This window comes from Diabrotica virgifera, chromosome 4 (genome assembly GCF_917563875.1).
Source record: "Diabrotica virgifera virgifera chromosome 4, PGI_DIABVI_V3a".
Lineage (NCBI taxonomy): Eukaryota > Metazoa > Arthropoda > Insecta > Coleoptera > Chrysomelidae > Diabrotica > Diabrotica virgifera.
Window position 1 is genome coordinate 157,622,385 of NC_065446.1, and position 72,089 is coordinate 157,694,473.

Below are 72,089 nucleotides of genomic sequence, written 5' to 3' on the forward strand. Positions count from 1 at the left end.
TCTGGTCCTAGCGCTTTTCCTTTCTTTATTTTTTGAAGCGCTTGAGCCACTTCCACGTTTGTTATTTTGGTGACCATTGCTGCTACTGTCTCCGTTGACTCCACAGGCTGTCTGTCAAATTCTTCATTTAATAAGCTGCCAAAGTACTCTCTCCATCTCTTTTTGACATCCTTTTCGTGAACTAGTATTTTATTATTTTCATCTCGGATACATCTAATCTGATTAAAATCTTTTTCTTTCTCTGCTCTCTGTTTGGCTATTTTATATATATTCGTTTCGCCTTCCCTGGTATCAAGTTGATCGTATAGGTTTGAATACGCTTCTGCTTTAGCTTTTGCTACTGCTACTTTCGCTTCCTTTTTCGCGACCATATAGTTTTGAAGATCTGTGTTGGATCTGGTTTCTTGCCACTTTTTATATAATTTTCTCTTCTCTTTTATTTTTCCTTGAACTTTGTTTGACCACTACGAAGTCTCTTTATCCTCAAACTTCTTTCCTGACGTTTTCCCCAGTATTTCAATAGCAGTCTCTCTAATACTGCTGGCCATTTTTCTCCAAATTGTAGTAGGGCTTCCTTTCATATTCCAACATATTTTCTCTACAATTCTTTCCCTGAATAGACCTTCCTTTTCATCTTTTAGCATCCACCACTTGATTTTTTTTGGTCCTCTTCGATATTTTGGTATAGTTTCACTTTTTACTTCGATGTCCAGAACAAGCAGCTGATGTTGTTGGCTTACTGTCTCACTAACTATTACCTTGCAGTCCTTGCATTCACGTATGACTTCTTTCCTTATCATGAAATAGTCTATTTGGGATTGATGTTGTCCACTTTTGTAGGTAATAAGTTTCTCTCTTTTTAAAGAATGTGTTAACAATTGCCATTACATCATATCATCAAAAATTCAAGCATATCATCTCCAGCTTCATTTGTAGTTCCAAAGCCTAATCCCCCATGTATTGCTTCGTATCCTGCCTTGGCTTGGCCCACATGAAAATCACCTCCTATTATAACTTTCTCCTCTGACGGAATATCACTCAGGATGTCTCCTAATTGGTCATAGAAAACTCTTCTTTCATTCTCACCCAGACCTGTTTGAGGAGCATACACACACGTTTTTAATCGCTTCTATAACAAAAACTATTAACCTAAGAGAAAAATCACTAAAGACCTTTTCTGTTTGGAATGATTCAAAAAACCTAAGAAAATTTTGTTCGATGCAAAAAAAATAATTTTAGGAAAGACCCCTAATCTTTCCCCTCGCCTGGCAAGGTCTTATGCTCTTCAGAATCGCCTGTCATTGTACACATTTCTTCTAAATGACTTACTCAAACACATACTTAAATTTAAACCTTACAGGAGAAAGTTTATTTTTCCCCTAAACTATGCACTTTTCGATTCACCTGGTAGATACACGTGCAGGGCTGATGCCTGCCAGGTCATGGTTTTTAGCCTTGGTATGCTATGAATTAACACTATACAAATTTCTAGCCTTACAGGAAGACCGTTAGTCGGAGGGTTCACTAGCTCTTAGGCTATAACGAACATAATAAGAATGAGAACAAGACATGGTATATTTGGAACTCATTTACATCGAATCAACATTAAACTATTAAACTTCATCCATACTATGAGTGTGGACAGTATACAAAAAAATATACTGGGTGTTCCATTAAAAAAAGTCAACAACCTTTTTTTCAAAAATCCGCCATTTTTCTTTTCGTATTTGGAAGTGATATAAAAAATTCAGTCCATTCAGACAAAACTTTTACTAAAATAAAACATTTCACCGAAAACCGCATATTTCTATCTTAAGCCGTTTAGAAGTTATAGGCAGTTAAAATGGGGAAAAATATAAGTGGACACCCGGTATTGTAGATCCAATTCATGTTGTACTTGCAGGTACAATACCTAGTATAGTTCCCTAAGCGAAGCTCCTTCTAAATCTTATTAAGGAAATGGAATTATAGATACTAGACAATGAATGGGATTTAAAAGTAGCCTTAAGATAGTTATTTTATTCGATTTAATTACATTTTATTGTTTTATTTGCGATTATTAAAATCTCCTGTTTTCTACAGTTTTTTATGTCCTATTCCACTGTTATGAGAAATTTTCATCTGGCAACCCTTTATTCAAACAACTCGACGATTTCCATAGCCGAAGAGAGAGGAAGCTTACCAGCAGATACCTAGTACGGGTATACATTGCTAACTAAAATATCATATCTGTATAATAGGAAAAATTGACGAAGCAACATTAGTTATACGAGAAAATAATGGTTAGACTTCCATTAACACCTTCCATTAAAAAAAAGTCAACAACGTTTTTTTTCAAAAATCCGCCATTTTTCTTTTCGTATTTGAAAGTGATATAAAAAATTCAGTCCATTCAGACAAAACTTTTAATGCTTTTACTAAAATAAAACATTTCAGCGAAAACCGCATATTTCTATCTTAAGCCGTTTAGAAGTTATAGGCAGTTAAAATGGGGGAAAATATAAGTGGACACCCGGTATTGTAGATCCAATTCATGTTGTACTTGCAGGTACAACACCTAGTATAGTTCCCTAAGCGAAGCTCTTTCCAAATCTTATTAAGGAAATGGAATTATAGATACTAGTCAATGAATGGCCTTTAAAAGTAGCCTTAAGATAGTTATTTTATTCGATTTAATTACATTTTATTGTTTTATTTGCAATTATTAAAAATCTCCTGTTTTCTACAGTTTTTTATGTCCTATTCCACTGTTATGAGAAATTTTCATCTGGCAACACTTTATTCAAACAACTCGACGATTTCCATAGCCGAAGAGAGAGGAAGCTTACCAGCAGATACCTAGTACGGGTATACATTGCTAACTAAAATATCATATCTGTATAATAGGAAAAATTGACGAAGCAACATTAGTTATACGAGAAAATAATGGTTAGACTTCTATAAACCATTCTTGTTTATATTTATTCTAATTTTTCTATTGCATCCTCGATTTCTACCATTTCGTCCAGTCTGAACTAAAAAAAAATCTCGATGAATTATTGCGGCTCAGGTGAACCAAAAAGATGGACATCTCGTTTTCTATGTTCAACAAGAAGGTTTGACAGCATTACATTTAAATAGGTGTGATATTTTTCTCCTTCTTACTTTGCCCATTCGTTCCGGCTGTTGGCGATCAGCATGGCTATCCTAAAACTTTGCTTACTGCTATTCTGAATAGTCCGGTTGTCGATGTATTAAACCACTTTCTCAGGTTTTGACGCCAAGATATTCTTCTTCTCCCTGGTTCTCTCTTTCCAAATACCTTGCTCTGAAGAATGAGTTGCAACATATCTCTGTTCATTCCTCATAATATGAACAAAATATTCTAGTTTAAAATAGAGCCTCTCGGGTGCCTAAAGCATCGATCGAGGAATCCAAATTTCTTCCATGATACTTGTTCTTATCATTTTTTATATATTCTGTCGTGGATCACTTTTAAAAACGTTTTAAGTAAGTGGCTCATTAGGCTAATTATTGTTCTGTAGTCTTTTTTTTTGGGGAGGTGAGAATCTTCTAAAGACCATCTGGGAAGGTGTCCCAGGTGTGTTGGATTCAATCCGCCACGCTTCACCGTGCCGGATCGCCTACCAACTAAACTCACCTCCTCTTTCTCCAGCCGACGAGTCCTGGACCACTCTTAGCGAGTATATACACTGACCCGTCGACCTTACTCTTAACTCCCCCTGGCACTTTTCGCGTGCGTTCCGCAGACTAAGTGACCCCCTAGTTGCCCCACCCCACACACACCTCGCAAAAGACCGGTCAGTGAAGACGACCGTCCCGTGCAACCCATGTGTGGGTGAGGCAAACCGGGGTGCCCCCCATCCAGCATGAAACTAGCAAGAAGATACCAGTCGGCAATTACGAGTAACTCCAAGCATTCATATTTTCATTCACTCACACTCACTCTCACACTCATACCTTATAAATTATTACGTAAATAGACTTCCCTATGAGAAATAATGAAAAACGATTATAAAAAAATTTTGTATGGATAAAATTATGGTACGATATTAAATAAAATAAATAAAATTAAAAAAGTAAAATCGATAAAATATTTGTATACATAAAATTAAATAAACAAATAAATAAAATAAAGTAAAATAACATGGTAAAGCAGTCAGTGTAGGTTGGATGTAAAAGGTCCTCCCACCCTGGCTGCCCTCTACAACACAAATACGTTAAAATAAATAAAATAAATAATAAGGGTCATCCTGCTTGCAGTCGCTTCTCTTTTTCCTCTTTGTGCTTCATTGTTTTTGTAACAAAGGCAATGACCAGGTCGAAGTCACTCTTGCTACTGATAGCTTTATCCATAAGCTCGTGAGGCTCGCCTAGAGGAGACCCCAGACCCAGCTGCAGCTCGGTACGCCCCGTACGGTATGCCGGGCATACGAATACGACATGTTGCGCGTCATCCACCACTCCACACTCGGGGCATAGATCGTCCGCGGTCTTCTTTATACGATAGGTATATGATCTGAACGATCCATGTCCCGTCAAGAACTGTGTAAAGTAGTAATTGACGCGCCTGTGCCTGCACTCGCACCACCTTACTACATCCGGAATCAGAGATCTCGTCCAGGCTGCCTTTTCGACCTCGGCTGCCCATTCCCTCTGCCACATCTCTAAACTTCTGTTTCGCTCTTGAGGTCCTGAACCAATTGCCCCGTTACCCCTCTGATACATTCGGACTCTTTCTCTGGCACTCTTGTTCTGTAGTCTTAGCATGTTTTGGTGTTTACTTTTTTTGGTTTAGTTACGAAGGTCGACTTTAACCAGCTTTGGGGTATTTTTCCAGTTACGTATGTTTTGTTGAATACAGTTGTTTTTATCCATTTTTTTTTCAGTTCATCCATGAGTATAAGGAATTCTGCACAAAATTGGTCAGGCAGTACAGCTTTACCATCTTTAGTTTTTAATAGCTGACGTGACTTCTTCAATGGCAATCGGGGATCCTGTTTGGCATTCAGTGTCTTTAATTGTATTCTGCTTTTTATCTGCAAAAGTTACTTACACATATTTCTTCCAAGTGTTTAGCATTTCTTTCACACTTAACAGTGGTTTTCCTTGGTTATCTGCCAAACACCCAACTCTTCTAGGTTTGTATAAGCCTGCAACTTCTTTAATTTTTTTGTGCATATTAAATGAATCGTTTTTATTTTGCTGGTGCTGTATTTACGTACACTGTTCTTTTAAACTTGTATTCTTAGCTATTCTAATTGCTTTTTTTGATCTGATTATCTATTATTTTGTATAATGACAAGTCCTGATCTTTGTAATTTCGTCTGATCTTAATGTCGAAGGTGTGATATTAAGATCACTAAAATGATAAAGTTTGGTTTAAGGATGCTGATACAAAAATATATGTCTGAAAATAAACATACCTCTAAAATACATACAATAGTTATTTTCCTAACTAGTGCGGAAAGTGATACTTTCACGCACGAGAATGCCGTTGACCCAAACGACGCGATAGCGGAGTTCGGGCAAGCAATCAAGTGCGGGGAAGACACTTTCCGCATGAGTTAGGAGCAATATTTTTTCTAGGGCCGTACGTTTGGAAAAAAGCCACAAAAAATAGAGTTATATCAATTTTTATTTAGAAGTGAAAATACACAAATTAATTATTTGACAAGGTTGTCAAAACCAAACTTTCAATATAATGGGTTACCATGACGACGATATTGGTTTCCATCACGACTATTCAAAACCATTGTAATTGTCTACTGATCTGACTTTTAAATATTATGTCAAAATAATTTTACTTCATCGAATTATCAGTAGTAATTGCACAAGAGCTCTGAAATTATTGAATTTTTCCCGAGTGACACTTTGACAGTTTTAATTTTTCGAGCCGAAAGCGAGTGAAATTATATCAAAGTGTCACGAGAGCAAAAATTCTATATTAATTTTAGAGATCGAGTGCAATTTGTTGCGATTATTTCATGAATAAAGCTGTTCAAAACCAAAATTTTATTGTAATTTATTTATGTAAGTACAAATTAGTAGAATGAAATACACAGTTGCTATAAATATTTTACGGTTGAAAGTCATCACTTTTATAATTTTTAAAACATTAATTGTCATTAATGTCACTGAATGTATTTTTTCATAGCAACGAAGGGCATCTGACGTAATATACTTGACGACGGGAAATTATCAGCAATTATCAATTTAATTCAGATTTCTGTAGCTTTCTATTGGTCAGAATCTTCTATGAATGAAATAATCACTCTAATTCCATTAAAACATGAACACAATAAGATAAATTTGAAATAAATTAGTAAATAATATGTAAATATTAGTTTATTGCATGTAATATAATATATTATAATGCCATATTACAAGGTATTTTTCCACCTACCTCTACCGAAAGTATACTTTTCCGGACCTGATTGTAGGGAGCAAAGTTGTACTTTTCCTCCCTAGGGAGGAAAAGTAAAAGTGACGTCATGGTATTTCATTCATGAAATATAACTTATTGACGCCCTGTAAAATATCTATTTTCTATTACGGATGTATCTATACATTTTAATGTTTATTTATAAAACACCCTGTATTTTGCAGAATGCTAAAAAACAGTAAATTGTTATTTTGATTTAACAATGTTTACATTAATAATTTGACTTATATTTGACAGTTGACAGATATATTGTACCCACTTGTTAGTTTTAGTTTTAATAAATTTTGTTGGTTAGTTACATAATTAAATTAAGTAAAAATGAAAAATGACTTGGTATTAATTTGATGAAGGTGGAAAAACCATATGTATAACATGGGAGTAAAGTGCCTTTTCCTCCCTTGAATGATTACTGCCCTCCGCTACGCGTCGGACAGTGAACTTCATTCTCGGGAGGAAATGTAGCACTTTCCTCCCTTGTTATACAAATAGCTATTACTTTCCCGCACGCCGTGCGGGAAAATTTACTTTCACGCACGCCGTGCGGGAAAGTGCAACTTTCGGAAACGAAATGCGTGCGTGAAAGTAGCACTTTTAGCACGGCCGTAGAAATAACTATTTGTATAACAAGGGAGGAAAGTGCTACTTTTCCTCCCGAGAATGAAGTTTACTGCCCGACGCGTAGCGGAGGGCAGTAATCATTCAAGGGAGGAAAAGGCACTTTACTCCCATGTTATACATATGGTTTTTCAACCTTCCTCAAATAACAAGTAATTTTTTCATTTTTACTTAATTTATTTATGTAACTAACCAACAAAATTTATTAGAACTAGAACTAACAAGTAAGTACAACATTACTGTCAACTGTCAAATATAAGTCAAATTATTAATGTAAACATTGTTAAATCAGAATAACAATTTACTGCTTTTTACCATTCTACAAAATAACAAAATACAGAGTGTTTTTTAAATAAACGTTAAAATGTATAGATACTTACTTAATAGAAAATAGATATTGTACAGGGCGTCAATAAGTTATATTTCATTAATGAAATACCATGACGTCACTTTTACTTTTCCCTAGGGAGGAAAAGTACAACTTTGCTCCCTACAATCAGGTCCGGAAAAGTATACTTTCGATAGAGGTAGGTGGAAAAATAAATTACTCATTTTAACTTTCAAATTAGTAATACAACATAGATCAAATTAATAATGACGACATACCTACCTAATAGCAATAGATTTCCATTAAACATTTTTCTAATTAAGGAAAAGCAAAAATGTATCTTGATAGACATTTCACTATCAATTCTTAGTCATACTTCTCATTTATCTCGTGTTAGAATCTTCTACACTATCGTTTATCCGTCGTATTTATTAATTAAGCCGCGAAATAATAAACCTTTCTTGCCGTTAACACAACCGGATTAAAAGTACTATTTAATTAAAGCAATTAAGCTCTGCATTAAAATTAATAAAAAACAACTCTTGACATGTTAAATTAGATGTTTTGATAAAATTCAAAGTAATACCAATACGGCAAATTGATTAACGGCTTAGTGACAAAGCGAATAGAAACGAATGTGCAAGAAAGGAATGAGAATTAACTATGCATTTGTTTTTTTTTTTTTATTTAAATCTAAATAAAACCTCACTTAAGAACGAGAATGTTAAGGTGCTATGTTTTCTCCGTTCTGTTGTACGGCATGGAAGTTTGGACACTGAAAAAGATAAACATCAAAAACATTGAGGTATTCGAGATGTAGCGCTACAGGAAAATATAAAAAATACCATGGACAGAGACGAAATCAAGAAGTTTTGCTGAAGATGGGGAAAAATGCAAAGTACGGAGTAGTACGGGTGCAGTTCAATACAGTTGTTCAGAGCTGCAGCCAACAAAGTTAAGATTGTTGTGGTGGTAGCCAACCTCCGATAGGACACAGTACTGCAAGAAGAAGAAAACATCAATTAGGCCGGTTTCACCAACAACAAATAAATCGTTGAATAATTATTATTCGTCGAATAGAATTTATTATTCGATTATATTTTTACTGTGTTTCAATACAATTATTGCGATTATTTCATTCATAGGAGATTCTGACAAATAGAAAACTCCAGAAATCTAAATTAAATCGATAATTTTTGATTATTTCATTCATAGGAGATTCTGACCAATAGAAAGCTACAGAAATCTGAATTAAATCGATAATTTTTGATAGTTGCCCGTCGTTAAGTATATTACGTCAGATGCCCTTCATTGCTACGAAAAAATACATTCAGTGACATTAATGACAATTAATATTTTAAAAATTATAAAAGTGATAACTTTTCATCGTCAAATATTTATAAAAACTTTGTGTTTAATTGTACTAATTTGTACTTACATAAATAAATTACAATAAAATTTTGGTTTTGAACAGCTTTATTCATGAAATAATCGCAACAAATTGCACTCGAGCTCTAAAATTAATATAGAATTTTTGCCCTCGTGACACTTTGACATAATTTCACTCGCCTTTGGATCGTGAAATTAAAACTATCAAAGTGTCACTCGGGAAAAATTCAATAATTTTAGAGCTCTTGTGCAATTACTACTGATAATTTCCCGTCGTCAAGTATATTACGTCAGATGCCCTTCGTTGCTACGAAAAAATACATTCAGTGACATTAATGACAATTAATGTTTTAAAAATTATAAAAGTGATGATTTTCAACCGTCAAATTAAAATTTATAACATCTGTTGGTTTAATTGTACTAATTTGTACTTACATAAATAAATTACAATAAAATTTTGGTTTTGAACACTTTTATTCATGAAATAATCGCAACAAATTGCACTCGATCTCTAAAATTAATATAGAATTTTTGCCCTCGTGACACTTTAAGACATAATTTCGCTCGCCTTCGGCTCGTGAAATTAAAACTGTCAAAGTGTCATTCGGGAAAAATTCAATAATTTTAGAGCTCTTGTGCAATTACTACTGATTATTTCATTCATAGGAGATTCTGACCAATAGAAAGCTACAGAAATAAAAATTAAACTGATAATTTTTGAAAAATACATTCAGTGACATTAATGACAATTAATGTTTTAAAAATTAGTAAAGTGATGACTCCCAACCGTCAAATATTTATAACAACTGTGTGTTTAATTGTACTAATTTGTACTTACATAAATAAATTACAATAAAATTTTGGTTTTGAACAGTTTTATTCATGAAATAATCGCAACAAATTGCACTCGATCTCTAAAATTAATATAGAATTTTAGAGCTCTTGTGCAATTACTACTGATAATTTAAAGATAAACTAACGAATTTTCTTTGTTATAAATATTTAAAGCGAGATAAATTTGTCCATTAATTCGAAGAGTAAATATTTATTTGAAACATAAATAAAATAAGTCTTATTTGACGTTCGTGAAACGTAGATGTATCAGTTTAATTGGTCGAATAATTTTATTTATATAATAAACTACTATTCGTCGTCAGTGAAACCTGCTCCATTAGCATAGGCGTAACTAGTGGGTGGTTTTGGGGTTTATAACACCCCTTTTGGATGTACTTTGAGCTCTATACGCTTAACACCATTATTATTCCATACCCCCAGAGACCTTCAAGTAGATGTAAACTCCCCCCCCACCCCTTAGGATCATCCTGGTTACACCTCTGACCATTAGTATATTTTTGATACTAACCGCAGAAAATATAGTAAGTGGCAGCAAACGAAGAAATAAACATTGAGGAGTAGAAGGAAATAGAACATCACCAGGAGAGGACAAAATATCGAAAGAGCTCCTAAAGTACGTAGGACAAGATCTGACCAAACAACTATTAAAACTAATTAAAAAAATAATAGAACAAAACAGAATACCACAAGAATGAGAATCAAGCTTTCTAATACCTCTCTTCGAAAAGGGAGACACATCGGACTAAGAGAATTAAAGAGGAATTAATTTTATTAAGCACAAACATGAAAATTAACAACCAAGTGATAACAAATAACCTGAATTAAATCATAACAGCAGAAGAACAACGTTTTAGGTCGAGAAAACCATGCGCCGACGCATATTTATAATGAGGCAAGTTCAAAAGAAATATTAAAAACAACAAATCGGCATATGTTTCGTGGACTTTTACAGGGTTAAATTAAAGGACGTTATCCATTTATTGTACGGAAGGGACATACCTTTAGGAATTATTAAAACGATCAAATATATCTACTAGAATACCACAATAAAAGTAAAAGTAGAAGATGAACTAACTAATCTAATTAAAGCTGCAATAGGATAAAACAGGGTGATTCCCTGAGTTCTCTATTGTTCAGCTTGATCGTGGAAGAAATAATAAAAAGTTTGTAAAAGTAAATAGTCTCTCTCTCTCTTGTCGTTTCCCTATTACTGAGGATCGTGAATTCTTCCAATATTCCTAACAATGTTTATCCATTGGTCTCTAGCTTCATCTGCTCTAAGAGCTTCGCAGAATGAGTTTCCAGCTGAATTCTTTATTTGGTCGGACCATCTAGTTGGTGATCGTCCTTTTGATCTTCTCCCCGGAACGTTTCCAGAAACAATTAATCTCTCCAAACTGTCGTCACCTCTGCGAACCACGTGACCAAAGAGTTGCAGTATTCGATGTAGACATATTGTGGACAGACTTTTTTAATCTTGAGTTGGTTTAGAATGGAAACGTATGTCCTATGACATGTCCAAGGTATGCGCAGCATTCTTCTCCAGCACCACATCTCAAAGGTATCAATTTTTTGGCGCTCGCATGCGCGAATGGTCCAAGTCTCTGCTCCGTATAGAAATATTGAGAATACAAGCAAGGGCATTCACCAGTCTCATCTTGATATTTTGAGAGATAGATCTGTCTTTCCAAACTTTAGTTAGGCGACTCATCGCATTTTTTGCCATATCAATACGTCTCCGAACTTCTGCTTCACAGTTACCATCGTTAGTTATGCTAGACCCGAGATAGACAAAGGTGTTAACTATCTGGTATTCCTTTAACATGTAAGTCAGTTGAATAGTGTCGAAATTGTCGACCACCAGTATTTTTGTCTTAGCTTTATTGATTTTCAGACCAACTTTATTGCTTTCGTACTCAACTCTTCGCAGGAGATCAAACATTTCTTGCTCATTTGCTGCTATAAGTGTAGTGTCATTAGCAAATCTTAAATTGGAAATTTTCCTACCAGCTACTGTTACCCCACCGGCCATTCCTTCTAAAACCATCCTCATCACATGTTCACCATAAATGTTAAATAAGTCAGGTAACAACACGCATCCTTGTCTAACACCTCTGTCGATCCTGAACTGGTTTGAGAAAAGTAAATAGTAAGTAAGCATAAAAAAAAGAAACAAAAAACAGAGGACAACAAGTTAAAATTATCTGCTATGCAGACGATGCAATACTAATCTCTCAAAGTGAATGCTTTGAGCCGCCAGAAAATTTAACATGTAATTTCCCCAAAAAAGAAAAAGTACACTGTTATAACAGAAAATCTACTAAGAAGTGAATTAGAGCTGGAGGATCAGATAAAAGGACAAATGATGGAGTTTAAATGTCTAGGCATCACACTATCTAGCTACGGAACGCTCAAAACAAAAGTGGAAGATCGAGTGAATATAGCAAGCAGAGCCGCAGGTTTCCGGGGTGAAACAATATACAGAAATAGAAATATCGGGAAAGAAATGAAAGGCATAATTTACAAAACAGTCATCAGACTAATAATGACATGAAAGGAGACCTGACATAGAGAGGACAAAAAATGCTAGAAGTACCAGAGATGAAAACTCTTTGATAAATCGATGGTAAGACACTATGGGACAGAGCTAGAACTGCAGATATACAGAGAATGCAAGATGAAGAACATTAAGAATTGGGTAAGAAACAGAAGAGTAGAATGGAACAAACACATAAGCCGAATGATAACAAATAGATTAGTAAAGACGGCGAGATATATGTAGTTCGCCATTAAAAGACGATCAGTGGGAAGACCACGAAAACGATGAAATAACTTACTGGAGTACCTAACAATGAAAAAACATACAGTCATTTCTACACAAAAACAAGAAATATAATAAGTGACATAGAAATCAAAACAGCCAGTATAACTAAATTATTGTGTTTTAATAAAATTAGATATACAGGCATATTTCGGCAAAACAATACCTATTTAGAACTTCAGCCATATCAGTTTAGGGTTTTGTTTTTGAAGTTATACTTCTTTAGGCGCGATTGAGATTGAGGGTGAATTTATATTGATCTGCGCGCATGCGCACACCGACAGTATGGTATTAGTCGTTATACGGGCTCTGATTGGGTGTTGAAATGATCTGTCAATAATAAATAATTGTTCAATATGAAGGTAAACAAATGTATAATATATTAGTTTTATTGTTGTGAGGACAGAAACTAAAAAGGTTATAATTGTAGTGACATTTAAATAGTTTTTAAAAGCAACAGGTACGTAATAATTGTAAATGTATCATAGGTACCTACCTATTTGAACCTACCAAAATACATAGTATGTAATACTTTTATTTACATAATTTGATTACCAACAAAATTTCTATCAATGTTCACCTAATATATTGTTTTCTTACTCTATGTTTTGTTGTACCTACTTTTTCAATTCTAAATCATTTCAATTCAAAATCAAAATAATTTAATTTAATTCAAAAATGTCAAAAGCTTAATCCGTTTAGTCAGTCGATCTTCGCACATAATGACACACTGCCTCCATGGCGAAGCGTTTAAGGCGAATGAACCCCAATATACCAACCGCGCTGATAGCTGGTTCAAATCCCAATAAAAACTTTTATTTTTTTATTTTTTTTATGCATTTTATGATTGTAAGTATATTTATTATATAATTTTATTTTCAGAAAATACGTATTTAGTTAAAAAAATTCCGACAATTAATGTTCAGAAATCATTTGTGGCATTTTTAATGTGTTTGTGTGTGTTTTATTCTTTAATTATTTTAATTTTTGGCACTGCTCTAATAAAAATGTTTGAGAAGTAGTAAGTATAAATTAGTTTAATATTTAAATAAAATATAAAAAAAGTATATTAATTTCGTTTAAATCATATAATAGAAGTATAACTTCTTACGTGCGTACAAAGTACACACACATTCTTTTTTATTAATTTTTGTCGAAAGTTCCTAACCACTAAATATTTCAACTATTTCAACTTTAATAGCAATCAAGATTTAGCGGTGTCTGGTTGTTGGTTTTTCTGAAAGTTGTTTACAGATATGTCAATTACAAATCAAATCACAACATCAACGTTAAAAAGGGAATAATTAAATCCTTATATTATAGAGCCGAAAATTCATTTTTAAAAGAAAAATAAATTGTTAACATCTTTTTTATTAAAAAATAATTATCCTTTATCGTTTATAAATAAGCAATTGTCAAGATTAGATCGAATAGAACAGAACAACTTAGAACGGGATCCTATAACATCCACAAGAAATAATACGAGGAAAATATCAATACCATATATAAAAGAACTCTCCGAGAAACTTAAAACAATAAGAAATAAATTGAACATTTCAACAACATTCAAAACAACAAACACATTGAGATTTATTCTACCTAAAACTAAACCTAACAACGAACAAGAAAGAAAATTGTATTTATAAAATACCTTGTGAATGCGAACAATTTTATTTAGGTGAAACATCAAGACCATTAAACGTTAGAATAAGTGAACATCAGTCTTATATTAAAAATAGACAATTTGATAGATCTCATATATGTCAACACGCATGGGATAACGAACATAGAGTTCAGTGGAGAGATTCAAGTATAGTCCTGAAAGAAACAGATAGTAAAAAGAGAAAAATCAAAGAAGCGGCTCTAATTATGCTAAATGAAAAGTCGCAAATTCCTCGGTAGAATGCAGTAAAATGTGGTTATCCATACTAAAAGAGGAAGTCAATAGAAAGAAAATACCACGGTTAGTAAGTCAGTAACATATCGTGTTAGTACATATTTTATATTTTAGTATTATTTATATAATATCTATGTATTATTAATATTATAATTTAAAATAGCATATATTGTTGTAGAATTGTTTTTTTTTTAATTCAAAAAAATTATAGTTCATCATTTAAAAAGAAAATTAAATTTATATCAAAGATCATTAGATCATAGATTCTCATCCCAATCTAATTTAGCTATTAAACAATGTTTCGTGAAAGTGAAAAGGATTAGTGATAATGATTCGACGAAGTGAATGGGTACACTAACAAACAATTCGGGATTATAAAGTGGACATATTGTTTGGCGAGAACAATAATGTTTTTAAAATGTTTCCGGGAAGGTTTGATGATTGTAAACACTTTGTTTTAGTTTTTAGAGGTAAAAGTAGTATGTAGGAACAAACTAAGTATGATATTTCTTAAAATTTGACAAATTGGAAAGTTATATAGAAAAATATGTGGTTCAGAAGAAATGGGCATGAAAGGTTTTGAGGGGGGCGTGTTTTTGGATTGGGTGGAAAAGATCGGTAGAAGGGATAAGAAGTTGGAGTCTGAATTTGCGAGAGAAAAGAGGGTCACTGTATAATGGATATCTGAAGAGAGCAGTCGAGTTTTCAAAAGTGAGAAATCAGTGTAAAGTGGTGTGATCGGCCTTTGCGAGCAGAATTAAGTTGAAACCAAATCGTCGACCGGTTGAAAAGTTAACATTCCTGGTCCGAGGGAGATTCCTTTGTTTTCTCTAGAACGAGTAGCTGATTGATATCTATTTGCACAAGATATCGAGCAAGGAGAAAATTGAGAAGCAAGTCCTGTGTTTGTTTTGGAAACAGTTTGGACGAGAGGGACCTTTTCGCAACATCCAGAGAGTACGTTAGGAGAATCGAGGACCACGCAATCCGGAAAAAGAGGAAGTGAAGGAACAAAAAGGTTAGTCAAATTATTTGTCGGAATAGAGAGAATTTGTTTATATCAGAACCATATTTCCTTATTTTTTTATTGAACATTACTATAACGCAGTTAGTCATTTAAAATTTAAGAATTCAATTCAAATGAATAAAAGTAAATTTTATTGAATTTAGTATGAGAAAATAATAATTTATTTAAATAATTTTTTTTTTGTTAAACCAAAGAGATATCAGAATTAAAGTTTGATTTATTAAGTAAGAAATTGTTGCAACAAAGTAAAATTTAGTATTTTTTTAAACCACATGTACACGGCTTATTTGGTAAATGAATAATATATTACATTTATATGATATTGAATGTTTTTAATTTCCCTGCTCCATCCTGGAACAAGTAAGCAACTAGAAAGACTAGAAGCCACAAAGCATAGGTATTGTGTCAATTACAATATTGGCCCTGAGAATAAAATTTATTGGAATAGTTAATTTGAATTTAGTTTTGTATTATATAGGCAGTGATTAAAGTAATTGATTAATTAGTTAAATTAAGAATTTGCTAATCAATCTAAATAAAGAAATAAAGTAGAGCATAACAAAATGGCGTCCCAACTGGTTGGGCATTAGAGAATATTTCTGGTTGCAACTTTGAAAGGGAAGACAGAGGAAAAGCAAGTGATTGAAAATCTATTTATTGAGTGGTCAAAATTGATATATTTGAAGTACGACTTATACATTTCCTTTAGGGAAAATTTCTATTAATTTATTTTATTTATTCGATATTTTCATTTGATGATTTTTTGAAATATTTAACAATTATTACATTGGGCAAAGAAAAATTTTTCGTGTCTGCAACAGATAGGGTGTTTTAAAGTTTCCTATTTGGCGGGGATAGTATTCCTTGAAAAGAAATGCCAGAGACAAGAAACAAAAGCAAAAAACAAAAAACAAGGAGAACATTCAGAAAAAGAAGAACATTTGGAACAAGGAGAACATTCAGATCAAGAAGACATTTTAGACACAACAATCATGGAAACACGGAAAAAGGAATTGTCAGATTTAGAAAAATTATTACAACTGATGCGAATACAATCAAAAAAAATGGATGAAGCAAAAAGAACAATGGATAAAAATCAGGAAGAAACATCAAAGAAAATGGATATAATGGATAAAAATCAGGAAGAAACCAAAAGGAAAATGCAAGAAAATCAGGAGGAAACAAAACAAGCAATAGAAGAAAACAACAAGAAAATAGAGAATCGCAAGGAGGAAGAATTTGACAGTTGGAAATAGTTTGAAAAAAAAATTTTAAACTATTTCTGGGGAAAAGACCAACAAATGGAAATCAACAAAGAATTACAAAATGGGAAATATAATGACCGGATGGGTATCTCAGAAAAAACATACGCATAACAAATATACAATAATGCAAAACATTTAGAATATAATTATTCGTCAGAACAATTAGTCGAACTAACTGCAAGACGTTTCGAAGAAACGCTAGAAGATCATATCACGTTGCAAAATTACAAAGACGTAGATAGTTTGTGCCAATTCCTACAAATAAGAGAATCACGTCTAAGAGAAAGAAAATCAAGAAGATGGCAAGAAGATTACAGATCCCGAGAAACACAGGATTATAGGGATAGAAGACAAAACAATAGGAGGGACTATACAAGACGAGATTTTAATCCCAGGAGGGAAAACGAAAATTGAGACAAAGGAAGAGGAAATTATGAACAAAGAAATAGGCAATGGGATGAGGACAGAAATCGAAAAAACCAGAATAGAAACACCACACGCACAAATCAAGAAAACAGAAATAATGGTAGACAAAATTAACAGGGATATCGAGAAAACCGAAACAGATCCGACAGACCAAGAGAAAATAGAAGAGAGGTAAATAATACCCAGACAGAAGAATATGACGAAGAGAGACATTACGACGAAAATATAAACAACGAAGAGGAACCGGCGTTTTTTCACGAAGGCGCTCACTAGAAATAAAAACCCAAACAGGAATGTTTTGTCACCCGAAGGAATTTATAAAACTGGCAGGAAACAATGAAAAAAGAAATGGAATAAATTTAAAATTTGTGAATGGTTTTATCAACGAGAAACCAATTAAAATTTTGATAGATACTGGCTCGGAAATTACACTGGTCAACAGAAAATTAATGGAAGAAGTTAATTTAACAAATTTAATTTACAAAATACCTAGGGTGAACTTAGTGGGCGCAAATAAACGGACATTAGCAACAAATGAAGGCATACAAATAAAGGTACGATTGGGTAAGAGATTTTATGCACTACAATGTGTAATAATGCCAAATATGTCGCATGACATGATCGTCGGAGTAGACGAATTGACAGAAAAACATGTAGTAATTGATTTCAAAAATAACAAAATGAAAATCACAGAGGAAAAAGAAGAAGAACAGGACAAGGAACATGAGAAACAAAATACGGACGAATCAGGTAGAAAACAAACAGTGGAAATGAATTTGGCAACGAAGCAAGGGCAAAGAAGAAAAAGGAGAAAGGGTCAGAAAAAGGTAAAAGGAGTGAAAACCTGGGATTCCTCAAAAGAAGAGATGAGCTCAGGGGAAGAAGAAGAAAGGATATTAACAACAAAAGAAAGTGAAATTTGGGATTAATTTAAATAAGAGATGAGCCCAAAAGAAGAAGAAGAAATAAAGTTAACAAATGAAAACGAAAAGGATATAATTGAGACAGTGGTATTTGAAGAGGATGCAGAATGCACGATAAACATGTGTGAAGAATCTGAGGAAGACAGAAAATTGATATGTGGAGAAGGAAGAGAAAATGAATTGCATTTGATGTTAAGTGACTATGAAACATTGATAAATGAGGAAAACAGAGTGGCTAAAAAGTACTAACATTCATTTGAGGTTAAAAACCTGGGAAACTTTCGAACGAAGTCTTACCCAATTCCATATAAATATCGACAAGAGGTGAAAGAAGAAATTAATAAAATGTTGGAAGATCAAATCATCGAAAGATGTGACTCACCATACATTAAGCCAATTGTAATAGTAAATAAAAGCAATGGAGAATTGAGATTATGTTTAGATGCCAGGAATATCAACCAGCACACTGTATCACAATATGAATCAACTCTAAACATCGAGGCCATTTTTGGAAGAATTACGGGATCACACATATTCTCTAAAATTGATTTAAAGCAGTCTTTGGTTGATACCTTTAGCTGAAAAGTGTAGAAACAATACCGCTTTCTCAATTGATGGTATTGTCTACCGGTTTAAGGTAATACCATTTGGATTGCAGAGCGCTTGTGCAGCATTCGTACGAGCTCTACATACCATTTTAAATCGCCATGAAGATTTCATAGTTCATTACATCGATGATTTATTAATTTTTTCACAAGATATACAGAGTCATTTGGAACACATAAAAATAATTCTGGAAGAATTGGACACAGCGGGATTAAAATTAAACATTGAAAAATGTCAATTTTTTCAAAAAGAAGTAATTTATTTGGGTTTTAAATTGGACACCAAAACAATAAGCTTAGCCGAAGACAGAGTCAAGCTAATAGATGAATACCCAAAGCTAACAAATTTAAAAACATTGAGAGGTTTTCTTGGCACGATCAATTATTTTAAAAAACTAATTCCCGATTTGAGCCAAAAGGAAATTCCTCTAATAAAATTGTTAAAGAAAGGTATAAAATGGAATTGGAAAGAAGAACAGGAGGAAGCTTTCAAAATATTAAAACAAGAATTCGCAAAAGGAACGAAAATATATCACCCCATTTACAATCTACCTTTTATACTCCGAACTGATGCGTCCATACAAAAATTTGCAGGAGTTTTGTCACAAATATAAAACGAGCAAGAAGTGCCGATATGTTTTATCTCTCGGGTGACAAAAACACATGAACGAAAATATAGTGTGACAGAACAAGAGTTTGCCAGCGTACTATTTTGTGTAAACAAATTAAGATTTTATCTGCTAGGGGCTAAATTCACAATCGAGACGGATCATGCAGCGTTGGTCCACATCATGAAGAATCGATTGGTGAATAACCGAATACAATGAGGCATCTTGTTATTACAGGAATACGATTTTGACTTCCGATATATCAAGGGGAAAGATAATATTATCGCCGACGCTCTCACACGAGATGAAGACACAGAAAAAAAGAAAGCAATCACGTTACATGTAGGATTAGACATCTTGACACAAGAAGAAGGTGTGTTTTCTTTAAATGAAATACGAATGAATCAAGAAGAACTGGATGAGAGAGAAAAACGAACAGCAGAGTGGGAAAACGGCCTGTTTTTCAAGAGAATAGACGGGAACGAACTTTATTTGTTGACGCAAACATTGGCAGAGAAAATTATAAAAAAATTACATGAGGACAATGGACATATCGGCAGCAGGAAAGTTTGGCTGGTTTTTCGAGAAAACTATATCTGCCGACAGGACTACCGTATTGCCAAGGAGGTTACGCAAAGATGTGAGACGTGTCAAAGATACAAAAGTCGGATTTTCAAGAATGAAAATATCACAAAAAAATATATTATATCCCATGGAAAATTGGAAATTGTAGCAATAGATATGTTAAGTGATCTGATCATGACGACCCAAAGGAATAAACATGTTTTGGTGATGGTGGATGTTTTTTCAAAATATGTAAAATTATACAGTTGCCGCACCACAAAAGGAGAAGAAATAATGAGAAAGATCGACAAATTTATAGCTACAGTAGGAACACCAAAAACTTTCAAAGGACAGCTGCGAGTAAGAGGAATTGAGACAAATTTTGTTAGCATCAGACATCCTCAGAGCAATCCTTCTGAACATTTTATACAGGAAGTGACAAAATTTCTCCGTATTGCGACGAATGGACAACATCGACGGTGGGATAGGAAAATAGCGGAAATTGAAAAGTATCTAAAGACCATCCCAAGTACAGTAACCAAAGAGACAACGGAATACATAATGAAAGGTATCATGCCGATACGACCATGGCAAGATCCCGAGCCAAGAATATACCAACAGGTGGTGGAAACGGTACAGATGAGGCTGCGACGAGGTAATGAGAAATATGTTCAAAGATAACATCAAAATAGAAGAAGAAGACCAGTGACGTTCCAGATGGGCGAAAAAGTGCTTGTAAGGGCTTTAAGAGTGTCAAATCTCACTAGCGATATTTGTGCGAAGTTAATGCCTGTTTTCGAGGGTCCTTACGTAGTAGATAACGAAAATGGGGTAAATAGCTATGTTTTGAGACATGGTGATTCGGAAAAGATCAGAGGAATTTATAATATTCACGATGTGTACCAATATCATGAGTAATGGAAGGAAGGACACATAGAAAATAGTTAAGGTAGGAAATAGGAAATAAATTAGGATAATGAAATAGGTATACCGGAAAATTGTTTTGCCTCGATAAAATCGGTTGCAGATGCAAAGAAATTTATCGAATTCAAAGGCGAGGATTTGCGTACACTAACAAACAATTCGGGATTAGAAAGTGGACATATAGTTTGGCGAGAACAATAATATTTTTAAAATGTTTCCGGGAAGGTTTGATGATTGTAAACACTTTGTTTTAGTTTTTAGAAGTAAAAGTATTATGTAGGAAAAAACTAAGTATGATATTTCTTAAAATTTGACAAATTGGAAAGTTATATAGAAAAATAAATGGTTCAGAAGAAATGGGTATGAAAGGGTTTGAGAGAGGCGTGTTTTTGGATTGGGTGGAAAAGATCGGTAGAAGGGATAAGAAGTTGGGGTCTAAATTTGCGAGAGAAGAGGGTCACTGTATAATGGATATCTGAAGAGAGCAGTCGAGTTTTCAAAAGTGAGAAATCAGTGTAAAGTGGTGTGATCGGCCTTTGCGAGCAGAATCAAGTTAAAACCAAATCGTCGAGCGGTTGAAAAGTTAATATTCCTGGTCCGAGGGAGATTCTTTTGTTTTGTCTAGAACGAGTAGCTGATTGATATCTATTTGCACAAGATATCGAGCAAGGAGAACATTGAGTAAGAGAATTGGAGCAAGTCCTGTGTGTTTGTTTTGGAAGCAGTTTGGACGAGAGGGACCTTTTCGCAACATCCAGAGAGTACGTTGGGAGAATCGAGGACCACGCAATCCGGAAAAAGAGGAAGTGAAGAAAAAAAGGTTAGTCAAATCATTTGTCGAAATAGAGAGAATTTGTTTATATCAGAACCATATTTCCTTATTTGTTTATTGGACATTACTATAACGCAGTTAGTCATTTAAAATTTAAGAATTCAATTCAAATGAATAAAAGTAAATTTTATTAAATTTAGTATGAGAAAATAATAATTTATTTAAATATTTTTTTTTGTTAAAACAAAGAGATATCAGAATTAAAGTTTGATTTATTAAGTAAGAAATTGTTGCAACAAAGTAAAATTTAGTATTTTTTTAAATTATATGTACACGGCTTATTTGGTAAATGAATATTATTACGTTTATATGATATTGAATGTTTTTAATTTCCCTGTTCCATCCTGGAAGAAGTAAGCAACTAGAAATACTAGAAGCCACAAATCACAGGTATTGTATCAATTACAAAATTGGCCCTGAGAATAAAATTTATTGGAATAGTTAATTTGAATTTAGTTTTGTTTTACAAAGGCCGTGATTAAAGTAATTGATTAATTAATTAAGTTAAGAATTTGGTATTAGTTTTGAGAGTAAACTAAATGTAAGCACAAATACTTACGATGTCGGGATAGTATCACGAGGTTTTTTCCTGGTTTCCCCTCGTGATTTACTATGGAATCTCTAGCGCGAGAATTTTACTGTCACCGTTGCATTTGGTTGTATTTTTAAAGACAGATCACATGCTATGATATTTTGTGGCCGACATTCTTGATTTGAGGTTGATTTTATGTAATCGAATGAACTATCTTTTAGTAAAGTCGTCCCAGGAACGCAACTCATCAATATTGGCAATATCATTTTAAAGTCTTCTACTTTAAAATGTATAATACCTACATGTCTGAATTGCCGATATAAATGAGTCAGATTAAATAAATTATTAGAAGAATTTTTTACTAAGTAACAACATTCTTGTTTTATCTATTATTATTTTGTATTTTGACAACGACACCCGTCTTGGGCTTCGAAACGTTAATAAAATCATTTTTTGGTAAAATTGTGGCTTATTTTCCATTGAAAATAGTTGATTACAAAAATGCCACAAAAAATGGCTTCAGAACAACATTGTTTACAGTCGTAGAGTACGAAGACAAGTATATTACCATCAAATGAGCGAGTTTTATAAGAGGGCGGATAGTTGACGTAAGAGAAGCTGGAATTTCTTTTCGGAAAATTACGAATCGAATAGGGTTAAGAGACATTTAGATATTATGTTGTTGGTATCAGGTTTGACGTCAGGAAGCCGTGTCACGAAGATCAAAGGGCTTAGAGCACCGCCAAAGAATAATAGAGCGTCAATATCATGGCCTAAGGTTGATAGTTCTAGGATAATTCAGAGCGCTTCTCCACTACCAGGTTTATTCGAAATTAATAGTTTGTACGTTATCGAAGACCAATTATGATGCGAATTATTTTCCTTTCGGCCACAATAGGTACTACCTCGTGTACCTGAACATCGACCTTATAGTCGTGAATGATTCAGCGAACAAATGGCTTGGGACTATCAAGGGTTGTGTTTACTAATAAATCTTCATTTTATTTAGAGATGCATGTTGGTCGATCCAGACTAAGAAGACGACATGTTGAAGGAGGAATTCCACAGTTTTTTGACAAACGGCACGTAGACATCACTGTTGGGATTATGATAGCTCAGCGATGAGATTCTGGAACTCATCTACCATACCTGTAGATGCACCAACATCTAGGATAGCGCAATCTAGATTTTCAGTAGGATAGCGCAAAGCCACACATTAGTAAAATCACTATGAACTTCTTTGAATAGGCTGGAGTAAATATTTTGCCGTGTCCTACGAGATTTTCAGATGTATTTTGATTTGACTACTCATGAAAAATTATGGATTGGGGCCTTCTTAATTTAGACCATGCTCATCAAACTTTGGGAGTATTTCAGGAGGAGTTAATTAGGGCATAAGAGGACATAATCTAGGAGGATATTGATCACCTAAGCAGAAGCCAGACCAGGTTCATCGAAGAGAGTGTTGCCTATTAAGGTGCATCAATATGCAGGGTGTAACAAATAAATAGGCCATAAATTAAATTACAGAGTCTGGGACCAAAAATAGTTCGATTTAACCTAACTTACCTTAGTACAAAGGTGCACATAAAAAAAGTTATAGTCCTTTGAAATTACAAAATGAAAATCGATTTTTTCCAATATATCGAAAACTGTTAGAGATTTTATATTGAAAATGGACATCTTAAATTCAAATCTTCTCTTTTTAAAACTTATGTACAAGGTGAACTTATGTATTTTTTGTGGGCTCTTTTTTATTTATTCATTAAAAAAGATACATATTTGTTATGAATTATTTGTTACAAATGATAAAACACCAAAATGTTAACATTTTACCAATTAAGATTAAATATCGGTATTAATTAAACTTTAGTCGCATTTAATTTTTTGTTCTACTTCGAGTTTTCTCAGTTCATATAATTTCAGAATTCAAATTCAAAATTTTAAATGTACAGGGTGTTGTTACATGTTCCCAATATTTTTAAATTCGGACCTGGATTTCTAATAATTACATATAAATAAATTAATCTATTAGAATAGAATAGAATAGAATAGAATAGAATAGAATAGAATAGAATAGAATAGAATACAATTTACCAAAATTTCATAAATCGTCAATATAATTAAAGAAAAATAATAATATTAAAGTAAAACAGAAATTTAAAAATTGCAAAATTTAAAAATTTAAATAAATTACAAGTTACATAGTCTACCTTAGTAACTAATAAGTTTAAAAGTGAGGCTGCTGCATATGACACCCAAATATAGATAAAAAAAAACTACTTGTACAAAGGGTACTGTAATTTCTTAGTTATTGCTTAAGAAATTCTTCTACTGAATAATATGGTCTTTCAGATAGGTAGGCTTTTGTCATTTTACGGAATTTGGAGAAAGATGTTACAGATTTAAGTTGTAGAGGGAGATGGTTGGGAGATGATGCAGAGGCCGGGATCGGTAAATAGACGTCAAAGGTAGAATTTCTCGTGAAATAGTCATAATTTGGTCTTGTTGGACAGACATGTATATGTTTACTAATTAAGCAAACAGTGTCTAAAATATATAAAGAAGGAAGAGTTAAAATCCTGTGATCTTTGAAGTAGATTCTGCAATGTGTTATTCTTCTGAGGCCAAACAGCCATTGTATTGCTCTTTTTTGTAATTTGAAAATATCATCGGATTGGGCAGTGTAAATACCAGAACCACAAAAAGGAAGTCCATATCGAAGATGCCACTCGAATAAAGGAAAATATGTTATTTTGGAGGATGCTAAATTTAGTTCTTTTGAAACAGATCTTATAGGATAGCAAGCTGAAGATAATTTCTTCTTTAACCAATCGATATGAAGGGACCATTTAAGGTTGCTGTCTAAAAAAATACCAAGAAATTTTACAGAATCAACGGTACTGATCTGGCTGTTATTAAGAGGTAAGAGTTGAAGAGCTCCTTTAGAAGATAATGCTACTGTTTTATCTGCGTTAAACGAGAGCAAATTGGAGTCGGACCAGGTTTTTATTGTAAGTAGATCAGAAGATAGTAGCATGAATAGTTGCAATATTTGAGTTGCTCCAAGTGATACTGGTATCATCAGCAAAAAGAAATATTTTTCTATCGATTTTTAAACTAGTGATGTCATTAATAAAGATAATATAAGGAAAGGTAGAGGACCTAATACTGACACTTGAGGTACCCCACATACAATGTTTTTGAGACTAGAGTCTGTATCATTTGCTCTAACCAGTTGTCTCCCATGCTACCATAACTGAAGATATGACATGGAGTCGGTGGGCGGGGCCTACGTAGCTACGTCACTCTGTGAGTAGAACAGCATTAAATTCAGTGTTGTCATATAGTAAACGGTGTTTATTTTTTTGTTTATGGTGAATTTTACTTATGATTTGTTAAACTTTTATTAAAAATAAGGTGTGCCGTGTTTGATTGTAATGTGGACAATCAATCACAAGGTTTTGATACGAATATCAAGTTTTTTAGTTTCCCAAAAGACAAAAAAGTGCGATGTGTGTGAAAACAATTATGTAAACGTAAACGTGCAGACAATTTTAACGTTAACAACGCTCGTTTCTGTTCAACACATTGTAACAGCGACGATTATGAACGCAATCTGAAACACGAGCTGCTTGGATATTCTCCTAAAAATTTTCAATGCCTTAAAAAAAAGCTATTCCATCCCACAATTTAGCCAACGCGGGAAAAGGCAAAGTGTATTCTGGTAGAGAGCAACAAACTATTTTTAATGAGAAATAAGCCAAATTTTACTAAAAAATGGTTTTATTAACGTTTCGACGTCCAAATCGGATGCTGTTGTCAAAATACAAAAAATATTAATGAATTAAACAAAAATATTGTTGCTTAGTAAAAAATTCTTCTAATAATTCATTTAATCTGACTCATTTATATCGGCAATTCAGACATATTATACATTTTCCAGTAGAATACTTTAAAATGATATTGCCAGTTGTTCATTCGATTACATGAAATCAACCCCAACTCAAGAATATCCGTCACAAAAAAAAATTATAGCATGTGATCTGTCTTTAAAAATACAACCACATGCAACGCTGACAGTAAAATTCTCGCGTTAGAGATTCCATAGTAAATCACGAGGGAAAACCAGGAAAAAACCTCGTGATACCAACCCGTCAGTATTAGGTCTTACTTGAGTTTACTCTCAAAACTAATACCAGATTCGAATATAATACTTACGATAATAATAGTAAGACCTAATACTTACGATGTCATGATAGTATTACGAGGTTTTTTCCTGGTTTTCACTCGTGATTTGCTATGGAATCTCTAATGCGAAAATTTTACTGTCACCTTTGCACGTGGTCATGTGGTTGTATTTTTAAAGACAGATCACATGCTATGATTTTTGTTGTGACGGATATTCTTGAGTTGGGGTTGATTTCATGTAATGAAATGAACAATTGGCAATATCATTTAAAGTCTTCTACTTTAAAATGTATAATATATTATGTCTGAATTGCCGATATAAATGAGTCAGATCAAATAAATACTTAGAAGAATTTTTTACTAAGCAACAACATTTTTGTTTAATTCATTAATGTTTTTTATATTTTGAGAAAGGCATCCGATTTGGAAGTCGAAATGTTAATAAAATCATTTTTTTGGTAAAATTGTGGCTTATTTCTCATTAAAAATAGTTAATTACAAAAATTCCACAAGAAAATATCTTCAGAACAACAGTAGAGAGCAACGCTGTGTATTATACAGTATAATATATACCTAATGAGACGTATCTTGCCTAATAATAAAAAATCATGTTTGTAATTGATTTTTATTATTAGATTATGTTCTCAGTAATTATATTTAATCATACTAAACAAAACAGCACTTCTCGAAAATTTCACAATTGATATTAAAAGCTAAAATCCCCAAGTCATAATGACAATGCATTCGAAATGTAAAGGATCTACTCACAACGTGACGTCATGCGCGACCTCAACGAAATTAGGAACGCTGCGTGTCGTATCTTGGGTTATTGTATCATGGTTGTCTCCTATTATATCATCCAAGTAAAATTGGAACCAATTCAAAGAAATACCTCGAATTCCGTAGAAATTTAGTATTTTTATCAAAATGTCGTGATTTACACAATCAAAAGCTTTGACGTATTCACAAAAAAAAGCTGGCAGTGTAAAGATTATTGTTCAGTGCTTGGTAAACCTCATGTAGTACAGAAAAGATGACATCAGTGATATATTTATTATTTAAGAAACCGAACTGATTTTGTGATAAAATGTTGTTTTCAACGAGAAAAGACATAAATCTGGCTTTTATGAATCTCTCAATCATTTTGGAGAGTACTGGTAGTAGTGCAATAGGGGCAATATATAAATTAATGCGAATAATCCCATGCAGAAAGACCACTGAGGTTATTAATGCCATGCTATCCAACAGATGTTTTAAAGTTATATTGGGAGACAAGACTAGTACCCAAAGAAAACTGAATAATGGACTTCCACAAGGATCCGTGCTGGCTCCCATGCTTTTCAGCCTCTACATAGCAGACATGCCAGAAATCACATCAAAAAAGTTTGGATACGCAGACGACTGGACGCTTGCCGTAAGTCATAAAGAATTCGAGGTCACTGAACGCATTCTAAAAAACGATTTAAATGCCCTAGGGAATTATTTCCGCAAATGGAGATTGCAACCCAATCCAACTAAGACAGAAGAGTCCTGCTTCCATTTGAACAACAAGATGGCCAACTATCAACCTCAAATCCATTTTGAGGACAGGCTACTTAACTATAATAAACACCCAAAATACTTAGGTGTTACACTTGACAGAACGCTAAACTTTAAAGAGCATCTTACTAAGACTGCTGCAAAACTCCGAACTCGTAACAACATCCTGCAAAAGCTCTGCGGCACTACATGGGGCTCCTCAGCACCCACACTTAGATCGACAGCATTAGGACTGGTATACCCCGTAGCGGAATACTGCGCACCAGTATCGATAAACAGTCCACATACTCACCGTGTTGATGTCCAACTCAACCAAGCCATGCGAACTATATCGGGCACAATCAAGGCCACGCCCACTTACTGGTTACCAGCTTTGAGTCATATAGCTCCACCACCCATCCGCCGGGAACATGCCCTTGTCAGAGAATTTACAAAAATCAATACTGATCCTGAGCTCCGCTCCCATGTCGGAACTTCCGCCAGAGACATAAATAGGCTCCGTTCAAGACACCCGCCTCTAAAAACAGCAAAAAAGCTAGTAGATCAAAACTTTAATGTAACTGAACGGTGGAGAGAACAATGGGAGAATAACGCTGCACCGGCTAACTGGAACATGCCATGTATTACAAGCAAACCTGAGGGCTTCAACCAACCGAGACGAATTTGGACCACACTCAATAGAATAAGGACGAACTGTGGCAGATGTTCCGACTCACTTTTCAGATGGGGAAAAATACAATCACCAAATTGCGACTGCGGTGCCGAAAGGCAAACAGTACAACACATGGTAGAGGAATGCCCGATTAGTCCTATAACGGCAACCCTTCGGATTTCCTGGTTGCTACAAAAGAGTCAATCGAATATATTTATAATCTAGATGTTTGTTTGTAGAATATTTTTGTATTTACTGTTGTTTGTAATTTATATATATGTATATATATGAACCTGTGGTCTATGAACAGTAGGTCTATAATTGCAGGTATTAGATTTTTCACCACCATTATGAATAGGAATAATAATGGCTCTCTTCAGGTATTCTGGAAATTTACCTTTCTCAAAAATTAAACACCTTTAACAATATTCGCTTATTAAATATAAAGAAAATATATGATGTACTTAGTTAAAAAGTTGGAACCAAATAAGAAGTTGGCAATATAGATAAAATACCCAGTATCTCTTTTATTGATGAAGTCAGCCCCATTAGGTATTGGATTTTTGATATCGCCTAAGAGTCCCCTTTTTTGCAGCTAACGTATGTTAGTTTCCAAAAGAGGTATGTCAGTAGGTATAAACAATAAACAATACTCGTTATCTATGTACATTAAAATTATCATTACCCAAAAATATTTTCAATTGATGTTAGAGATGGAATTATCTTGTCTAGAACTATGAAGGATGGCAATTATTTAATAATATAACATCATGCAAAGAGCCATTTTGGTACCTACTATTAAAAAAATGCACCCGGTATAATCTAGAGTCTAGACAAAAACAATATTTCAGTTTGAGTTACAAGCGTCAAATAAAATGAGCAAATACAAGTATCCCGACAGTCACGAGCCATTAGTGATACGCGTTTTTACGTAGTGTTTTAATTAAGTTAAATGGTAATGTACACTTACGCCATATGATGGCAGTTTATTTTCAAGTGTAGATTTCAACATGTGGTAGGCGACAAGACGATTTGCCAATACTGTTAAAGGATTCATCCTCTCGCTTCTAAAATCATTCGATTGAAAGATAAGACTTTCTACATGATAAGTGTAAATGGCTCTTGTATATCAACCTCTTAGCTAAAAAATGTAAGACCAAGAAAATATGCGTTTTTTTTTACTCAACAAGTTGCGATATATTATATAAAGGGAGTATCAACGTGATTATTTCCTGGCGGCGGCGTACTTGGAAACATTATAAATTGAATATTGAGTTGAAAAAGATGGATATTTATTTAAATGGAAGACAATAATTATAATCTTGTATTATAATAATATTATCTATTTAGAATGCAGTAACACCGTCAGATATATGACCTAAATTTTTTTTAAATATGCATAAAATACTTATGTTCTTAAAGACATGATCAATATTCAAAAATAATATACAGAGTAGTGCAAATGAAAGAAATAAATTCGTTATTTTGCAATCCGGCGACTTTAACCTTTTAGTGCTAACGTGAAGTATTTTGACATGAGTGCTAACGTCCGTCTCTGGGACCGTATGTTTATACATGCCCTAGTACTGTAAATTTTACAAATTTTTAAAATTTGATTAATTTAGGGGTCTTATTAAATACTTTTTTATTTAAAATAAATGCAGTTTTATTTAAAAATTATATTTATAAACATTTATTTTGACAAAAATAATTCCTTAACAAAATCAAGCAACTATTCTATAAAGTGAGAAAAAAACCCGAAAATCTTAATATAAACAAAGAATTTGCTGAGTTATTTTCAAACTAAAGATGAAATTATCTACTTATAATAACCACACTTAAGCAATTCTAATAATACGAAGTAACTTTAAACTTAAAAATAGTCAATCTTTTTCTGAACATTCCACACATATACCCTTTATGTGTTCTAAGTACGTAAATTTATTACACGAGTAACAACTGTACTTTGTTTTTCGACTTTTCGTAGTTCATTTCTACTTCTAAAAAGTAAAAAAATAATATTTTATTCACTAAAAATACAACGCTAAAAGTTAAAATCCTTACCTTTAGTACAGCCGCAAAAGCTAACATCTCGCACGCCGGCAAGAAAAATGACACAAGTCAAAAATTGGGAATTTTGGGGTTATGCCATGGAAACGTATTAATGAAGTGTCCCAACGTTCACGAAAACCGCCACATCTCTAACTATAAATTTGTCCACGTGAGGGCAGTTGTGTCACTTTTATCGAAGGCTAGTTCGTCATTCGCTACAGCAAGAACAGTGTCACTTCAGCGTTAGTACTGGAAGGTGTTCCTAAACCAAACAAGAAAATCGTCACTTTTGAGTTGTGTCACTTTTCGTGAATAAGGTAAGTTTAATGTAATTTTTTATACGGTCATAATTAGTAATATTAAACTAATTAGGTGTTAAATAACTTTTTTATATTATTATTATATACAGTAGGGTCTCTTTTTATGCAGATTATTTTAATGCGATTTTGAAGTTGTGCGGTTTATATTTCATCCAAATTTTCTATTATTAACAGCCACTATAATAATTTTATTAATATTAACTCTTCACATCCAGATATAAGCAAAGTATAGTAAGTGTTTGCAATTCGGGAAGACCCCTGGTTACATGATGTTGCTATTACATCATCCTGTACAATCTGTAATTGTCTTGAAATTAAATTTTCTCTTAGCGGTGCTATTTTATAATAAGTGGAGAATTTAAATTTTGCTGATATCAAGTTGCAGTTTAATGAGCAGCACATTTTGATTTATTGATTGAAACATTTAACGTGAGTGTCATAAAGTTTCATTTTTCATTAGAAGAGTTTTCACATTTGCCATTTTGTAATTTCTTTCAAGATTTTATTTGGCCCATAATGAAAAAAAAAAAACATCAAAGACAATTAATTTTGGAGGGCAAACGTTTTGGTTTTATGTGATTTTAGAAAACTACGGAATGGTTACCTAGTTTTTCAAGGCAAGTAAAGTCATTTCTAATGCGATTTTTTTATATGCGCTTTTCTGTAGAACGTATCCACTGCATAAAACCGGACCTTACGTATTTTTTATTTTATGTTGTCTCTCGAACTGTGAGTTTTTCTAAATAATTTTAAAAATAATTTCGTACGTTATTGATCTCAATTTTTAATGGTAACATTTGTGCACATATTATATTTTAATGTATATGGGGTTAGTATAAAAATCTTTTAACAGTTATACAAAGTTAATAAAAAAAACTGCTTATTTTATACTTTCCTTTACTAATACTTTCGTGTGAGTTTTCATAATAATAATTTTCGTTTTCAGGTTTCTAACATTAATTTCATAATATATTTACGTAGATATTTTTACAAGCATATCTTCAGAAAATTCGTTTTTTACAGATTCATCATGTACTCCCAGCAAGGAAGTAGAGGTAGTAAATTACTGGCACTGGCTGCTGAAGCCATTAAAATGGTGCAAGCTATGGAACAAAAAATTGGTTCAAATGACCTAAAATCTAGCACCATAGTGCTAGAATGTTATGAAGCAGACGTCGAACAAAAAAATTCAACTAAAGAAGTAGAATTGGAAGACATAGTGCCAGAAGAACATGAAAATGTTGCAAACAAAATAAAATCCAGCACTATAGTTCCACAATGTAACCAAGTAGACATCGAACAAAAAAACTCAACAACAGAAATAAAATTGGTAAACATAGTACCAGAAGAACAAGAAAATTATTCAAAAGAAATAGAACCGAGCAACCCAGTACCTGAATGTCATGAAATACACATCGAACAAACTGCAGAGGTAGAATTAGTAGCCACAGTACCAGAAGATCAAGGTACGCATTCTAGATGGGAATGTACTGAAAACAACCATACATTGAGGTTCAGATTGAAACGGGTTACATCAACAAAACAACAAAACGAATCGTCAGATGAAAATGTGGATGATTCAGACTTGGATCCAGATTTTCGTATGTCATATTCTGGTTCTGACGTATCAAGTGCATCGCCAACAACATCGCAGGAGGAAGAAACAGAGATAGATAATACTCAAGCAGATGACAGGAGAAAATGTAAAAAAAGAAAAGCAAATCCGGTTGAATGGAAAAAATCGAAATCAAAATTGCTACGAAATGCTGGAAAATCATATGAATCATCATCAGTCCGTAAAACAAAGTTTCCTGCAAAAAATTTACGGCCAGCCTGTAGAGAACAATGCAAACTACAATGCTCAAACAAAATAGACGAACCTAAAAGGCTAGAAATATTTAACAAATACTGGTCACTTGGAAATCTGCAATCTCAGCGAGAATTTATCTCTAGAAGTATAACTCCTATTAAACCTCAATATCAGTATAGGAAAGAAGGAAGCAGACGCCAGTGCAACCATGCGTTTCATTTCTTGATTAGCAACGTTAAGGTACGTGTCTGCAAATTATTTTTCAAGGCCACATTGGACATATCTGATCGACCTATTAGAACTGTGATAGCTAAATTAAACGAAGGATTTCTTCAAGAAGATCTTAGGGGAAAGCACGGACACCACCCTCAAGTTGATTCCGCAATAAAAGATAGTGTTATTGATCATATTAATAGTATACCAAGAATCGAAAGCCATTACCTCCGAAAGTCTGGCTGACTTACACCGCGACTATAAAAATGAATGTATTCAAAAAAACGTTCCTTATGCAAATATCACAATGTATTCACGAATTTTCAACAACAACTTTAATATATCATTTTTCACCCCGAAAAAAGATTTTTGTGTGATCTTTGCAACTCTTAAAATAATGCCACAGAAGACGAAAAAGTGGTATTAAATCAGAAATATGATACACATTTAAGGGAAAAAGTTCTATCCAGGGCAGAGAAAGAGGAAGATAAAAAAAGAGCAGTACTAAGCGAAGGAAACATTATAGTTGCTACCTACGACCTTCAAGCAGTTCTGCCTGCACCAAGAGGGAATTCATCAACATTTTATTATAAAAGCAAAATTTATAGCTACAATTTAACTGTCACTGAACTACAGTCAGATAATGTACAGTGTTTTTTTTTGGCATGAAGGTGAAGGTGCTCGAGGAGCAATAGAGATAGGTTCTTGCATTCTGAAATACCTAAAAGAAAAAGCCAACGCCACCAACAACAATAATCTTGAAATCATACTTTATTCAGACAATTGCTGTGGTCAGCAAAAGAACAAGTTTATAATGGGAATGTACCTATACGCTGTACAAAAATATAATATTAAATCTATTACACATAAATTTCTAATTGCAGGTCACACGCAAAATGAAGGAGATAATGTTCATTCTGTCATAGAAAAGCAGATTAAGCGAGCACTTAAATCAGGTCCCATCTATATTCCTACTAATTACGTCAGATTAATTCAGTCTGCAAGAAAAAAGGGAAATCCGTATAAAGTAACAGAATTAGGTTACCAGGACTTTATGGATTTGAAGACACTGTCTCAGCAAATAGGTTCAAACTATAATAAATTATCGGAAAATGAACTGATCCGAACAAGTGACATAAAAATACTTAAAGTGCAGAAGAATCACCCAGGCATTATTTTTGTAAAAACTACATACGAGCAAAAAGAATTTGCGCAGATCAACGTCAATCATAACAGAAGAAGCATGCAGATCTCTACACCGGAGTGCGTTGCAGCTTATAAGAAAAAAAAATGCAAATTTCTGCTCTAAAGAAAGCTCATATTGAATCACTTATCTCAGCGAAAAGCATTCCTACATTGTATAAGCCCATCTATGAATCTATGTTTTCTTAAATTGCATTAATTACTTTAGTTTGTTGTATCTTATTAGTTGTTCTTTATTAAATTGTATTCATTTTTGCGTTTTGTATTTTTCTAATAAATCAATTTTCGACGTTGCGTTAATTACTTTAATTGCATTAATTACTTTAGTTCTATGTTTAGTTGTAATTGTATTGATGACTTTAGTTACATCTTATTAGTTATTCTTTATTAAATTGTGTTAATTTTGCGTTTTGTATTTTTCTAATAAATCAATAATTTTCGACGTGTTTTATTTTTTAATCTTCCTTAAGCTGTAGTTTTTCCAGGTATATAAGGTCTGATAGTCGTATTATGTTACAGTCAGTTAAAATATACAATGGTTTGGTGTTATAAAGTAACTAACAGTACAGGATCATAACAAAAAAATAAACAAATAAAGCAAGAAAAGTGACATAACTCAAAGACCCTACCTATATCTACCTGATAATGACGCAAATTCCACAAAAGTAGACCTACATGTGCATCATGTGCATACAATAATGCTATACAATATAACATAATCAATCAATATAACTGTTTTTAGCAAAAACCTTTTAAAATATGAGGATAAGTTTTACAGCAATCTTTAAGTTGATTTATCTCAACTTCAGTATTTTTGGTTTGTGTCACTTTTCTCGCAGGGGTGCGACTGTCTTTGAGACCAAAATCTTGTGTAACGAACGAACTATGTATCTACGTTCAACAATATTTTAATAATAACAACGGTTAGGTAAAATATGAAGCTATTGAATGACCTAGCCCGAATATCGGAATAGATCGTTAATTATCGGTATGAATAAGTTAGCTCCGTCTATGAGACCATGCGTTAGCACTGAAAGGTTATTAAGGAAAAATCCTGAAACACGTCGATTTTTATTTTTAAATTATGATATTTTACCATATATGTGATACTAGTGGCGTCATCAATCTGGGCGTGAGGACGTAACCCTAATAGCACAAGGACGTCCAATGGACGTCCATTGGACGTCCTTCACGGACTTTAGGGACGTCCATTGGACGTCCGTTTTCGTCCGAGGAACGTCCTTTATACGTCCTATTTTGGTCCAAATGTCGCGCTACCGAACGTCCATTGGACGTCCATCTAAGGTCCGAGGGGACGTATATTGGACCTTAATCGGACGTAATTTGGACCTTGATCGGACGTCCTAGGGGACGTAAATTGGACCTTAATCGGACGTAAATTGGACCTTAATCGGACGTAAATTGGACCTTAATCGGACGTAAATTGGACCTTAATCGGACATAAATTGGACCTTAATCGGACGTAAATTGGACCTTAATCGGACGTAAATTGGACCTTAATAGGACGTAAATTGGACCTTAATGGGACGTAAATGGGACGTTAACCGGACGTAAATTGGACCTTAATAGGACGTAAATTGGACCTTACTCGGACGTAAATGGGACCTTAATCGGACGTAAATTGGACCTTAATCGGACGTAAATTGGACCTTATCGGACGTAAATTGGACATTAATAGGACGTAAATTGGACCTTAATCGGACGTAAATGGGACCTTAATCGGACGTAAATTGGACCTTAATCGGAAGTCAATTGGACCTTAACCGGATGTTCTAGGGGACGTGAATTGGACCTTAACAGGACGTCCAATTTTGGTCCAAATGCCACGTTGCCAAACGCCCAATGGAGGTCCACTTAACATCCGAAGGGACGTTCGGTGGACGTCAATTGGCCTTCATAGGACGTCCCAGTTTGGTCCAATGTCTTGCTGCCGAACATCCATCTAATGTCGTGGGAAATAAAAAATATATTTTTTAAGGACCTTATATTACATCTTATATTAAATTACAATTATTGGATATTACATTATTTACATTAAATTACAATACACTTCTCCAAGAAATTAACGCACCACCTTAAATATGGGGTATTTTTGATGTCTCGTATTTCCTAAACCTGTTGTTTCATCTAAGTGATTTTTTTATAATATTATAGCCTAGGCCTAGGCTATAGGTTACCTCCTTAAGCTTGTCATGCACAGGGAGCTATGCTGTAATATATGTACATTATATCATATCGCTCTCTATAGTAATGAGTGAGCCTGCAGACAGGAAACAAATGGTTCCGTATGTGCAGGCTCACTCATTACTATAGAGTGCGATGTGATATAATTTATATTACAGTATAGCTCCCCGTGCATGACAAGCATAAGGAGGTACTTAACTTATAGCCTAGGCTAGAATATTATAAAAAAATCATTTAGATGCAACAACAGGTTTAGGAAATTCGAGACATCAAAAATGCCCAATTTTTAAGGTGGTGCGTAATCGGTTGTATATACAGGGTGTAACAAAAATACACGTCATAAATTATATCACATATTCTGGGACCAAAAATAGTTCGAATGAACCTAACTTACCTTAGTACAAATATGCACATAAAAAAAGTTACAGCCCTTTGAAATTACAAAATGAAAATCGATTTTTTCGGTTATATCGAAAACTATTAGCGATTTTTTATTGAAAATGGACATGTGGCAGTATTATGGCAGGAATATCTTAAAGAAAAATTATGGTGAAATTTGTGCACCCCATAAAAATTTTATGGGGGTCTTGATCCCTTAGATCCTCCCAAACTTTTGTGTACGTTCCAATTCAATTTTATTATTGTGGTACCATTAGTTAAATTCAATATTTTTGTTTCTTAGTATTTTTCAGATAAGGCAGTTTTTATCGAGTTGCGACTTCTTTTTTAACATGTCTACATAAAAATTTTATGGGGGTTTTGTTCCTTTAAACCCCCCAAATGTTTGTGTACGTTCCAATTAAACTATTACTGAGGTACCATTAGTTAAACAGAATGTTTTTAAAACTTTTTTGCCTCTTTGTATTTTTTCGATAAGGCACATTTTATCGAGATCTGGCTTCTTTTTTAATATGGTTCAAAATATACCTAAAAATGTAAAGCATAGATAAGTCTGCATATTATTACCAAGTCTCCATAATCGTACTTAACCATATACAAATATGTGGTGGATTTGACAAATATTCAAAATATTTCGATAAAAATTGACTTTTCGAAAAAGCAATGAGGCAAAAAAGTTTTTAAAACGTTGTGTTTAAATGGTACTACAATAATAATTAAATTGAAACGTGCACAAAAGTTTGGGGGGGTTTAAAGGAACAAAACCCCCAAAATATTTTTATGGGGTGTCCAAATTTTACTATAGTTTTTTCGTAAGATACTGCTGCCATAATAATGCCACATGTCCATTTTCAATAAAAAATCTCTAATAGTTTTCGATATATTGGAAAAAATCACTTCATCTTGTAACTTCAAATGAGTGATAAAGGCACAGAGACTTAGATGGCGAGGTCACATTTGAAAGGATGCCAAACACGAGGACTCCAAAAATGGTACTAAACTACACTACAGCTTCAAGAAAGAGAAGAGGAAGGCCGAAAAATAGATGGAAGCAAGAGGTCGAAAAAGATTTGGAAAGAATGGTGCTACAGGGTCAGAAAAGAAAAATGAATAACAGGAAGGAATGGAGAAAAATCACATATCAAGCCAGAGAAGATCTCAGTACATAAAGAAACGTGAAAATGAAGAAAAAAACAAACTTTTCAAGCCATGGGCCTCTAAGGCCCTTAGTGCTATTATATATATATCGCTTGGTGAGAACATTAGTGACATAACTTCAAAAACGTTTTGTAGTAAAGTGACTTCAAAAACGTAGCTTGTAGTAAAGTGACTTGCGTCACTAATGCATGCAGAAGTGGAACTAAAGTCAAAGAGTATTACTGACGTATCGAGACTTCCGTCATTAAAGCATAATATCAAGTTCAATATTAGGAGTATGTTTAATAGATTAAGTCACAATTGGTATTTTTTGAGTTACGTCACTAATGTTCTCAGCGAGCGATATATAACTTCAAAGGGCTGTAACTTTTCTTGTGTGCACATTTGTACTAAGGTAAGTTAGGTCCAATCAAACTATTTTTGGTCCCAGAATATGTGATTAAATTTATGACCTGTATTTTTGTTACACCCTGTATATATCTACATACTTCGTCTAATTTACTAACTGTTATTTATTTTAACTGAAATATTTAGGCGGTAGGTGTGTTCTTTTTTAGAATCACTTTGCCGAGTACAATGGAATTACAGCCACTAGACATATTTTATTATATACGCGTAGAAATAATATTTGAAGATTTCTATTAATGTTAACCTAAAGAAATACACAATAATATGTTTCATTTAATTTGTATAAATGGATTATAAAGCGTTTTTATGAAGCAGATTTGTTCGGATCACACTGTAACTGTAATCGAACGGAGGTGACATTTTAGAATAAATTGGTAACATTTATTTGACAGTTACGGTGATGACACTTCATATTTGTTTATATTCTTTACTATAAGTATCTGTTTTATTTATTATATTTACTGTTTTTATTATTTACTTTACTATAAAAAGATCCTCTACTATAAAAATATAAATTTCACCTAATTTTATAACGACTTGGAATAATCGAGGTATCTGACAACTTTTTTAGTTGTTATTGTAGACAAACTTATACAAAGAAACCTACCAGCTTTTTGCCAAGAGTTCGGAGCCGTTTTTTAATTATTAACAATGCAGTGCAAAAACTCTTGCACTGCAAATCTTAAAAGATTATAACTTAATTCTTGTTCTCTATTTCTTAAGTTTTTACTTATTTACATTGAATATTAATTTGTTTTGTTGTATAATCCACGTTTACAATAATTATGTGATATATTTGATTTAAAATGGATTCAGGATCTTTTTATACTTTGGCAACTATGTCAACTTAGATCTCTGGCATAGATAATGACCTGCAACAGTAAGTAAATTAGATGGACTGTAGGTTATATTTGGTTCTTGGGACATCAAAGTATATTTTTTAGACATTCCCTGGATATAGTCACTGATGTGACATACCTCCGATTTGTTTTTTCATGAGTTTTGTAAGAGACTAAAAACTTTTTTAATAGTCACCTCCTGTTTTCATATATTTTTTGACATGTTTTGTAGTAAATTCAACTATCTATTTACTACAAAACATGTCAAAATTTACATGTGAAAGCAGATGATCCTAAAAATGGTTTTTCATCTCCTACAAAATTCATGAAAAAGCAGATAGGAGAATTATTGTACATTACAATTCTCTGATGTTTGGGAAAAAGGGCTTAAGTCAGAATTGCACATCGATAATGTTTTGATGATTTCTACAGTAATGTAGTAGATTCTACTGTACATACAGTTTACATCTACAACAGTTTTTTTCTGGTCCAGAAATCATCAAAACATTATCAATGTGCAATTCTGACTTAAGTCCTTTTTGCCAAACATAAAAAAACAATCTGGTCATAACTGACCAATGAGCAATTTTAATTTAACCTAAATTACTACTGTTTCTTAAAATGAAGAGCTTACCCCATAGCGTCTCTTATCTAATCTAACAAGATCGTGCACTATTCTAACATACACAGGCACAGCACACAAGCACTATGCTCCGTTTTTCACTATCACCTATCACTCAAACTAGTTCAAAAGGCTTTGTCCTCTTCAATCTTCTAGTTTGCCCAGTAGTATCGAGGAGCTGGATTTCCTCGATATTCTTGAACTTATGAAGTTGTTGCTCATGACCCTGCTATCTTCTTGATATTTGTTGATAAAGTAATAACTTATTATGCATGGACAATGTGGACTTTCTTCCAACTAGCCAATACACTTTTTATATCTCTCTTTTGCCTTTCATAGCCACAAGGCTATACATTTCCTTCTTGGTTTTTTTTTTGTAGGCCACTTTCAGCTGATTCTAAAAAAAATTAAAATGAAGGGTAATTTTTCTATTCTTTACAATTAAAAATCAAAAGAAATAGGAAATGGGTACTATTTACAGGTAATAATATGCATGCATAAATGATTCGTTTCATAAAGAATAAAGAAAATTGAAAACGGATTTTATAATACTTACAAAATTGTTTAAACAAGAGATCCAGCCAGAGCCCAGAGCAAAAACTAGCAGCATAGAAAAAAGTGTTGTGTGATTTGACTAGCAGACAGTACAGCAGAAAAGCCACTAATTTCCATTTCCCACACCCCCTTATCGATGCATTTTTTTCCATTCAAAATTTTTACTAAATTTTTAGGTTATCCGTTATCTTATGAAAATGAAATGTGATGACCAATGACCACGCGACGCTACATAGATACTCGCGCGGCAAATTTGAAAATGAACGCAAATTGAACAGTAAATGGCCTCTCTTAAAATCTTGTAATGGAAAATTTTACCCCTCCAGGAAGACATTGTACTATGTTCATAGAATATCTTGTGGTAACTTTCCACCCATAATTTAATCAGATAGATATTCACGGAATAGAACGGTAGTACCTATATTCCTGGAATGTTTTGTGTTGTTAGGATTAAACTTTTATTTTATTTATTCTTGAATATTTCCTATTGTTAAACATTGTAACCAATAATTTACAAATAAGATTTTCATTACATTACATAAAATCAAAAACATGTTTTGGATATTAAACTATATAGTTTGTTTATAATTGTAATAATTGTATATACAATTTTGAATTAAGATTTAATCTTTTCGATTTAAACTACAGTAAAACCTGTGTTACCGGCCCCCTGCAAACACCGGCCACCTGTACTAACGGTCAGTTTAAAAATTCCCCAAAATTACAGTAAAACCTGTCAGTAACGGCCACTAAAAATGAAAAAGCTATTGGCCGATATAGAAAGGTGACCGGTATTGGAAGTTTTTGTAGTCCAGATATAATTGGTTTGGGGAATATTTAAACCGGCCGTTAGTACAGGTGGCCGATTTTATCAGGTGGCCAGTAACACAAGTTTTACTGTATATCTAGACTACAAAAACTGGCAATAACGGCCACCTTTCTATATCGGCCAATAGTTCTTTCATTTTAGTGGCCGTTACTGACAGGTTTGACTGTATTTCATTAACGTAAAGTTAACGCGTAAGTTAATATTTTATTGAATTATTTTGCTATTTGATCCCGTAATTGGTATAATGTGTCCAATATAATATATAAGCGTTCATAAAACGTCCGTATTTCGTCCAGTATGGACGTCCAAAGGACGTTCAACGTCGGACGTCCAAAGGACGTCCATATTTATTCCGTCCGAAGGACGTCCAACGTCGGACGTCCAAAGGACGTCCATATTTATTCCTTCCGAAGGACGTCCAACATGGGACGTCCAAAGGACGTCCGTTTATAGTCCATGGACGTAAGGACCAAAAATGGACCTATTTTGGACGTCCAAAGGACGTCGTGTGCTATTAGGGAACTGATGTTTTTTTTAATGAGAATTAATAGGGGTCCTGTGTTATCTCATTTGATAGATAGTTTATTCGATTCTCTATTCAGTAATATAAACATTTGCATAATTATTTATACAGGGTGTCCAAAAATAAAATTTTAAATTAAATTATTTGACAAAAAAAGGGAAGAATATACTAGATATGTAATTAAAGTACATCTTACTGCTATCAGAAATCAGAAAAAATAAACAATGCTTCTCTCTTAAATTAACTGTTCAAACTTCCAAGACGCGGGTGGCTGGTGGGAGCTGGTTTGAACATTGAATTTAATCGAAAAGCAATGTTTATTTGTGAATTAAACATTTTTTCTGTTTTTGGGCAATAGTAAAATGTATTTTGAATTAAATAAGTTACATGCATTCTTCTTTTTTTTGTTAACTAATTTAAGTAAAAAAAAAATTTTCGACACCCTGCATAAACAATTATGTTAATGTTTACATTAATAAATAAAGAATTGAATTACCTTTCAAATGAGCTGGCACATGATCCATATTCTCATTTAAAAAAATTATCGATTACGTCATCACGCCCAGATAGATGACGTCACTGGTATGACATATATGCCAAAATATCAGAATTAAAAAAAATCGATGTTTTTCAGGGTTTTTCCTTAAAGTCGCCAGTTTACAAAATACCTAATTTATTCCTTTCATTCGTACCATACTGTACAGGGTGAGGCAGATAAAGGGCCTATTAGAAATATCTCGAGAACTAAAGGCAACACAATCATGAAAATTGGAATGAAGTGGTTTTGCAGAGTGATAAATTTAAAGAAAATATTTTCTTCTATTTGATACTTCCGGTTATAACGGAAGTTGCTAATAACTTCGTTTTTTTTTAATGGACATCCTGTATATTTTTATATTTTTGGATTCTGCTCAATGTCTTTCTTAAAATATGAAGTTTTCTAATGTTATATAGGGTAATTTAAAAGATAATTACGTATTTTGGCTATATATTTGTAGCAATATTCACACCCTGTAGAATTGTTGTAGGTGGTTGGATATCAAAAACTATATGTATGTTCAAATGATTTTTAATATAGTATATTATCTTTAAAAATTATTAGTATAGTTAAATTTTGAATATTAGTATACAGGGTTTTTATTTGTATTTTATTTGTATTTGTATTTGTTTTATTTTTATAGTATATATTTTCTGAGTTTTCTTAAAGGAACACCCTATATTTTAATATTGTAATAAAATGATGTTTTATGGTACTATTTTTATTTTCTAATAGTCCAGAAAGCCACTGCGCGTCCGCTGGGAAAAATATTCTGATTCGAATTTTTTGCACAATTTTACTCAAAAAGGACACCTTCTAACAAATTTGCATGTTGCCAGGTCCAAAAGTGGGCCAAACATTTTTTAAACGTTTTTTTTTGTTTTTTTCCTAAAATTATTTTTTTTTGTATCGAAGAAAGTTTTTTTAGGTTTCTTTGGATCATTCCAAACAGGAAAAGTCTTTGGTATCTTTTCTCTAAAATTGATAGTTTTTGAAATATAATCGATTAAAAATTGAAAAAATTTCGAAATCGGCCATTTTAACCCTTAAAAAAAACTATGTGAAAAACTGAAAATTTGAATGTTGTCACGGTAAATAGATATTCTTTAAACATGCATTGATGAAACACCGAAGAGTTTTTTGCAATACAATATCGAATACCCTTTTGTCTTTTAATTGCTATTCAAGCGGGCGCGACACTATTTTCAACCATTGCATGTAATGTAATATGCGTGAATATATGTGCGGAAAAATATTCTGATTTAACTTTTTTTCACCATCTTGCTTGAAAAGGTGCCCTTTAACAAATTTGCATGTTGCCAGGATCAAACAGCAGTAAAAAAGTGTTTTAAACGTTTTTTTTTGTTTCTACCTAAAACTAATTTTTGCATCGGACAAGTTATTTTAGGTTTTTTGGATCAGTTTAAATAGAAAAGGTCTTAAGTGACTTTCCTCTAAATGTGATAGTTTTCGAGATATAAGCAATTGAAAATTTAAAAATTGCAAAATCGGCCATTTTTAACACTCAAAAATTATGTGAAAACCCGAAAATTTCAATATTACTAAGATACCTAGAAATTCTATGATCACCGATTGATTAAATACCTTAGAGCTTTTTGCAATACAATATCGAAAACTCATTTGTTTTTTATTTGCTAATCAAGCGGGCGCGACACTATTTTAAACCGTTGAATGTTAATCGGAAAACATTTTACAAGCATAGGCGCCCATACACACGGGCAGGGGGGGGCCGTGGCCCCCCCTAGCTTTTCGGGAAAGAACAAAAATTAAATTTATATTACATAAACGTATTTTTGTCAAAAAATTATTGGATAATGTTGAGAGATAAATTGGAAACAACATATTTATTAATAAAAGAAATTCACATATTGGGTAATTAATAGTTTAACAGAAAATCTGTGTGTCTGTGACAGGACAGCCGTCTATATGGAATGTGCATAATACACATTTCGCACAGTCACGGTATGCTATTAACGAAAACATTGAAAGAAATTAGAAACGTGGGAACATAATATGTGTATACTGTAATCGACACCCAAAATTACAAATTAAATGAATCATTTATAATACTGCAAAGAAAATCATGTCAGCAAGAAATCCGATCTCTGACCGATAATCACTATGAGCCATTATTTGTCTTTGAGAACTAGCACTATAAAGTGTAAAATCTGTGAAGTGATTAAATTTGTTTTCTATATTAAGTTTTGTGTACACCGAATAGCACCACTTCATAAGCACCATTAAGTAATTATATTTTATATTTTAAAATAAATTCATATTGAAAAATAATTTTTAAAATTTATTGAACGTAGTCAAATTTTAGTTTGTAAAAGTATTTTTTAGTAAGTAGATTATTTTTAAAGTGTACATTATGATGAACAGAACAATTTTATTTAAATGAAAAACAGGTGATCTTGTATGATGAATGAGTGTTATATACAGGGTGTCCCAAAAGTAGCGGAAAGGTCGAATAATTCGCGAAATGAACATCGGATCGAAAAACTAAAAAATATGTGTTAAATATTTCTCAAAAATCTATGCAATGACACTAAACAAGTCCCCCACTCCAACCCCTGGGCGTGGAGCGAGGGGTAACTTTAAAATCTTAAATGGAACCCCTAATTTTTGTTGCAGATTTGGATTTTCCTTGTAAAAATAAGCAAATTTTATTCGAGCCATTTTGCGAATTGTGGATAGATAGCGCTGTAATTGGAAAAAAACGATATATCGTGATACCATAGCAAAATTATAGAAACGGTCTAATATCTCGAGAAATATATGTACTTCCAAATGAAAAACTAAAAAACACGTGTTTAATATTTTTCAAAAAATCTATAGAATGACACCAAACACGATTTTTCATTCCACACTCTGGAGATGGGGTGGGAGTTAACTATAAAATCTTAAATAGGAACTCCCGTTTTTTATTGCAGATTGAGTTTCCTCCTCAAAAAATAAGTAACATTTGAATATTGAAATGTTTTGATGTCTCTTACGTAGTTTATTAGGTGTCGATGGTCAACGCACGAATCAGAATTGGCAGCACCACGTCAGAGGAATTCCTCATTGACACCGGGCTTAGACAAGGAGATCCTCTCGCCCCCCTGCTGTTTAACTTCGCACTGGAACATGCAGTAAGAAAAGCTCAGCCACAACTGACAAACGGATTTGCCGCCCAAGGATCAAAAATACTAATGGCCTTTGCGGATGATGTGGACACAATTACACAATCCACCAGAGATGCAAAAGAAGTTTTCACCCTATTCGAGAACGGAGCCAAGGAAGTTGGTCTTAAGGTCAACGAGGACAAGACCAAGTACATGGTGGTTACGAAGAACCCAAGACCAAGGGTTAGACCAAACGTAACAATTAATGAATACAACTTTGAAGTCGTCAAATAATCTAAGTAGGTACCTGGGAGCGATCATAACATCTCAAAATAAATATGAAAAGGATGTGGTAGCCAGGATCATTGCAGGAAACAGGGCAAATTACTCATTAAGGACCCTACTTATATCAAAAATACTCTCAATACCAGCAAAAATAAGAGTATATAAGACAATAATTCTTCCCACAATAACGTATGGAAGCGAAACATGGACTCTGAACCAGCGGGAAACGACAAAATTACTGGTACTAGAAAGAAAGATACTGCGGACTATCTATGGGCCTTGCAGAGAAGAGACTACAGGAGAATGGAGAAGAAGACACAGTGATGAACTTCAGACAATATATGGAGATGAAAACATAGTACGCTACATTAAAGCAAACCGAATACGATGGGCGGGTCACGTGCTAAGATCGAGTGTCGAAAGACTTCTGAACGCCACATTCTGGGAAAGGCCCGATGGCAAAAGGTCAGTTGGTCGACCAAGAAAGAGATGGAAAGACGCAGTAGCCAGTGACCTACGCAAAATGGGAGTACAGCAATGGGAAATAGCTGCTCAGGACCGCCAACAATGGAGGGAAATAGTAAACGCGGCCAAGAGTCACATAGAGTTGTAGAGCCAAATTATGATGATGATGATGATCAAACTGAACAGTGAACAATGAGACTTCGCCGTCATAAATTGTAAATTTCCTATAATATTCAATATCGGTCGATAAACAGGCAGAAGTTTATTACAGGCGGCCGAGTTTATTACAGCACTGGCCTCGATAATAAGACAGATTTTGGGCATTTCTATGTACAGGAAGTTGGGGCATTTATTTATTTATGACCATTACAACGCTAAAAACAGGTAAAGACACGTATTTTTCGATTTCAATTTTCCTCGTTATAACCAAATATGCCTCGTTATAGAGCGTTATAGTTCAATAGGAATTTCATGGGACACCTAATGTACCTCGTTATAAGCGAAACCTCGTTATATCCGTGTTCGTTATAGAGAGAGTCTACTGTATATATTGTCATCCAAAATATACAAAATGTAATGTTCAACATCTTCACGTTTGGCCCCCCCTAAAAATTTTTATATGGGCGCCCTTGTTTACAAGTTTAAATTTTTTTTTATTTTTGACTACTTTGTGATCCTGGCAACATGCAAATTTGTTAAAAGGGGACCTTTTTAAGCAAGGTGGTGAAGAAAAATTGAATCAGAATATTTTGCGCACATATATTTACGCATATTACATAATACATGCAACGGTTGTTAATAGTGTCGCGCCCGCTTGATTACCAATTAAAAAACAAAGGGGTTTTCGATATTTTCTTGCAAAAATCTCTTTGGAGTTTTATCAATAGATGTTTAACGAATATTTATTTACCTTGGCAACATTGAAATTTTCTATTTTTGACATAGTTTTTGAGGGTTAAATATGGCCAATTTCGCAATTTTTAAATTTTTAATCGCTAATATGTCAAAAACTACCAACTTTAGAGAAAAGTCACCAAATACCTTTTCTATTCGGAATGATCCAAAAAAACCTAAAAAAAACTTTGTTCGATGCAAAAAAATAATTTTAGGAGAAAAACAAAAAAGAAACGTTTAAAAAATTTTTGACCTACTTTTGGACCTGGCAACATGCAAATTTGTTAAAAGGGTAATTTTTTAGTAAGATTGTGTAAAAAATCCGAATCAGCATATTTTTCCTAGCGGGTGCGCAGTGGCTTTCTGGACTATAAGCATTTCCTATACCTACCTAACTGCTTTAATTTGTGAGTTATTGGTGATTTAAGGCAAACATTAATTGCAACAAAAAATACGTGAAATATTATTAGGTTGGACGTGAAAATATTCAATCACAAATATTTTTTCGGAAACTAATCTAGAGTGATCCTTAAAATTCCCAATAATAGTTGAGCTATCAAGCTATCTACGTAGTTAAGATTGTTGGCTCGACTAACAATTAAGCACAAATTAAAGCAGTTAGGTATAGGGAATGCTTAAGAAATAAAAAAATACCATACAATATAATTTAAGTACATTACTAAAATACCATTTAACAAACCTCAGAAAATATTCATTTCAAGTTTCGGCCAACCCTGTATACTAAAATTCAACATCTAGCTATACTAATAATTTTTAACAATACTTACTTACTTAATCCAGAACTCGTCTACCTTTCGGTGTGAGTTGTTACGGAGTTAGGTTCTCCGTCGTTTTCTTCCACATTTCCTTCTATCCATGGCCAATGCTTTTGTTTCCTCCCATTTTGTTCCTCTTTTGTCGGCCGCTTCCCTCACTTCTTCTGTCCACGTCTTTCTTGGTCGTCCTCTCTTCTTTCTTCCCATATCTCTCGCTTCATATATCTGTCTTACTATTTTTTCTTCTCCTCTTCTCAGTACATGCCCGAGCCATCTAAGTTGTCCTTTTTCGATTGTTGTTGTAACTGGGTGTATTTTCAGATTTTGTCTAAAGGTTTGATTTCTAATTTTATCTTTCCTTGTTTTTCCCTCTATTGTTCTCAAAAATCTCATTTCTGTGATTATTAGTCTATTCTTTTGCCTTTTTGTTAATGCCTAAGATTCACAGGCATAGGTTAGAGTGGGTTTCACAATCTTTTTTACTATTTCGGTTTTTATATTCTTAGGTATTTCTTTCTTTTTTAAAAAGTTACTCTTAATACTATTGTACAGCTTACCAGTCTTTCCAATTCTTTCATTTATCTCATCTTCTAATTTTCCATTCCGGCTTATGATTACCCCCAAATACTTATATCTGTCTACCTGTTCAAGTTGCTTGCCATCTACTTCTATTTTGTGTTTTCCGTTTTGTCTTCCAATTATCATTGTTTTTGATTTTTCTTTGTTTATTTTCAGGTTTCTGATTTTTAGCTCTTCATACAATATTTTCCTGTAATTGTTTTTCTGACTCCCCAATGATCACCAGGTCGTCTGCGTAGCATAGTTCTGTCATTTGTATCATTCTCAACTTTCAATATCCTACATTATATTTTCTCCATTTGTGTTTGCAGTTTTTTATTACGTCATCTAGTACTAGGTTAAAGAGTAGTGGACTCAGGACACAACCAGTGGTGTCATGGTGTGGGAACGCGTGGGAACGCCGTTCCCACACTGGTTAAGAAAAGAAAAAAAAATAAATAGAGAATTTAGGTTTTGTAAACAAAAATTAGCAGTGCGTTCCGGCACTGCTAATTTTGCCATGACACCACTGGACACAACCCTGTTTTAATCCAATGTTGCTGTCGAATACTTTTGATTTTTCATTTCTTGTCCTTACATAGCTTTTCGTTTGTTCATATAAACTCTGGATGCATCCTATTAGACCTTGTTCAATTTTTCTCTTCTCTAGTATTTTCTAAATATCTTCTCTTTTAATTCTGTCGAAAGCTTTTTCCATATCTATGAAACATGCATGTATTTATTTTTCTGTTTTAAGAGCTTTTTCTATTATTTGCCTGATTATGAAAATCTGATCTTTCGTCCCTCTTTTCTGAAACCACTCTGGCTCTCCTCAAAGGTGTTCTCTAGTTTTTCTCTTAGCCTGTTTTCTAGTATACTAGCATAAAGTTTTCCTACTGTGCTTCCTAGTATTATTCCTCTATAGTTTGAGCATTCTTTGCTATCTCTTTTTTATACAATGGTGTTATAATGCCTATCTGCCAGTCTAGTGGTACTTTCTTTTCTTTCTTAGCTTAGTTCATGATGTTTAATAATTCTTGTTGTCTTTCTTCATTCATGTATTTGACCATTTCTGCAGTTATATCGTCATGTCCTGGTGCTTTTCCCAGCTTGATTTTGTTGATTGCATTTGTTAATTATTTTTGTGTTATATTTTCTATCTGTTCCTGTTGCTCTTGTGGGGTATGTTGATTTTTGTTTTATTCTAACTTATTTACGCCTACTTGTTCTACTTCCTAGGGTTCTTCAAATTATTCTCTCCATCTCTCCATAATCTCATTCTCTTCTGTGAGTATGGTTCCATTCTTATCCTTCACGTTTTTCAATGTATTTGGTTTTGGTTTTCTCATGCTCTTAAGTGTGTTATAGAACAATTTCTGGTTTTCACCGAATGCTTCTGTTAATTTATTTCCAAATTCTACCCACGTTCTGTCTTTGTTATTTTTAACCATCTGTTTAACTTCTGTTCTTTTCTCTTTGTACTTGTCATAGCTTTCTTGCTTTCTGTCTGTTAAGTATTTTTTCCACAGTTGTTTCTTTTCTTGTACTATTTTTTCTAAGTCTTTTGTCCATCATGCCGTGCGTTTTTTGGGGTTATTACTAATTTTTGCTACTCCATAGACTATGTTTATAATCTTTCCATCTTTCTTCTATATTTTGTTACTTATTTTCTCTTTTCCTATGTTCCTCTAGACATTTCTGGTATCTCTTTTTAACTTCTATTTCTTTCAGTTTGTAGCTTCTGATTTTTTCTTTTATTATTTTTCTCTTTTTGTCATTTTGTATGTCTTTTATTATTCTAAAGCTCATTTTGACTAGATAGTGGTCACTTCCAATCTCTGCGCTTCTTCTTACCTTAATAAATTTTACTACTTTCCATATCTCGGAGTTAATTAGGAAATAATCAATTATTGATCTCTCGCCTCTACCCCTCTCTTCCCTTGTGTATTTGTGGACGTCTTTGTGTGTAAACTTTGAGTTCCCTATTATCAGATCATTTTCGATGCATAAATTTATAGTCCTTGTTCCGTTATCGTTTCTCGTCTCTTCTCCCTCTTTTCCTAGCCATTTTTCTATACCCGCATTTTGTTTTCCCACTCTTCCATTCATGTCGCCCATTATTATTAAATTGTTATTCTCTGTCTTGTCTATTATTTCTTGAAGTTTTTCAAAATACTCATTTTTTTTCATTCTTGTTTGTATTATCAGTTGGTGCATATGTTATGATGTAACTATACTTTTCTTGTTTAATCTTTAGTTGAACTGTTAAAATTCTCTCGTTTGTAAATTGGACATCGACGATGTTCTTCATGCAGGATGGAGTTAAAATTACTGCTACTCCTGCTTTCGCTGTGCTACTTTGGTCCACTCCTGACCATCATAGATTGTATCCGTCTTTTATTTCTTTCATTCCTGTTCCTTTTTTCTTTGTTTCTCTGACTCCTAATATGTCAATTTTCAGTTTTTTCATTTCTTCGACTATTTCCTCTTCTTTACCATTTATTCCTCTTGTGTTCCAAATACCTATTTCTATCGTTTCGTTATTTATTAGTTCACGCCCTTGCTGTTTTCCTTTAACATTTTTTATTTTATTATCGTTGTTTGTTTGCTTTGTCCTTATTCCTGCCTTTTTCGTCTCCACTATTTCCGTCGTATTTTCGTATATCAGTTTTTTGAATTTTTTATATTTCTGACTTCGAGTTCTCCCTTTTCTTTATTCCATATCCATTCTTCATTTTCTATTATAATTTTTGATATTTAATCTGTACTTTTTTACCTTTATTCTTCTCTGTTTGTGCCCTTTTTCTTACGTGGTAGTCTATTTTCCTTTCTTTTGCGGTGAGATCATTGTTAATATAGACTAGATTTCTCTTTTTCTTTAATTTATGTTTATTTTCTATTACTTTTGTTTTTCCTTCTGTATCTAACAATTCCACTAGGCATTTGTTTTCGCTGATTTTCTTAACTTCTTTTATTTCTGGTTCCACTTCTAGTTCATTTCTTATGAAATTCTTCATTTCAGTTTTCATGTCTTTTTGATTTGTGCTTTGTAGACTTATCCCTGTGATTACGACGTTATTTTTCCTTTTATCTTTCTCTAATTGTTCGACGTGTTCATTCAGTTTCAATATTTCTTTCTTTAAGCTTGAGTTTTCTCTTTTCAGTTCCATAATTACTTGCAGGTACTCTTCCTGCCCCTGTCTTATTTCTTTTATATCTTCTTTTATGTCCTTTCTCATATCTTCCAGTATTTTCCTTACTTCCTCCATTTCTGAAACTTATTTTATTCAGCAGTCTCCGCGTTAAAAGCTTATTCCCAGGTCCACCCTGCAGAGGCCTAAACTTTTCTCAGAGACTTTTACTGAACTGTGAAGTTATATTAAAAATCTTACCTTAATCATTTCTTGTTAATTTTGTTACTTACGTTGTTCACTATAATTATTACTATTTATTCACTATTCTTAATAATAATATTTATTCACTATACTATAATAATACTATACTAATTTTTAATAATACTATACTATAATACTATAAATAAAAAAATATGAAAAAAAAAATTTTAAGAAACGCTTTTCTTTAGTTACGAGTGACTAAAATTAAAAATATTAAAAAAAAATCAACTAAAAAGCAAAAAATAAAAAGAATTCAAAAAATCTAACACATTCGTCAAAGAAAAGCGTGGCGCGTCTTCATCGAATAAACGGTTTTCGCCCCACGGTTTTCTTTAACGAATGTGTTAGATTGTTTGATTTTTTTTTTAATAGTTTTAATTTTAGTCACTCGTAACTAAAGAAAAGCGTTTCTTAAAAATTGTTTTTCATATTTTTTTATTTTTTACATTTTAGTCTTACACTTTTCAAATAGTAAAATATCGTCATGTTTATTAAAATACGTATAAAACAATGATGTAATAACATGAAAAGTAGTCGAAATCGGCAAAAAATTTGAAACTTTATTGTTTATTTATGAAGCATAACGTAAACAGTTAACGTCAAAAGTGAAATTATTATAGTTCATATAATTAGCTACAATTTGTAAAAGTTTCAAGTTCTCTCATTGTAAAAAACAAGAGAATTTAAGCATTTTCCGTTAAAATCGTTTTTTTATTTAAACAAATATTAATAAACATAAAAAATGTTTTATTGACTATTCGTGTATTGTTCCCGCGAATACATATGTCTGCAAATTTTCAGTCATTTTCATTGAAGAAAAGGCAGTCAATTTAACGTCTAAAGATTTAACCAAACCCAAACGATTGAGCTAAAGGAAAGCGTTTAATTAATACGCCAAAATTAATTATAATTCTAATGTTAATTGTAGCACAAAACGTCTCTACCGGTGGTTTTTCTGAGACTACGATAAAAGCACGAATTTTTTTAATTCGACTTTTGGTTGAAGTTTTATTTCGTATCGTATTGAAAATTGATACGAATAAGCGCCAATTTTTATATAAACAAATATAAGAGCGTACAAAATTTGAAAGTTTATTGTTTATTTATGAAGCATAACGTAAACAATTAACGTAAAAAGTGAAATTATGTATAGTTCATATCATTAGCTACAATCCGTAAAAGTTCAAGTTTTTACATTGTAAAAAACAAGATAATTTAGCATTTTCTATTAAAATCGTTTTTTTTTATTTAAACAATTAATAAACATAAAAAAAAAATTTATTGACTATTCGTGTATTGTTCCCGCGAATGCATATGTCTGCAAATTTTCATTCATTTGCATTGGAGAAGAGGCAGTCAAATTAATGTCTAAAGATTTGACGCAAACTATTGAACTAAATAAAGAAAAGCGTTTAATTATTTACAGATTACATTAACATAAACAGAGTTTTGATGTCTAACTACTTCAATTCTGGAGGATGTGAAATTCCCTACGAAATTAAGAAAAACAGGTAATTATCTTTTATACTATCTCTTATAATATTACAAAGTGAAAAATGTAAAAATATACAGGGTGTCAGATTTAAATAACGAAGTTATAAGTACCTTCCGGTATAACCGGAAGTAGCAAATAGATCAAAATATTTTCATTAAATAGACCACTGTTTAAAACTCCTTTATTCCAATTTTCATGATTCTATTGCCTTTAGTTGTACAGATATTTCTAATAGGCCGTTTATCTGCCTCACCCTATATAGATATTCATGCATAATTTAAATACACGTATGCACTCATTGTTATGTTATAGTGACAACTTTCCAGTTTAAGCAAAAGCAAGGGGAATTGTATTGAAAAAAAAATTGATATCTTCTTCTACACTTGTCCAAGAAATTAAGGCACCACCTTAAAATTGGGACATTTTTGATGTCTCGAATTTCCTAAACTGTCTAATTTGAATGATTGTTTTAATACGCTATAGCCTTGTTCTTTAATCATATCGCTGCAATAATGTTGTTGCTAGACGGGTCATTTTATACCGAGTGTAAAAATCATACTTTTTTTCTCAAATCTCCTGTGGGATATTCTAGCATTTTGTAGAATATTGAAATTAAAACTCAATCGTAACCTAAGGCTTTCTTAACATTTTGTTTTTTTATTCATTCGCTTATGTTCGATAATAAAAGAGATATAGGTGTAAAAATAAAACTATGTTTATTTTTAATAGAGAGATTCTGCACCTCTTATTTTGCAATTCCGTTATGGTTATCGTTATACTACGTCTGCGCAGTAGCGATTATATGATCCGTTATCGTTATTAAACATAAGGGATTCCGTAAATTACGGAGGTTTAAAGTAGTGCTTATCGTTATCGTTATAGTAATGGTTAAATTGCTTTGTTGCCAAAATGTAAAAAAATCAATAAAATTACATTTACATAGATTCTAATTTTGATTACCTATAAATTAAAATATCAAAAACTGTTGAAGTATATGCTTAAAATTACAATAACGTTGTGAAGTGAGGTTATGTTTAAATAACGATAACGATGACACGAAAAACCTACTTGACAGGCTGCAAAAACTCTGCTTTTTAACGTTGCCGTAATGGTTATGCTTAATAAAGTTAACCATAGCGGAGCCAAAATCAGCGGTTATTTTAAGAGGTGCAAAATCTCTCTAATAAAACAGCCTTTCGTTATTTTAAATTATTTAAAGTTTGAAGTGCTGTGACTCTATAATTGTAGTTTGATTGACATTTTGTAAATTATTTAATGGTTGTCAAAAACTCATAGCGTAAGAAATAGCATTGTTCTTGATTTTCTCTTGATAGTATTTTTAGTATATTAAGTATGGAGAACGGTAAGGGTTTTATACCGATCGAATTGATACCATTATAAATTATAAAATTAAACATTTTCGTCATATTGACTAGTTTCATTCATTTTATCAAGATAGATACTTTGGTGGTTAGGTAGTAACTAGGGTGCATAACAACAATGGAGAATTGAGTTTTTATTTAGTTGTCAATAATTTTAAGTACAATTTTGATTATTATAAATTAAAATATGAGCGAAAGTGAATTTGAAGAAATTGAACGGGCTTGGGAAGAAGGGTGTTCCGCAATTATTCCCGAAAAATCCAAAATCCGTTATCAAAATACCTACCAAAGTTTTAAAAAATGGTGCGAAGGCAAGAATTTAAGAATCGAAGAAAATACTCTATTGGCATATTTCGTTCAAAGATATATGCAGTTGAAAGCTCCTGGAAGCCTCTGGGCAAAATATTCAATGATTAAATCCACCGTTTTTCTTTATGATGGCATTGATATTTCCAAATTTTCAACTTTGATCGCGTATTTGAAGTGAAAAATTAACAAATTGTACAATAAGTTTCAATATTAATAAATATTTCGTTAGTTTTCTTTATTCTTTCAAAAAATAAATTAAAATTAAGAGATTTTTTAACTCAACGGTAAGTGAATTACTTACCGTCGAGTTGGAGTACTTACCGTCGAGTTGGATTACTTACCGTCGAGTTGCTAGTAAATGTCACCTACTGGCGTAAAATCTGTCACGGTAAACAGTCAAAAATGATCCAATCGTGCAAAAAAGTTATTTTATTATACACTCTGGGCCAAAATTAACCAGCCACCTTAAAAATGGGTCATTAGAATAGAATAGAATAGAAATATGCTTTATTGTCATGAAAAATTGTACAATTTTATCGACAAAGCTTATAAAAAGTCAAGACAACAAAACAATAACAATCCAATTTACTAAAATTACATAAATCGTCAATATATTTACAATAATAACAATAATAATGAAGTTAAACAGAAGTAGTCAATTGCAAAATTTAAGTAAATTGCAAATGCATAGTCTACCTAGTAATTAATAAGTTTAAAAGTTAAGCTGCTGCATATGACACCCAAATATAGACAAAAAAAATGATAATAAAAATACTACTTGTGCAAAGGGTACTGTAATTTCTTAGTTATTGATTAAGAAAATCTTCTACTGAATAATATGGTCTTTCAGATAGGTAGGCTTTTGTCAGTTTACGGAATTTGGGGAAAGATGCTGCAGATTTAAGTTGAAGAGGGAGATGATTGTAAAGTTTTTTTGCGGAATATAATATAGATTTCTTTACTAACTCAGAGGACGGGGTCGGCATGTAGACGTCAAACGTAGAATTTCTCGTGAAGTAGTCATGATTAGGTCTTGGTGGAAAGACATGTAGATGTTTACGAATTAAGCAAACAGTTTCTAAAATATACAAAGATGGAAGGGTTAAAATTCTGTGATCTTTGAAGTAACTTCTGCAATGTGTTGTTCTTCTGAGGCCAAACAGATATCTAATTGCTCTTTTTTGTAATTTGAAAATAACATCGAATTGGGCAGCTGTACCAGAACCCCAAAAAGGAAGACCATAACGAAGATGTGACTCGAACAAAGAAAAATATGTTATTTTGGAAGATGCTAAATTGAGTTCATTCGAAACAGATCTTATAGCATAGCAAGCTGAGGATAGTTTCTTCCTTAACAAATCGATATGGTGGGACCATTTAAGGTTGCTGTCTAAAAAAATACCAAGAAATTTCACAGAATCAACGGTACTGATCTGGCTGTTATTAAGAGGTAAGGGTTGAAGGACTCCTTTATAAGACAATGCTACTGTTTTATCTACATTAAACGAGAGTAAATTAGAGTCAGACCAGGTTTTTATTGTAAGTAGATCAGAAGTTATAGTAGCATGAAAAGTTGCAATATTTGAGTTGCTCCAAGTGATACTGGTATCATCAGCAAAAAGAAAGATTTTTCCATCGATTTTTAAACTACTGATGTCATTAATAAAGATAAGGAAAAGTAGAGGACCCAATACTGAACCTTGAGGTACCCCACATACAATGTTTTTGAGACTAGAGTCTGTATCATTTGCTCTAACCAGTTGTTTCCTATCATCCAAGTAAGATTGGAACCAATCTAAAGAAATACCTCGAATTCCGTAGAAATTTAGTTTTCTTATCAAAATGTTATGATTTACACAATCAAAAGCTTTGGCGTAGTCACAAAAAACGGTGGCAGTGTGAAGATTATTGTTCAGTGCTTGATAAACCTCATGTAGTACAGAAAAGATGGCATCAGTGGTGCATTTATTATTTAAAAAGCCGAACTGATTTTGTGATAAAATGTTGTTTTCAACTAGAAAGGACATAAGTCGGGCTTTTATGAGTCTCTCAATAATTTTGGAGAGTACCGGTAGTAGTGCAATAGGTCTATAATTGCAGGTATTAGATATTTCACCACCCTTATGAAGAGGAATAATGATGGCTGTCTTCAGGCACTCTGGAAATTTACCTTTCTCAAAGGAATCATTAATTAGTGAGATGAGGACTTCTAACACATTTTCTGGGAGATTAGAAAAAATTTTTATCGATAGACCATCAGTACTACAGGAGGATTTGCTTTTGATACTATTGATTGTTTGGATCAGTTCAGATTTATCGACTGGTTTTATAAAGAATGAATTCGAGACCTTTCTTGAATTAGGGAGATAAGCAATGGGATCTTGTTGTGGCAAAATAGTTGATGTAATATTTTTACTCACACTAACAAAGTATTCATTTAGATTTTCAGGGTCTGGAAGGGAAATTGTTTTAGCAGTGTGGGTTTTATTTCGAAGATCGTTTATTATGGACCAAGTTTCTTTTGCAACACTTTTTGAGCTTCCCAAACGGTTATGGTAGTAGTCTTTTTTAGCTGATTTTATAAGTTTAAGATAGGTTGCCCTGTACTTGGTGATATATTCAGTGATAGAAACGTTGGTATTAAATTTCCTGATATAGAGAAGAGAACGCATATTCTTGGAAGATATTCGGATACCTTTAGTAGTCCAGGGTTTGCGATGTTTTGGCTTAATTGCAATTAAAGGAAATGCTTTATTGAAGATACGGACAAGCTTATCCAAAAAAGTACTGAAATTATTATCCACGTCCATAGCAGGAAAGCGCCACTCAGAGGTTAAGCATAAATTTTGGAAATTACGAAAGTTCCGGGTGGAAAAAATCCTGCCTAAACGTCGGGTTTTCGAGGAGGGTTTGCTCAAGATATTAAACTTCGTATAAACTGCTTCATGATCAGATAGTCCAGCATTAATAATTGTAGAGTGGACATCAAGGGGTGAAAAATCTGAGACAGTATAATCAATTATGGTAGATGAAGTTTTTGTAATCCTTGTAGGAGAATCAACGTGCATTGTTAGACCATACGATTCAAATATGTTGACCAAGGATATTTGTGTAGCACTAGCAGCAGCAAAATCAATGTTAAAGTCCCCGCATAAAATTTTTCTACTTTTATGGGGCAGGTCATCTAACAAATTTAGCAGGTTCTGAAAAAATAGTTCCACGGAAGAGTTAGGTGATCTATAAATGCAAATAATATAAAGATTAAGATTCTTATTGTAAATTAACGAAAACTCAAAGAAGGCTTCACTTAGCAGAAAGTCATATTTTGTTACCGAAGAAAAATCATTGCTCGTAGATAGAATTAGGGTGCCTCCGTAAGCTGAGCTTGGACGATCATACCTAGCAATTGTGGTGTATTTTTCTACAAAAAAAGGCTCGTTGACTTCAAGCCAGTGCTCTGTAACCGCAACTACCGGGGGAAATCCTAATTCCTCTAGGAACAAAAATAATTCATCAGTTTTGTACCTTATAGAACGAATATTAATCAGAACCATGCTAAAGTTGTTATCACTAAAACAATTTGAGGATTCTAGTCCCTCAGAACACGTCGTGATGTTTAAAAATTTCGTTTTGGAGAGGCAGCGGAATAGTAATTTCGGTGACATTCCCTTGATTTCTGCAGGTGAATAATTCTTTCAGAAGTGAGAAAGGATCTGTAAGCATCAAGATCAGCTTCCACCTCATCTGGACCAATCCCATAGGCATTGTTAAATTCCAGCAGAATTCGTCGTAGATCTTCAGTCTTAGTGGGAAGTCCCTCGGAAGCCAAAAAGAGTTTAACGCTTGTATTGGTAAATCCATCGTAAAACACTGAAGCTGGTTGGTCGTGTAGATAAGCAAGATGAAGTTTAATGGCTTTTAAGATATCCGGTTCCCTTAATCTGGCTAGAAGATATCGACTATTCGAGTTATTGGTTAATCTAACTCTTGGTGGGGTCAAAGGATCCAGATTTATCGAAGGTTCTAAAGTATCCTTCTTAATGAAATTTACAGGCGAATTGAACGGATTCTTAGATTTACAAACTTCGATGGCCTGCTTGTCTGTACTTATGTTTGTGTTTTCTACTTCATCTTTGTTCTTGCGAGAATTGGTAATTGGATTTTCCAAGGTGACAGGACTTCTGAGATTCTTCGGATTCTTATGTGACTCAGATGAAAGCGTTGGTTCAGAATTGGATGATTCTATAGACCATTTGATGTTAACACCAGGTGGCCAAATTTCCTTATTAAATAATAGGTTAATAGCTGTTCTAGATTTTATACCTATTTTGAACGAAGAGCCAGTTGCTGTGTCGGCATCTTTAAGGAGTGTGTAACATCTAATGTATTCCTTAATTCCTAGCCTCTCTTTGATATAGTGCACAACTTGTATAGGGGTGTACGTTGGGGTCAAGTTACTAATAACTACAAAGTGACATTTATCTTCTGTAATTTTTGGCTTTTGCTCTGGACTTGGTTCGAGATGTCGGGGCTCTTCAGTTTGGGTACTTGCGGTGGCATAAGATGTATTTTTCTTCAATATCTCTTTTTTAGTTGGTATATTAGATAGATTTTTTGTAAGACTGCTCATTTGATTTGACATTTCACCGATATTTGAAGAGAGCCTTTCTAATCCCAACTTAATCTCAGTTGAATTTGTGTCTTGGATTTCAACCTTGATAGTCTCATCTGAAGAAGAGCCGAAAAAAACTGAAGATATATTAAAAATGTCGTGTTCCATCTGCCTTACAGATTTTAAAACCTTCTCAGGATTTAGCAGGTTGTTTAGTGTGTGGATCTCGTCAATTTTTTTCGTAAGATAGTCCAGTTTGCCGTCATTTTTAGTTAATAGGTCATAAGTCTCGATGAAAACAGGCAAATTGTCATTTAGTTTTTTAGTAACTTGAATTAAGGCCTCAAAGTTCTCTAAAGGTATTTGATTTTTTGATAAATTTGTAATTTTGTCATTTAAATAATTTAAACTTGGAGAGTCACATACGGTACAAAAGAATCTAAGGTGAGAAGACTTTTGGTCCAATAGGGCTTTAGTGATGGTCTTGTTTAATTTTGTACATTTCATACAGAAGTTTCTTTGGCAATCTCCATTACATCTTAACTGGTTGTATTTATCCGAGTCAGAATATTGTGTAAGACAATGTTCACAAGTGTACGTCATTTTCAAGGTTAGATGTGTAAAAATTAACTAGGTCGATGTGATGATGGTAATAAAAATTTAAACACTTACAGCTAGTATTCACAACACATAAATCAAAACAAATTACAAAACTTGTAAACACAAGAAAACAAATCAAAACATACATCCGTATACTTCCACTGCTGGTAAACGAATGATTTTTGATGACATATCTCCTAAACCTGTTGTCCGATTTAAGTGATTTTTTTAATATGTTATAGCCTTATTCCTTGACAATATCGTTATAATAATATTGTTGCTAAGCAGGTACATTTTCATTGCATACCGGGTGTACAAATCAAACTGTGTTTTTTTCTTAAAGTTTGCATCACCCTGTGGAATATTCTAGCATCTATAGAATACTGAAATTAAAACCTAACTATAGCCTTATGCTTTATCGACATTTTGTTTTTTGATCGATTCGCTTATGTTGGATAATAAAAGAGTTAGGTGCTTTAACAGCTAGACATATTTTTTATAAATACAGGGTGTTTCTAAAAAATTTTGGCAAAGTTTAAGGGGTAATTCTGCTTGAAAAACTAATGACAGTTTGCTTTATAAACTTATGTCTGCAAATGCTTCGTTTCCGAGGTAGGGGGTGTTGAAATTTTCCTGACAAACTGACGATTTATTTATTGCTTTAAAACCGGTTGAGATATACAAATGCAATTTGGTGGGTTTTATGACGTAGCTTTTGACATACAATTAGGAATTTAATATTTACCATTGGCGCGCATACGGTTAATATGAGCCATCATAACAACTAGTCCTGTTCTTTATCAATACAGGGTGTTCCTAAATAAGTGCGACAAACTTTAAGGGGTAATTCTGCATGAAAAACTAATGACAGTTTGCTTTATAAACTTATGTCTGCAAATGATTCGTTTCCGAAATACGGGATGTTAAATTTTTTCTTACAAACTGACGATTTATTTATTGCTCTAAAACCGGTTGAGATATACACATGATATTTTGGTAGGTTTTAAGAGGTAGTTACTGCGTATTTTTTGACATACAACGAAAAATTTTATATTCACCATTGGCATGCATGCTGGTAATATGACCCGTTAATATAACCCGTATGCAAGCAATGGTGAATATAAAATTCTTAATTGTATATTAGAAAATGCGCAATAACTACCTTATAAAACCTACCAAAATTTCATTTGCATATCTCAACCGGTTTTAGAGCAATACATAAATCATCAGTTTGTAATTTTGCAAGAGAAGAGGTAAAATATTTGGGACACATTGTGGGAAACAATTCAGTTCGTCCTTTACATGATAATCTAGTATAGATCAGAAATTTTCCAGCACCAGATACTAGAAAAAAAAAATACGACAGTTTTTGGGAAAAGTAAATTTTTACCACAAATATATAAAAGATTGAGCTAGGTTATTAAAGCCATTACATAATTTACTTAGAAAAGGCACTAAATTTCACTGGCCTTTAAGCTGCCTTTAACAGCCTTTGCTAAGGCTGTTAAAGGCATTTAAGGTAAAGAGTATCCTGTGCTCTGAACCTATTCTAGCTCCTATATGCTCCTAAAATTATATATACCGATGCTAGTATTTTAGGTGTTGGAGCAGTTCTCAAACAAGAACAGGAAAATGGAGAAATGAAACCCGTGGCTTATTATACAAAAAAATTGAACAAATATCAGAAACACAAAAATGCAATTTTTTAAGAGTGCCTGGCAATTAAAGCAGCATTAAAATGTTGGCAATGCTGGCTAATGGGAAGAAAATTTGTCGGTATTACTGATCATAAGCCCCTTGAAGGAAGAGAACTTCGTACAAGACCAGATGAAGAATTAGGAGATATGACTCATTTTCTTTCACAATTTTACTTCGACATTAAATAAGAACCTGGAAAAGAAAATGTAGAAGCAGACTGTCTTTCTAGAAACCCAGTTTTGGAAAATATAGAAAATGCAGAAACATTTATAAAAACAGTAAACCTAGTGACACTAGCTGAAATAAAACAAGCCGAGAATAATAATAATCGACAAGCTATAGATAAAATGATAGGAACAATTTTCAACCAAGATGTATTCTGTAAATTAAGGAAGAACCAAAAAAAAATAATATTATCCAAGGATTTTAAAGTGGAGTTAATAAGAAACATTCACAAACTTTATAGTCATATTTGTGCTAGTAAAGTAATTAACAAAATTAGGAATTTTTACTACATTCAGAATTTGGATTTTCTGACAAAGGATATCTGCCAAAAATGCGAGATCTGCTGTAAAAATAAAACGAGGATAGGTCCAAAATATGGTCTCTTGTCACAATTAGGTCCGGCAAAAGAACCTTTCGAGATAATGGCCCTAGATACAATCGGACGATTTGATGGTAATCGTTCAACAAAAAAATACCTCCACTTATTTGTAGATCATTTTACCAGATATGCATTTACAGTTACTTCCAAAAATCAGACGACGGGGATTTCATAATACTAGTAGCTAAAATTCAAGATAAACACCCCATAGAAACATTATTAACAGATCAGTATCCGGGAATAAATTCTAAAATATTTAGAAATAATATGAAACAGTTAAATATTCAACTAGTTTTTAGAGCAGTAGACTGCCCATTCTCGAATGGTTGAAGCGAAAGGCTTAATCAAACATTAGTGAATAGGATAAGATGAAAACTAAATGAAACTAGAAGTAGAGCATGGACAAAAATAGCAGAAGAATGTATAGATGAATATAACAAAACAGATCACTCCGTAACCGGATATAGCCCAGAATATTTGCTTTTTGGAAAAACGGATCCGATTGTTCCCGAGGAATTGTGTGAAACAAGAAATTTATTAAAAGATAAGCAAATAGCTTATAACAATTCAGTACATCATGAATATAATAAAAACTGTATGACAAGAATAGAAAATTCTATGAATTTAAAGAAGGAGATTGGGCATATGTAGAAAATAAATCCAAGCTTAATAGAAAAAAGCTTGAGGAAATAAGACTAGGCCCGTTTCAAATAAAGAAACGAATTTCAAATACGTTATTTGAAATAGATATTGGATACAAAAGAAACGATATGAATTATTTTCATATCTTAAAATTGATGCCTTGTGACCAACAAGAGACTTTAATGGTTTGTCATACCTGTTGGTGGGGGGATATAAAAATAAAACTATGTTTATTTTTAATAAGACAGCATTTCGTTATTTTAAGTTATTTATAGTTTTAGGTGGAATGACTCTATAATTGTAGTTTGATTGCCATTTGGTAAATTATTTGATAGTTGTCAAAAACTCATAGCGTAAGAAATAGCATATAGCATTGTTCTTGATTCTCTTTTTAGGTTTGTATTTTGAAGTTATTTTATTATATTAATGTTTTTAATCTATCTTGTACATATTATAAATAATAAACTCTTTTTAGATGAATTCATACTGCTATCTCTTGCTGCTATACAAGAATAAGAGTATGAGACTACTCTTATATAGGTACAATGTACTTTTATAATAAACCTACAAAACGTTTTAATTAGCATTTTTAGGTTGTGACCGAATAGTACCATACTAAAATATTGTCTTAATTTAATTGCATACAAAAAATTGTTCTGCATGCATCAATCATCCATATGTCAATGGTATTTAAAGTTCCACACCACCTAATTACACATCCCAGAAGTGAACCAGAAGACCCACCCATGTTCAGTGTTTAATCTATCAGTAGGTGAACATTAATTTTTTTTCTTCGTTTATTAAACAGTCAACCAGATTCTTCTGGACTTAATGATTATCTATAATAATTGTCCTGAGGGCCAAAAGTTAAAATTTTTTGCCATCAGTTATGTAAATTTAAATGAACCAAATTTATTTGTACTGATGCCGAACCCATTATTGATGCCCATGGCTGTGAATGAAATTTTAACACCCACATGCTGTCGTGAAATTACAGAGGTACTTGTTGGGTATCAATGTAGCATATAATAGCATGTAAAGCAATAGTTTATAAATGCATAAGTTAATTAGTTATATTATATAGTATATATTTATTATGTATATATTATATACATATTATATAATATATATAACTAATTGTCGTTCCATTTTGGAGTATCCGTGTATCTAGTAATATTCAAATGTTTATTTTGTGTAAATTAGGCACAAAATTCATGAGTAAATAAAACATTTTTACAAAGACTTCTTATTTTTAAGAGTTTTCCCTGTTATATTATCACAAATTACAATCCGCTTAAACTGATCAACAGAAAAAGGTTGAGTATCGAAATTTTAAATCGGTTATATTCATTTATTTTCAAACTGGTCTGAACAATATTATTCTTTAACGTTAGCTTTATTTGCTGTCTTTGATGGTTTCATTTCAAAAACGAATGTGTTTTGATATACAGTGCGTCCATAAAGTAACGCATACATTAATTATTTCGCAAACCAGCGATTTTGAGGAAAAATCCCGAAACAGGTCGATTTTTATTTTTAAATTACGATTTTTCGGCATATACGAGTACATTATACATATATATATATATATATATATATATATATATATATATATATATATATATATGTATATACATATATATATCATCCTAGTGACGTCATCCATCTGGGCGTGATGACGTAATCGATGATTTTTTTAAATGAGAATAGGAGTCATGCGATAGCTTATTTGAAAAGGTATTCAATTTTCTATTTACTAATATAAACATTAATATTATTATTTATAAAGGATGTCAAAAGCATTTTTTTTACTTAATTAATTGACACAAATAGATGAATGTATTTAGATAATTTATTTAATCCTAAATACATTTTACTGCTGTCAGAAATCAGAAAAGAAATTTTATTTGAAAAATAAGAATGGATTTTATCTTAAGGCTATGGGTACATAATTCGCAAATATTTTACGTGTATCCCTACTTTTTGTGTCTTTACACGGCAAATTAGGTGTAGTAAAATTCACACTGGTATGGATATGTAAACATTACTAGAATGTCATTCTACTTGAAAATGTCATAAATAATTTAAAGAGATGGCTTTTGAATGTTCTTGGATAACTTATTTTTATAATTGCAAATTATTAATTCAGTTAATAAATGTGATAATTTTTTCACTAACTATGTATTCAGTGATTGTAATAATTTATTTGTAAAACAAAAACTAATACTCAATCGAGAAAAGAGGAAAAGTGTTAAAGTGATTTTTTAATAATATATTGTTATGGAACGCTTACAATTTTGAACATCTTTAACAACAAAATACTTGAATCACAGAATATATTATCCTGATGTATTCTCTGCTTGGATCTTCCACAAATAATACACAATAAATAACTTTTTTTAAGTTCACATCTTAAATCAATTATTTATCAAATACACTATAATATCAATAATATTTAATCAATAACTCAAAATATTCCCGATGCAATGTCAAATATTTAAAATTGTCACTGATTGTCAGTGTCTGACTGACAATATATGCTGACAATATTATATTCGGTTGAGTGCGTTGTAAGACAAAGATAGATTTGGAAAATATTACCACGGCATAGTGTTCATTTTTTCGAATCCTGAAAAAACCAATAAATATTTTTGAAAAATTTAAACGCAGAATGAAAGACTAAATTATTACCGAGGGCTGAAAGTCCCTTAGAATAAATAAAAAGTTTATTTTGAATGAGATATTTGAAATTAAAAATCACACTAAATTTTCTCTTAGTTTTTCACCCCTGTAACTTATTAAAATAAACATTATAGAAGTTCTCAGGGACTTTCGGCCCTCGCTAATAACGTAATCTTTCATTCTGCGTTTAAATTTTTCAAAAATACTTATTAGTTTTCTCAGGATTTGAAAAAAATGAATCCCCATTTGAATAGCATTGCAGCCGAAAATACGTACCGATCCTCTTAAACGTAATGTTTATACTGACAAAATGAGGTGCGTGGAAATGAGGTGCGTGGAAATGAGGTGCGTGGCAGCTTTAACATTGAATTTAAGCTAAAAACAATATTTATTTGTCAAATAAACATTTTTTTCCTGTTTTCTAACAACAGTAAAACGTATTTTGAATTAAATAAATTGCATACATTCTACTTTTTGTCTCAATAAATTTATTTAAAAAAATTTTTTGAACACCCTGTATAAATAATTATATCAATGTTTATATTATTGAATAGAGAATTGAACACCCTTTTAAATAAGCTATCATATGACCCCTATTCTCATTAAAAAAATTATCGATTACGTCATAACGCCCAGATGGATGACTTCACTACTATGATATACAGTATGGTGCAAATGAAAGGAATAAATTCGTTATTTCCTAAACCGGCGACTTTGCGGAAAAATCCTGAACAAATCGATTTTTATTTTCAAATTATGATATTTTGGCATATATATCACAAGAGTGACGTCATCTATCTGGGCGTGATGACGTAATCGATGATTTTTTAAATGAGAATCGGGGTCGTGTGCTAGCTCATTTGAAAGGTTATTCGATTCTCTATTCAGTAATATAAACATTGACATCATTATTTATACAGGGTGTCCAAAAAAAATGTCTAAATTAAATTAATTGACAAAAAAAGAAGAATGTATGTAATTTATTTAATTCAAACTACGTTTACTACTATCATAAAACAGTAAAAATTGTTAATTTAAAAAATAAACATTACTTTTCGCTTAAATTAAATGTTCAAACTTCCAAAAAGCAGGTGCCTAGCGGGAGCTGGCTTGAACATTGAATTTAAGCGAAAAGCAATGTTTATCTTACAAATAAACATATTTTTCCTGTTTTCTGACAGTAGTAAATCTACTTTAAATTAAATAAATTACATACATTCTTTTTTTTTTTGTCAATTAATTTAATTTAAGAAAATTGTTTTTGGACACCCTGTATAAATAATGATGTCAATGTTTAAATTACTAAATTGGGAATTGAATAACCTTTCAAATGAGCTAGCACACGACCCATATTCTCGTTTAAAAAAACCATGATGACGTCACTCATGTGATATATATCCTAAAATATCATAATTTAAAAATAAAAATCGACCTTTTCCAGAATTTTTTTAAAGTCGCCGGTTTACGAAATAATGAATTTATTCCTTTCATTTGCACCATACTGTATATGCTAAAAAATCGTAATTTAAAAATAAAAATCGACCTGTTTCGGGATTTTTCCTCAAAGTCGCCTGTTTACGAAATAATGTAGGTATGTGTCACTTTATAGACGCACTGTATTAGTTGGAAATATTAATATTAATTTGTTTAAGGGACTGGATTATACTTTAGAATACCAAAATTCACAAAATTTCTTGTCATACACATAAAAATAAATAAAACAAATATAGACCTAGAAGTAAAACTTCTAGGTACTATACTATTATATACTAAAATATACTATTTCTATATAAATATACCTGCTGTTTACTCTAACATAACTTCATTTGTATTTTCCGATTTATTATCAAATAAGAAGAAAATAATACTATTTCAGTTCAGTATCCAATAAAACAAACAAAAATTATAAATATTAACAACTTAATAAATCAACGATATATTATTATAAAAATAAATTTATACTCTTAAGAGGGTAGGCGCAAAATTTTCTTGCAATGCATTTTAAATGCCGAAAAATTAATAAATATTTTTGAAAAATTTAAAAGCAGAATAAAAGGATTACATTATTACATCATTACCGAGAGCCGAAAATCCTTTAGATTAGAATAAACAACAAGTTTCTTTTGAATGAGATATTTGAAATTAAAAATCACACTCAATTTTTCTTTTTTTTTTCATCCCTGTAACTAATTTAAAAAAATGTATAGAGATTTTCAGTGACTTTTGGCCCTCGGTAATAATGTTTTCATTTTGCAATTCAATTTTTCAAAAATACTAATTACTTTTCTCAGGACTCGAAAAAAATAAATGCATTTAAAAAGCATTGCAAGCAAAGTTTGCATCAATCCTCTTAATTAAAATGGCAAAAAGAAATTATACAAAACAACAAAGTGAAAAAAAATAAATCTTTAATTATTTTGGAATGCAATAATTAGTTCATTGTGCGGAAAAATAAAACTCATCGAGTCATATGCTCTTTAATTCATGGATGAAATCATCAAAATCGTCAACAAATAAAGTAAAGAGGATGTAGAATGGGAAACAAATAAGTAAAAATACTCTGCTGCACAGACGACGTAATACTGATAGCCCAAGATGAAGATAGTCTGCCAAGATTAGTCCACAGATTTAACATAAGAGCAAAAGAATTAAATATGACAAATTCATCTCAGAAAACTAAAAAAACAGTAATCAATAAAGATCCAAACAGATGTAAAATACCTTGGAATTACATTGTCAAGTTACGGAGACCTGGTCAAAGAAGTGAGAAATGAAGTACAAAAAGCAAATAGACTGGCACGATGCCTTAATAACACTATATGGCGAAACCGGCATATTAACAGTGAGATGAAGTTAAGAATTTATAAAGCCAGTGTAAGACCAATAATGACATATATACATCAGAAACAAGACCCGATACAGCCACAACACAAAGACTACTTGAAACGGCAAAAATAAGAGTGCTGAGAAGAATTACAGGAAATACGCTGACAGATCGAAAAGAAGTGGATACATTAGAAGACAATGTAACGTACAGTGTATAAGCGAATGGATACTAAATATAAAAAATAATGGAATAACCATATAACCAGAATGAAGGAGACACGTAACAAATCACCAATCGGTAGAAGAAGTATCGGCCGACCGCGCAAAAGATGGAATGACAACCTTCTATAGAGGTATCAATCCGCCAACTAACAAGCAGAATTGCTTATAAAGAGGAAAAAGAAGAGGAAGTAGGAGAAGAAATATAAAAGAAAATACAAAAATTTAATTGGTTTAAACCAAAACAGAAAAAATAATAATAAGTGATAAAAAAGAATGCAAATGAATTCAATATGAATTACTGTACATCAGGACAAAAGTATGATACAAAATACCCATTTGTAATGAACATATTGAAGTAACAGATATTATTACCGGAGAACCGCAGTTCTCGCCAGTGTCGTACACCCACACGTCAGATTTTCTAAATCTGACGGAATTGAAAACTGTACCAACTTCCATCTTAAAGTTCAAGAAAAGACTCACCTATTCATAGATCAACCATCCATTTTGGTCCAAGGGTGTGGATTTTACGGCTCTTCCTATTTAGGGCCTGTTTTTCGTTCTCGTCCCCAAAACTCCCAAAAACTTCAAAAATTCAAGTCCGACCTTTGCGGCTTCTAATAGAAGCGGTCATTACCTTTCCAACGCATGTCTAATTTTGAAAATCGGTTGTACCATTCAAAAGTTACCGAGCTCAGAAATATGACTCAATTTCTATTTAAAAAAGGGAAAATGTTTATGGATATGTGTGTGGCTGGAAAAGTTAAAACGATCTGAATTTTTTTCTGTGTTTAAAAAGGAGGTCAGGGCCGATTCAGAACCGGTGTGGTTTGTGACTTTTGACCACCCATAAGCCAGCTATAGGACTTGGTAGGTACAAAACGGTATATTTTTTGGGGGTATATATCTTTGGTTCAAGAAGAGACAAGAGAACTGCAAATACGCCAAATCAATAGTGTTGAGTTAAGCTTTCAAATGGTATTCAAGCCGTCAGGATCAGACATACACAAGGCTCAGTATCGTTGAAAAACTGAAAGACTAAACTTTGAAAATTTTGGTTTTTCGACAATTACTCAAAATTTCAACCTACGAATTGCGCCAATAACTGAGCGTATGTAGAAGGACCCTAGAGGAATCTGACGGTGTGTACCTGTGACGGTGTATATCCGAGAAAATTCGAATTTTTAAGTTATAGGCTTCATAAGTATGATCAAATCTATTTCCTAGGGGAAAAACGGTTTTTCAAGCTCTATAATTCCTGTAATAGTTTCAGTTATTATACTTGTCCTTAGAGGCGTCAGATCCTACTTGTCAATACGTTCCAAACTCATGTTTAGTGATCAAAATCGGTTAAGCCGTTTAGAAGTTATTAAGTTACAAATGTATAATAAAATTAATGATTATTCCCGAAATGTTTTATGTAGTTTTAGTGGTTACGACGCTAAATTTAATCTGCCAACGGGCAATCCGAGTTCATTAACCGGCCATCCCAATAATTTTTTTAAATCTATTTCGAATAGGAAAAAATTTAGTGTACATTCGATGGACACTATATCATTTGGGAGATTATGCGACAAAGGCGACCATTTATAAAGCTTAACGTGTAATCGAGAAAAATGGCAGTCAACTTCATACATTTAACTGATAAAAAAACTTTGAAAAACTTCTGATACAAGAATAAAAAACCGCTAAACACCTTAAAAATGAGTGAAAAATGAATACAATATTCCAGCTACAAAAGATCTGATATGAATATTACGTGGCGCGAAAATGTATTTTCATTTTGATGCAAAATAAAATTTTAGTTTTATTTTAAAAGATTTTTCCATAATATTTGCTAAAGAAGTAAACGCGCCACAAAAGAGTTTCAAAATTCAAACTGTATCAAAGTTACTCTTTTGTGGCGCGTTTTACTTCAAATTTAGCAAATATTATGGAAAAATCTTTTAAAATAAAACTAAAATTTTATTTTGCATTAAACTGGAAATACATTTTCGCGCCACGTAATATTCGTATCAGATCTTTTGTAGCTGGAATATTGTATGCGCCACTCATTTTTACGGCGTGTAGCGGTTTTTTATTCTTGTAGAAATGTACTTGTATCTCGTTGATAAAAAAAAGTGTTAAATGCAATACAATAAAAAAAATCTCATGGCTGGGATGAGATCGATCACGATAGAAACCGTCAAACAGATTAAGGAAGAAATTATTATTCCTTTAACTTTTCTAATTAATTCATGTTTTCAGGACGGTTGCTTTATGCTGGAGCCACAGTAACGTCTAATGCCGTTAATTAACGCTATATTTACATTACAGAGATAGTAAATAATGCGTTAATTAACGGCATTAGACGTTACTGTGGCCTCAGCATTACAGACTCTTTTAAAATAGGTAAAATCAACCTCTGTTGAAAGCAGGAAATAAAGAGACGTGATTAACTATAGACCAGTATCTTTGTTATTCGCATTTTCCAAAATATTTGAAAAAATAGATTAGTAAGTTTTTTTGGATAGGTTTAGTGTAGATAAAGCAGGGAGATACTTCTTCTTCTTAAAGTTCCCTCTCCTATCGGAGGTTGGATATCATAATGGCTATGGTCACTTTGTTGGCTGCTGCTCTGAATAGTTGTAATGAACTACAGTTAAACCATTCTCTAAGGTTCCTCAGCCAGGAGATGCGTCTTCTTCCTATGCCTCTTCTTCCTTGGATCCTTCCTTGCATAATAATTCTCAGCAACTCATATTTTTCTCCTCTGGTAATGTGACCCAAATATTCCAGTTTTCTAGTTTTTATACTTTTCATAATTTCTAACTCCTTATTTAAACGTCGTAGCACTTCAACATTGGTAATCCTTTGAACCCACTGAATTTTCAATATTCTTCTGTAACACCACATTTCGAACGCTTCTATTCTTCTTATGTGTTGTCTCTTCAATGTCCAAGCTTCCATTCCGTATAGCAATATAGAAAATATGTAGCATCTTAGAGCCCTCAATCTGAGAGGCAACTGAAGGTCTTTGTTTGTAAGCAGTGTCTTCATTTTTATAAATGCTTGCCTTGCAGTTTCAATTCGGACTTTAATTTCTTTGCTTTGGTCATTTTTGTCATCAACCCAGGTTCCCAGATATTTGTATGTCTTAACTTTTTCTATTTGGGTTTGCTCTATCATTAACCTTTCATTTCCATGTTCTGTTTTTGAGACAATCATAAATTTAGTTTTTTTCTTGTTTATTTTTAGTCCGTATCGAATGCAATAATCGTTAATTCTATTTAGCAATTCTTGTAGTGATTCCAGGGTATCTGCCATTATAACGGTGTCATCAGCGAATCTTATGTTATTTACTATTGTTCCGTTTATAGAGATTCCATCACTTAGCTCCGCTATCGCTTCCTGAAATATGGCTT

General features: G+C 32.7%; 1 long non-coding RNA gene across 1 annotated transcript; it reads right to left on the reverse strand.

The window, feature by feature from the left end:
• Positions 1-38,361: 38,361 nt before the first annotated feature.
• LOC126883975 (uncharacterized) lies at positions 38,362-40,935 on the reverse strand. Its single transcript, XR_007697791.1, has 2 exons — positions 40,224-40,935; positions 38,362-40,064 (listed from the first exon to the last, which is right to left on the reverse strand). It is a non-coding gene; the product is annotated as an uncharacterized LOC126883975 (long non-coding RNA).
• Positions 40,936-72,089: the final 31,154 nt, after the last annotated feature.